The sequence below is a fragment of the Giraffa tippelskirchi genome, chromosome X, assembly GCF_054371585.1.
Source record: "Giraffa tippelskirchi isolate mGirTip1 chromosome X, T2T-mGirTip1v1.2.pri, whole genome shotgun sequence".
NCBI classification, from domain to species: Eukaryota; Metazoa; Chordata; class Mammalia; order Artiodactyla; family Giraffidae; genus Giraffa; species Giraffa tippelskirchi.
In genome coordinates, this window is record NC_137289.1 from 39,128,475 (window position 1) to 39,200,563 (window position 72,089).

At 45.5% G+C, this 72,089-nt stretch overlaps 1 protein-coding gene and 1 pseudogene across 27 annotated transcripts; one reads left to right on the forward strand and one right to left on the reverse strand.

Moving 5' to 3' along the window:
* Positions 1–1,839: 1,839 nt before the first annotated feature.
* Positions 1,840–45,987, reverse strand: LOC145536793 (histone-lysine N-methyltransferase PRDM7-like). Of its 26 annotated transcripts, none has more exons than XM_081566673.1 (7): positions 45,819–45,987; positions 43,096–43,409; positions 16,731–16,827; positions 15,489–15,652; positions 5,798–6,441; positions 4,480–4,672; positions 1,840–2,797 (listed from the first exon to the last, which is right to left on the reverse strand). In XM_081566673.1, the coding sequence occupies exons 5-7, from the start codon at positions 5,800–5,802 to the stop codon at positions 2,690–2,692; spliced, it is 306 nt and encodes a 101-aa protein (XP_081422799.1). In that variant the 5' UTR covers positions 5,803–6,441; positions 15,489–15,652; positions 16,731–16,827; positions 43,096–43,409; positions 45,819–45,987; the 3' UTR covers positions 1,840–2,689. The 26 variants fall into 26 exon arrangements, with proteins under 26 accessions (XP_081422799.1, XP_081422787.1, XP_081422797.1 ...); XM_081566661.1 differs by having other exon boundaries at positions 1,840–2,800; XM_081566671.1 differs by having other exon boundaries at positions 5,798–6,565.
* On the forward strand, positions 23,637–24,277 carry LOC145536796 (histone H2B pseudogene; annotated as a pseudogene). Its single transcript, XR_014076016.1, has one exon. The product of XR_014076016.1 is annotated as a histone H2B pseudogene (transcript).
* Positions 45,988–72,089: the final 26,102 nt, after the last annotated feature.

Sequence of the window (72,089 nt, forward strand, 5' to 3'; positions counted from 1 at the left end):
GGGTGTTGTGGGCTGGCCCAGGAGTCAGCTTTTTGAGGGGAAGAGAGGGGAGCAGAGGGGAGGGAGAAGCTTTGAATTGCTCAGGCTTCCAGGGGATTCCAGGCCCAGCTCCGGCGGGAGGTGCAGGTGAGAAGCCCCTGCAAGTTTCTCGGTCCCCACCGTATTTCAGTTGAAGCCCCTCTGCCTGCACCACCCCTAACTCTCCCTCCCGTGGCCCCTGCCTAAAGCCACAGAAGATGGGGAGTCTATACGGCTTCGCTTCCTGTAGGGAAACCAAGCCACAGACAAACGTGATCCTTTAAGAAAGCGTGAAAGAAATGAGAAAATAATAGTGGCTGGTTATTACTGACACGGTTCGTGTAGAGACGCTTCGGAAGCCTGGCACAGGGAGGGAACTGAGGGCTGTTGCCCCCAGTCCTGGAGTTTGCACCCTCCACCCCCCGTCCCGCAGCCCACTGTCCCCTTGGTGTCTTCTGGTGACCGGGCGAACTTCAGCCTCCTGAACACATCCTGGAAGGATCAGGCCAGGGCAGAGGTCCTTCACAGAGGGGAGGGTGTGGTCGACTCTTTAGAACGCCATTGCCTCCACTCTGTGTCAGAGCTCAGTTCTGGGTCTAAGCAAGTGTGGCTTCCTGATGCCGTCACCACCTTCACTCACCGGGGGGCCTTTGTGTCCACCTTGTCCCCTCGTGCAGCCTGGTCACCCCTGGGACCCGTGCTGTGCGTATCTGCTCTGCTCACAGCACACCCCAGGGTCCATCAGACTTTACTCATAAAAGGGACGTGTAAGGATGAACTGTTCCATAGTTAAGAATTTCAAGGTCGCGACAGCGTTGACCAGAGCACGTGGACACAGGTACGAGGCCCGTGCACAGAGAAGCCGCTGTGTGGGCTTCGAGGACCCTGCGTGTGGGGGTGGGATGGGGGCTGGACAGGGACTTCCTGCACACGCGGCTCCAGGCTCTGTTCTCGGCAGGGCGGACTACTGTCGGCACTGCCTGTCTGTGGAGGGGCTCTGGGGCTGCCCAGCTCAGCAGGAATGGCAGTGGTGGGAAGGGAGGTCGCCCTCCCTTAGCACCCCTGACCTCACACCCACTCATCAGGGCAGCCGAGTGCCTAAACGGCCCCTTCCTCGTCTAGCTCTGAAGAGCTGGAAGGTGTGGGGGCTGAAGGACATGCAGAAAACAAAATTCTGTAAAGCAATTATTCTTCAATTAAAAAATAATAAAAGGTTAAAGAAAACATCACAAGGAACAGCAAAGGTGGGGCTTGCATTCTCAGCCAGCCTCTGCCAGATTCTCCCTGTGCTTATGCATAAGACTAAAATGCTGCTGCCTCCACCGTGTATCACAGATGAGAATAGAGACACAGAGAGGTTGAGCATCTTGCCCCAGGTCGCACAGCTGCTGAGGGCAGGGCTGAAAACTGGACCCCTGTGGTCGAATCTGGAGTCCAGATGCTGTGATGACCCTGGGGGAGCAGCAAAGACCAGATGGCCCAGGCTGAGCAAGGCACACGCACATGCGCACACACACGTGCACGAGGCCTTCACCTCTGAGGCCACAGAAGCCAGAGGAAACCAGAGGGCAACCAGGAGAGGCCAAAGGAGAGTCGTGGTCTATAAGGAGGAGAGGCCACACTTCCCAGGAGGCCGGGAAATTCTCTTCCCTGGTGAGTCTGTCTCAAACCCTAGATTCCTCTCCCTGGACCCAGGAACTGACTGTTCCATGACCTAACTGAGTTGGCTCCAGAATTATGCCTTCCCAGGGGTTCAGCTACCACTGGACCCCACTGCTCTCAGTAATAAGCGGGGAATAAGTACGTAGTCTGGGCTTCAGATTTGTTTGGAGACAAAATTTATTAGGAGTACAAAAAACCCACAAAGGCAATTGGCATGAACATCTCCAGAACACTTAAGAAACCCTCTGCTGTTTATCTACCTCCTCTCCTGTCATGAAAGTGGAAGGTCTGTTTAATCAATTAATTCTGGGCTTATCACACTTTTTCTTTAAAATATTTATTTATGTATTAATTTATTCGGCTGCACTGTGTCTTAGTTGCAGCATGTGGGAGCTAGTTCCCTAATGAGGTATTGAACATGGGTCTCTGCATTGGAGTCTTGGCCACTAGACCACCTGGGAAGTCTCTTCTCATACTCTTGGGGACAGTAAAGGGTCATAGACCTCCTCTGAGGCCCCCTTAGAGCTGAGGCATGGGGCGGCTGCAGTAATCCTCCTGTGGCTAAGATGTGGTTTGTTGGTCATGACTCACTCACACTCCCTGCACACATAGGGCTTCTCCCCTGTGTGTGTCCTCTGGTTTGTGATGAGACTTGACCTATCCTTGGAGACTTGCCCACACTCTCCGCACTTGGCTTTTATAATCCCCGAGACCCCTGCCCCCATGAATAATTTGCCTGTGTCCTCTGGATTCAGTTTCTGGCTTGTGGTGGGCTCTTCCGTCATTCTCTCATGCATCCCAGAGCCCCCCATTTGTCCCTAGGACGAGTAGGAAGAGGCCCTTGAAATCCTCTTCAGCCTTTTGCTTTTCAGCAAAGGTTGGGGCCTTTCCTTGGCCTCGCGACCCTCAGGTTTGTCACTCGGGCTGTGCGGATCAGAATATCGCTGCTGCTGATTTTGATTGCCTGGGCAGTGATCCTCTGCTTGGAGGTGGTCTCTTGCAGATGGTCTCAGGAGGGTCTGAGAGGGGTGATTGCGTTGGACATGTTCGCTGAGGAATTTCTGACTAGAGAAGGCCAGAGAGCAGGAGGCACATGGGTGGATCTTGGGCTTCGGTTCTGCTGAAAGAGAAAGCTTTTGGTCAGGTAGCTGGTTTGCCGTCGTAAGGCCTGCCCACTAATCATCTTGGTGTTGACAGCGCACGATTTGTCTCCCATCAAGTGTGTCTCTACAGTCCACTTTTCCATTCCATCCTTATTCTCTACATCTACAGAAATCCGGGAAGCTTGTGTCAAGGGCCTTTTCTACGTATCACCCGGACTAGGGACCTTCCAGCAGCATCAGAGCAGCGTCTCTCCTGATAGAGGTGGATCTGCAGGGACCTTTCCCTGTGTGTCAGTATCTGAAAAGTCATGTCACAGTGGCCACAGGTATTTTACCCTACTGAGAGATAAGACTCTTGATGACTTAGGTAGAATCTTCCTGAGTGGCTCCCTGTGAGGGGAAAGGGTCTATTAAGTTAGGGGCGCCTGGCCTGGAGCTCTCTGCCTATGGGAGGTAGCACAGGGGGTAGTTAGAGCAGGTGTGAGTAAAGCTGACTTTGCGGCTCCTGGTTCAAAGAGCAGCCTTTGTGCCGATCTCTGCAGGAAGTGGGTTTCAGACTGGACGAGACCGAGTGGCCCAGGTCCCACTGACTACAGGTCTCTGGCTCCTGCTGCCCCAACTGCTTCACAAATTGCTCCTCTCTCAGTTTTCCATAAATCCGAAAATAAAGGCATGTCCTTTCTCAAGCCTCACCAGTATTCATACCTCATTTATTTCATTCAGTCTTAGTCCATTTAACATGCACTAGGAAGTCCTGTTTAAAAATACATCTCCAGCCAGACTCCTCACACCCTCACTCCCGTGCATCTTCAGCCAGCCCACTCTCCCCTCGTGTCCGGCAATGAACTGACCTCTGAGGGGACTCTCCGCTGCTGTCTCTTCCCCAAAATGAACCAAAGCATTGTCACAGAACAGAGAACATGCCGCTTGCAGCTGAAAACCTCACGGTTGTTCTGTGTCACCCAGAAAGACCCCTGGGGCCTGTACGTGGACACAGGCCCTGAGGCTTCCGTGTCCCGTCCAGCCTCCTTCCTGTCCCTCTGTGCTTCCTCCTGCGACCACCGGCATGGCCTCTCGTCCCGGCCCTGGGGCTGCGGCACTGGCTGTTCCCCTGCCTGGAATCCTTTCCCACGGGTGTTATCTCTGCAGAGACCCTGCCCCACCATCCTGCACCACACCCCGCCTTCTGCTCACACTGATCCAAGGCACTTTTCCTGCACTGTTTTCCTCAGAGCACCAGCCCCTGTCTGGTATGAAGCCGGTGCTGCCCCAGGGCAGTGGTTCTGTCTGTTTTGGTGGGTGGAGCCCTGTCTGGCACAGAGTATGAACTCACAGGACAACAAACTGAAACAGTGACTGAATGCAAATCACTGGACTCCTGTCGCTTAGAAATGGGAGGAAATGAGGAAGAAACAGGGAAAGGTGAGAGAGCTGGTAGGTGCTAGAAAACTTGCTTTTTGCTTCTGAGCCTTTCAGCAGAAGGTGATGTTACATATTTTTTGCATAAAATGTTGAAAATTAGAACTAACATTTTTCACATAAAAATCTTTCCTAACAGTCATATGAAATGAATCTAATTCTGAGGCATTTTAATTGCGACTTGACTGACTTTAGACTGGATTGTACTCTGCTTTGGAATCGGACCAGGGAGGCTCCCCGGGGTGGGCTGGGGCGCTGGAAGAGGGGTGGCGCTCACCTCTCCCGGCCGCGAGCTCGCTCTTCCCCCTGCTGTCCCGTTGATGCCGAGGTCCTGGCCATACTCGTCCCCGTACCAGACCAGCAGCTCACAGCCCAGCCCGACCACTTGGCAGGTTCGGTAGAAGATCTGCCGGTGATACTGGAAGGCCACCAGGTTCTGCTCCTCATCGTCCCGGGCACAGTTCACATACCTGGGGTCGAGGCAGGGAAAGGAAAAGAAACCTCAGGTGACGAGCGCCCCCCACTGTCGGACCATGCCCAGCTCCTTGCCTTCAGACTCTGAGGCCGCTGTGGCTCCCACCGCCCCTCATGGGGACCTTCTGTTCACACCTTCGACCAGGCCGTGCGAATTCCTATTTCCAGATCCTGTCTCTGGTCCTCTTCCTGGCTGGAATGCTTTTCTCTCCTTACCTAATTAGCCATTTTCCGGAGCCCAGTCCCAGCCGCGTCTCCACCTGGACTGTCCATGAGGCTGGTGACCTCCAGCTCCCCTAAGTTCTAAATTAAGTTCTCTTTCATTCCACAGGACTTGGTGCTCCTAGGCTAGCACACACCCCTCAGCACTCACCCCAGCCTGCCTTCTCTCCCGAGGCTTTTCTTCAATCTCCCCATGTGTATCCAGGGTCCTGTTCACTTGCCCACCCCCTCCCATGGAAACTTGGAGAGTGCTCTGACATAGCTTGAGACCCAGAACAGTAATAGTTTATTCACTTTCTGCCTGCCCTGATGAAAGGAGAGGCCCTTAGAGAATGGCCATGCTCACGGCCATCCTGCCCCGCATTCCTTCCCAGGCCTCAGGGCTCACTTCTCACTGGAACCGAGCCTGGGGAGGTTGTTGCCCACATGGACTCAAGGTCTCTCGTGTTAGGTTATCCTGGCACTGTGCAGTTACTCAAAAATGGAAAAATTAAAGTTACTATTTCTAAAACCAATTGGCTAATGTCTGTCTGCAGTATGTTCTCCAAAAGGACATGGGTTGTGTGACCTGCTTCAGTAATGAAGTTCACTGTCTAAACTGAAACATGAAGTGCTTGGTAAGTGTCAATTAAGTGAGTTACAGTGTCCCTGGTGAATCTAGACTCCTCAAGTTGTTTTCAAGTCCCCCAGTTTTGTTTAGCACATAGACTTGTATTTTGAGGGCACATGCTATATTTGTATTTCTTTCTTTCCAATATCTTTTGAAATGAAAGAGCATGATATGGAAGGAAAAGAGGAAAGAAGATGTGAAAGCTATTGAGGGAGACAGGTTGAGAAGGAAAGGGGTGTGGGCTTGAGGGAAGAGCGACGTCTACAAACTGCAGACTCACTGCACTCACCTCATCCAGTTGGCCAAAGACGTGTCCTTTCTATCCACATATTCATAGCAGTTTCTCCCTTTGGTGATCTGAGTGTCAGAAAAAGAGTTACAAGCTTTCTTCTCTCTTTTATTTATTTTTTTGTGTAGGAAGCAATAGAAGAACGATTTCTCTCTGCTGTCATTGGTGCTCTTCAGCCTGCATGGATTCAACTGCGTTCATCAAGAGGCTCTTTAGTTCTTCTTCACTTTCTGCCATAAGCGTGGTGTCATCTGCATATCTGAGGTTATTGATATTTCTCCCGGCAATCTTGATTCCAGCTTGTGCTTCTTCCAGCCCAGCGTTTCTCATGATGTACGCTGCATATAAGTTAAATAAGCAGGGTGACAATATACAGCCTTGACGTACTCCTTTTCTTATTTGGAACCAGTCTGTTGTTCCATGTCCAGTTCTAAGTGTTGCTTCCTGACCCGCATACAGGTTTCTCAAGAGACAGGTCAGATGGTCTGGTATTCCCATCTCTTTCAGAATTTTCCACAGTTTATTGTGACCCACACAGTCAAAGGCTTTGGCATAGTAAATAAAGCAGAAATAGCTGTTTTTCTGGAACTGTCTTGCTTTTTCGATGATCCTAGAGACTAGACCAAATTCCAGTCTGGTACCAGCTTACCAGATGACAGAAAAAAAATTGTTTATGGGTAAGCTTAGAAAAGTCTTTTCCATATATCTTGAAGTAGCAGTATTTTTGCAAAGGCATCAGTGTGAAACCATAGAAGGCATGTTTAAAACCTGATTAAATTGAAATTGACAAAGTAATCTGGCCATTGCTGTGACTTGAAACACTTGAATATGATAACTAGAATTATAACTGACAGCATTTTACCAAAACATATCAGATTTTCATGAATGTCACATAATTTCTAGGATATCTATATTAGTATCATCAACCATACAATATAACTTGAGAAGATTCATCACTTCTTCTGACAACACTTCCCATGTAGTTTAACATGCCAAATGAACTCGGGCTGTTTAATATCTCTCTTTGGGAGGTCTCAGGGGCCCTCTGAAGCATCCCAAAGGTAGCTAGACGTCAATTATTTAGGAAGGTTTGTTTATAAATATCAAAAGGGTTTATAACAGTCAAGTAGGATGACATAAGTCACTGTGAAACAATACTTATCCACTTAGCCAAAGTTAACAAAGGATTTCAAAGGTCAACCTAGAACAGATCACTCAAGAGGTAAAGAAACTTAAAATCCATTAGCAAAGGCAGTTCAACCTCTCAAGAAAACTTGTACTAGGCACAAAACACTTTTCTGGAGGTCCACTTCCCATAAAACCTCCTTATCCCTTTCCGTACCCATTCCTTTGCTTCTCCCATCCTGAAACTGCCACCCGAAGTCAGAACTATTTCTTTTTCCTTCATAAAATGTGATTTCATTACTCATACCTTCTTTAATAACAAGACATACATTTTCCTTAAGCAACAAAGAACTGACTTTTACATTGGCATTCTATAGATTGGTGAACATACGTATCAGTGATACTATCTAAAAAACATTTTTGCTTTCTTATAGTGAACATCTTAGGATGGCACCAGACACTATTCATGGATGGTCAAAAACCTCTTTAGTGTCTGTGTAAGAGGAAGGTCCTGTCAAGTAGTGAATGTCTCAGAACCTTATTTATTTGGAAATGACCTAGCTATTCAATACACTGTCATCACTTAGTTTAGCACAACGATAGAAATTCAGGTAACCAAAATCTGGAGAAACTATTGTAAATTCAGTTCAGTTCAGTTGCTCAGTCGTGTCTGACTCTTTGCGACCCCATGGACTGCAGGATGCCAGGCTTCCCTGTCCATCACCAACTCCCGGGGCTTGCTCAAACTCATGTCCATCGAGTCAGTGATGCCATCCAACCATCTTATCCTCTGTCGTCCCCTTCTCCTCTGCCTTCAATTGAGACTATTGTAGATAGATATTTTAAAGTATAATTATTTTTAACAGTTTATCTAAAAGCTCATATCGCATTTACATTCTTTAGGAGTTTTTCTGTTTGTTTGTTTTTAGAGGTACTTTCTTTGTTGACAAGCTTGTGACAGACATAACAATATAGCAATATTTAACTTATAATAAACCTAGGCACTATAAAAATTTTATGCTTACTGTTAATGACTCAGACATGTCTAGAGTAGTGAAAAAAAATAAATACCAGGTATTTAATATTGACTATTTCCCAGTTCACATGAATCTAAAATTCATTTAGGTCAATTTTTTCTTGTATTTAGAACTGTTTGATTTGTAAGGGCTTCCTTTTCTTTAGATTATTTAAATAAGAACTCACTTACAACTTCAGCAATATTATCAAAAAACAGAAGACTCACACTGAGACATACATAAATCCACAGACAGACAGAGGTCTTCAAAAGGTAAGTCTAGGGGTGAGGGGTTGAGTAGGGTGTAAGTTAGGGTGTGGGTTAGGTTTAGGGTGTGGGATAGGGTGTCGGGTTAGGGTGTCGGGTTAGGCAGTCGGGTTAGGGTGTTGGGCTAAGGTTAGGGTGTCGGGTGTCAGGTTAGAGTGTCGGGTTAGGGTGTCGGGTAAGGGTTAGGATGCTGTTATTTCTGCACTAAATATATATAATTCTCTATAGCTCACATTTGAAAATCTAGGCACAGATTGTCCTGCATGATATATGGAATACGCTCTAAGAAAATCTGGAAAAAGTTTTCCCAATGGAAATATTGACTTCTTTATGTTACATTTATGAATATCTGTGAGCACATTTTCCTACACAATATATGGAATTCTCCATGGTAAACCTTTGAATATATGGACATTCATTTTCCTACATTAAATATTCAATTCTCTCCACAACACATATGAAAATATTAGCCTGGCTTTGGTGGGCATAGATTTTCAAATGTGGAATACCAAATTCTGTATGTTTCATGCGTGGCAATCAGTGTGCAGATTTGCTTAAATAAAATATGGAATCACATACATTTTGCAGATGATAATTGGAACAAAGACTTTTGCTATATTGACATATGGGATTCTGTATATTTCATATATGAAAATCTTAATTAAGATTTTCTGACATAAGTATGTAATTTTCTATATTTCATGTTATAGAAATCAGGGAACCAATTTTCCCACATTAATTAGGACACCTCTACATTTCACAAATAGAAATTTGTGAACAGATTTTCATACTTGTCATATGAGATTTTTCACATTTAGTATAAGAAAATCTCGGCCCAGATATTTGCACAAAAAATACAGAAATCTTTATGCTTCATATATGAAAATATGAGTGACAATATTCCCGTATGAAATACGGAATTCTCTATATATCAGATTTGAACTAGGGCCATCCATTTTCTACATAAATATGAAATATCTATGTATCACATATGAACACCTCTGCTCAAACTTTCCTAGAGGAAGTATTGAACATTATGTGTATCACATAGGAAAACCTGGGTGCCAATTTCCCCTCATGCAATCAGGAATTCTGTATATTTAAGATATCTTTCAAATTCTGCATACCAATTTTACTACATAAAATATGGAACCCTGCATAATTCAGATATGGAAATCACTGTGACATTTTTACTCTCTTAAAAATAGATTTTCTGTATGTTACATATGATAATCTCAACGATGGTTTTACTACATGAAATGTTGAATTTTTTTGTATTTCACTTGATTAAAATCTGTATCCAGAGTTTTTTACATGAACTATGGAATTCTCTATACTTCCTATATGAAAATCTGGGTGGTGATTTTCTTACATTAAATATGGGATACTCTACATTTCACACATGAAAATCTAGGCATTGGTTTTCTTAAGACACGGAGATCCAATATAGTATTGGTATTCCCCTATTTCACAAGGGAAAATGTCAGCACCACTGTTTCTTCATGAAATATGAAATTCTTTGCATTTCTCATACATATATCAAGACAACCATTATCCACCATGAAATATGGAATTCCTTATATTTCCTATACCAAAATCTAGGTGCTAATGCTCCTTCATGGAAGTTGGACTTTGGTATGGTTCACATTTGAAGATCAGAATGGAGATTTTCTTATAAGAAATATGGAAATCTCTATATTTTGAATGAACCAGTGGTTCTCCACGTACTGCCACGTGTTCCCTGTTTGCATTTGGGTCCCTGTCCCTGACACGTGTCTGCTTGTGTTGCATGTGTGTGTGCATGGGTACTGGCCTCTGCAGACACAGAGATGAAGGTGACAGAACATGAGATGTGGAGCAACCAGAAGAGGAGGCACGAGGCGCTCACAGACTAGGGGAGACGGGTCCATGCATCTCTGTCATGCCCCTGTCCGGGACAGGAATGAGGGAAGGATGACAGATGACAACTGTGGACAGTGACTCTGCAAATCTGCAGTTACATCAAGAGGCATAAACAAGCTCACAATTCCTGCTGTGATGTGTGTTTGTATCCGTAAGCAGTGGTGGGGGGTTTGAGGAGTCACCCAGAGGAAATAAATCAAGTGATGTGGGGATTTAAAACCACCGTCTGTGGACCCCTCAGTCTGTGGTGCATTGGCTACCCTGTGGAAATGCTGGACGAGGCTAGGGCAGGACCCCCGATTTTGAAGAGGCCAGGGTGCTTCGGATAAAGGAAGAGACTGGAAGGAGGAGGATTGGAATGAGAGCCGGCTTCACTGAAGATTGTTCCACACTTGTGAGAAGGCGATCTGGGCAAGTCCTAGGCTAGTGCTGCCTAGGATCAGCCTGTCAGCCAGCACACTCCCTCTCCAAGTGTGTTCCATATTGGCACCATGCGAGACAAATGACATGCTAATGTAGGCTCTCAGAGTGAATCCCCAGGCATCCTAGGAGAGCCTGGGTGTGAGCGTGCAATCCGTCCGGGCACTTCCAGCTACCTGGCAGTGCAGAAGGGTGAGGAAAGCGCAGGTGGGCGGTGTGTGTGAGTGCCCCTCTGCCAGTGTCTGCCTGTGAGGGAGGGAACAGGGATGAAGCAAGGACGGCAGGCTGTTTGCATGCAGGGACCCTGGGACAGTGAGAGACAGGTTCCAGTGCAGAGCCTGCTGTATTTAGGCTCCAGGCATTACTGAATAGCAGTCATGAGGAAGACACCACATTGCTCGTTTAAAAATGTCCTGACGTGAATTCCTTCCTTTTTCCGAGTGTGCTGCTGCACCCTGGATCCCTTGCCGAAAGGATAGGCAGGCAGAAAGCACCAGTGGGAAGTCGGTGAGGATGGAAAGGAGCCAAGAAACAGAATGGGGTGGATTCCCAGGCACAGAAGAGGGGGCGGGGCTACAGTCCCTTGGATCTTTCTGTCCTTCTCAAGTGTAGCAGCATTCATGCCCCAAAATGACCAGGGGCATGAGCACACCTTGCTTTGTATGTAAGCTTTGGTTGACTGACGGGACTCCAGCATAAGCAGCTGCTACCTGCAGAGTTTTCCAGTTGGAAACATCACTCTTTATTCTCTTCGCAGAAAGCTTGGCTATCAGGACTATGCAAAGGATGGCGTCAGTTGATTCTTCGCTGCTCCCGACCCCACAGGGCTGGGGAGACAGGGTAGGCTGCGGTGTGTTCTCAACCTGGAGGCTGAACGAGAACAGCCCCATTTTGAAAGGGCCTGTATACACTAAATGGGCAGACTTCAATGCCTCTGGCACCGGTGAGTCATGGTCCTCAATGGAGAGCTGTCCTTAGCATTCTCACTGACTGGCATTTAAGCACATTTCATGGAGCTCCCTCATGCCAGCTAGAGCATGCCCCGTTTCTCCCCCTGTCCAAAGTGTGGCCAAGCCACCGTAGTCCTGTGCAGTGTTCATGTCCACCATGTGAGGGAGGGAGGGACGCCTGTCTCCTTCTGTGGTTCAGAAGAGATCGCCTGTGTTTGCCTCTAAGTTTGAGAAAGCATTCCCCAGCTTTGTGAACTGACAAAGTCAGATCTCCCGTGGGTGCAACTCACACAGGAGGAGAACTTTGGCTTTATGCCTAGGTTAAGTGTCTTTTATGAGTGCCGGTGTCCGGAGAGTGGCAGAGGGCAACAGCACCAGTCAGGGAGACAGAGACACACAGACACAAGCCCCTACTACACACGGAGAAAGATGGACAGAGAAACAGTGCGTGCCAGAAGCAGAGACAGAGACACAGAGAGCTCTGTACCCTGTGGCTCCTGAGCAAAAGAGCTCAATTGTATCAAACTGGGTTTGTACCCACTCTCCTATCATCCAGACCACATCGGGCTCTCTGCTTTATGGAGGAAACTCTCCAGCCACATTGCCCCCCTGCCTTTCATGGGACACCTTGGGAGAGCACCCAGATGTCTAAGGTCCTGTGGGACGCAGGAGTGTCTTTTTCGGATATGGAAGTGGGAATTCATGGTTTGAATTTCTACAGGCCAAGGAAATGGCAGCTCGCACCTGGGTTTTGCCAGATGGAAGACAGGCAATATGCCTGGAGGTGGGCACTCAGCGAATCAGAGGCATCACGTGGCTCGCTGGAGCCCCGGAAGCCGGGGCAAGGGGGTGAGGTGGGCCCGAGGCGACTCCCTTTGGGCTAGGGGCCTGTCCGTGGAGCGTGACGCCCACTACCCTCTCTGCCAATGGCTGAGATTGGGCCAAGCAGCCTGGGAGTGGTTCACAGCTCCAGCAGCCCAGGGGCCCTGTTAGCCTGGGAAATCCGGCCGGCCTGCGGAGGAAATGGATGAAAACGGAAGGGGGAACCAAGGCCAAGATGGGATGGTGGCTCACACAAGACCACGAGTCTATGTTCTGGAACACCTTGCCTACAAGCTGGTGCACCAGCGAAATGAACTGACCCATATGGGCAAGACTGCCTTAGAGACGTTGCTAGGCCCATACTATCTCGTTGCTCACCTCCCCGCACTCTGTTCTTCGGTCTCCCAGTGATGTGTAACCTGTTTACAAAATAATGCTCGCCAGGGGCCTAGTAGGTCAGCAGGGACACAACATTTTGGACTATCCCCCTTTGAGGATATGGAAGCAGGTTTCACTGAAATCACTCCAAATCAAGGATTTAGATACCTTGTAGATTTGATCTGCACCTTTTCAGGCTGGGTGGAAGCCTTTCCTACCCAAACTGAAAAAGCAAGACAAGTAACCAAGGCACTCCTGAAAGACATTGTCCCCAGATATTGAATGTGTCTGACCATAGGGTTGGACAATGGACCGGCATTTGTAGCCGATGCAGAACAACAGGTGGCAAAGGCTTTGAAAACCCAGTGGAAATTGCATACTGCCTGCCATCCCCAGAGCTCAGGGAAAGTGGAACACGTGAGTGGAACCCTCAAACAAACCCTAGCAAAACTATGCCAGGAGACCAGCTTATCTTGGGTAGGCATGTTGCCTGCGGCCCTCTTAAAGGTGAGGTGTTCACCCGGGGCACGGACAGGGTTTTTGCCATTTGAAATCCTGTATGCACGACCACCCTCGCTAGTCAACTTAAGGGGAGACACCAGAGAACTGGGGAACTTGGACTTATATAGGCAGCTAAAAGGGTTAGGACACACAATCTCTCAAATACATACGTGGATAATTGATAGAATACCCATTTCCTTAGGTATAACAGCACATCCTCACCAACCAGGGGACCGAGTATGGGTAAGGATTGCAAACAACAGCCTGTAAAACCCATGTGGAAAGGGCCCTATTTTGTAATCTTAACTACCCCCACTGATCTCAAGGTGGCATGAACAGATGCTTGGACCCATTACTCCAGAGTCAAACCTGCAAGTCCCACTGATAGCCAGGAAAAGTGGGAAATGACCCTTAGTCTGGAGAAACTCCTGTGCCTGACCTTGCAAAGAAGGAAACAAGCACCCCAAAGCCCTGCTGGGGGCCACACCGGGAGCTGGTTAAGAAACACACGGCTGAAGCTGGAGGAACCAATAGGACCTACACAAGGCAGATGTATTGGTTATTAATTGGTCTGGGACTCCCCCTATTCATCTTATTTGGAATAGGGCTTTCCTCTCTCCCACAGAGTGGACTTGTATCCAAAAACTCTCTCTCTGCTTTCCCTACTTCTTCATACTTCTTCTTTTTTAGGAGTCTCCTCCGACTGTGATCAACTTAAATATGAAAACAGTGTATTTTTGCCTTATAGTTCTGTTAAGTTGTAAAGTCGCCTCCTCATCTGAGAGCCAGGATAATTGTTCTGAATGTACGGAGTCTTTCTACCATGAGGGTAAATGGGCCCAAGGATTCACTGACTGCACATACAAACCAGCCGCATGTTATAGTTCAGCTTTCCCATGAACTAGAGAAAGGAAGCATCATTGCGAGGGACAATTAGAGCCCACAGTGTGAATGGCCTAACGTGCTATGGTACCCCAAGACAGATGGCTTGCTAGACTCGACAGACTCATTTTGGGATGATAGATTGTGGGGGGGAAGACCAGGCTAGGAAAGAACGAGCCCAGGAGGTGGTCAAATGGTTAAAGGCCCAAGTAACCAAGCCAGACCCATTGGCATCAGGTCCAAAGATGGGGTCCTCTGGACTTTATAACCAGCTTTGAGTTTCCCTCAAAGATAAGTTAGAAATGACCACTATTGGAAATAATCCTTTTATCCATCTAGCCGAGGAGGTAGCCCTGGAACTAAATGTCACTAGCTGCTGTGTTTGTGGAGGAGCTCTGATGCATAAAACATGGCCCTGGAAGTGTACTGCACTGGATGCCTCTCTGCTATTCCAATGGAATCGAACAACTAGCAGGCGGGCAGGGGGTTCTATTCAGAGTTGGACCCTGTCCAAGGAAACAGAAGGCAAAGAATGCCTAAGCCAGGAAGGGACACATTATACCTGGGTCAGAGAAACAAAATGTAGAAGAGCCCTGGTCTATAATGGTACCTGTAACAAACGTCTGTGGTGGTCAGGGGCCCCAACCTGGTATCGGGATCCCCAAAAGGGAGGGAATGGAAATCACACTTGCACTCCCTTCAACTCCACTTCTGGGATTCCAGAGCGAAACTGTACGGGAAGTCAACCTGATACTAATCCTTTTCTTGCAATCCCAGGCATTAGCCCATATTGGAAGCATTTTAACTCCACAAACCCAGACTTATGGCAGCCCCGAGAGGGACTTTTTGGATTTGCGGGAGAAGGCCTACTCATGATTCCCATCCAGATGCGGAGGAACCTGCACCATAGGAATAATTCAGTCAGGTTTCTTCCTCTTCCCGACTCACCAGGGGACACGCTGGTGTTCCCAATTTGCGACAACCTGAGACATAGAGAAAAATGATTCCTCGAGCTAGGGGGAAAACAAAGTTGGGGCAAAGCTGAGCGCCCCCAACAGATAATCCCGTATTATGGTCCGGCCACGTAGCCACAAGACGGCAGTTGGGGGTACAGGACCCACATTTACATGCTCAACGGAATAATCCGACTGCGGGCGGTACTTGAGAGTATAACTAATGAAATTGCAACTGCGTTGGAACTGTTGGCACAGCAACAATCCCAGATGAGGACTGCCATCTATCCAAATCGAATAGTGGAGGAAGGAGGAGCTTGTGGGAAATTCTACCAAACTGACTGTTGCATCCAAATAGGAGACAATCGAAGAGTTGTGACAGACATAGCTAAAAATATCAGGAAGACTGCCCATCTTCTAGTTCAGACAATGTTTCTGGTTAAAACAATGATTGGGATTGTCGTAGTCATACTCACCGATGACTGCTTATTCCCTGCTTCATACCGGTCCTAATCAAACACGTAACAGGGTTCATTCATAGAAAGAGTTGTCAAACGGAGAACAGCCACCTAGTTGTTGCTTTTAAGGGGTTACCAACCAGGTCTGGATGATGATGTTCTCTGACAGCCGCAGATGCACCCTAAATATCAAGAGCGGGGAATGAAATAGAAACCAGATCAAAGCCCCCAATTAAAGTAACAACCTTTTGCTTTCCCTTCCTTTATCTTGTGTTAACAGCTGCTGCTCATCAATCACCGCTTCCACATCTGATCTCTTGCTTGGTGGTCACCTCCTCTTCTCGGGAACTAGGGCTACCTGGGGAAGGGAGGGATCTGAGCTGTTCAAGCAGGAAATCTACGGTGTATTAAAAGATACCCAGAACAAAGCCGAGGCACTCAGTCTTTGGCGGCGACTCCACTGAGCCCACACCGGTGCTGAATAAACTCGGCTGTTCTGCATCTTTGAGTGCCGCTTGTCTCTTTCTGATGCCACGGATTCTATAACCACACTACTATGTCAATCAGCCAACTCATGGCCTACTTTCCCATGGCCTTTTTTTCAAACAGTCCTCAGAAGCTTGGCTTGTCTGTGCTTTTGCATTCTATCTGCCTTTTCGTTTTTTTGAGAGACTCTTGTATGGCAGGAGGAATTACTATGAACTGGGCCATCTTTAGTGGTAGGAAGTCATCTAGCACAACTGGTACAGTTGGAGAAGTGAGAGAAAAGTCCTAATACAAAAATGTAACTTCCAAGGTAGTGCTAACTTCCGGTTGTATAAGTAGAGAAGTATTCAAACAGAAAGAAAATGAAATCCCACATAAACGTGGTTATCTCGTGATGATCACGAAATTGAAATATGCTTAAGAGAACAGTCTATATATAGGTGAATCCTGGCTCCAGCTCTATTAAGTAGTCACACTGTTTGAAAAAGTGTGACCGAGCAAGTCTCCTTTAAGTCACTGTCCCCCTTTCCCCAAATAATATCTCCTGAATCTCTAACCTGTTGCACTGCAGTTGGTCTAGTCTAGTATGCTGAGGCATTAAGATTGTCAAAGCTCATTGAGGCCAGAGACTACATTGTTTATTACATTTTGAAATATGTCCCCAAGGCTTGCAGGCAGGTCTGGAGCAGCTCCCACCACCCCAAAAAGCCAGATCTTTGCTCTGAACTCTCCCCTTCATTCTCTGGTCCATTTTTCCTCCATCTTCTCACCAACCTGCAGCATTCTGTGTTCACCGCCCCGGAAGGATGCTGTGTTCTTGCAGTCTTCATCATCTCCACGAGTGCCTGCCCATGGTCTGTATTTGAACTCTCTGTTGATGGAATGAAAACATTTGAGTAATGAAAATTAGAGGGTGCAGACAGGCTTGCATGGGAACTTCTTTATTAAGTTCCACAAAGGGACCCTGCCCTGCCTTGTGGCTGAGTTGACTATTATTAGTGATTTGAATCCTGTCGACTGGATCGTCTGGAAGACGAATAGTTTCCCTCTGAAAGTGGCACAAAAGACTTTTACGTGACTTCACTCGCAGTGCACATCTTCTGCACAATATCCCGTACCTGGTACTCTTACATACAAATATTCTCAGTTTATCCGGTATTTGGCCTGATGTGCTGCACTACAGAGTCTGTCTTTTAGGCTTGGCTAAGAAGGAAGTTGAGAGATCTTGTCGGGAGACCTTGTTGGCAGATTTTGTGGCTCAGATCATGAACTCTTTATTGACAAATTCAGACTTAAATTGAAGAAAGTAGGGAAAACCACTAGACTATTCAGGTGTGACCTAAATCAAATCCCTTACGATTATATAGTGGAAGTGACAAATAGATTCAAGGGATTAGATCTGATAGACAGAGTGCCTGAAGAACTATGGACGGAGGTTCATGACGTTGTACAGGTGACAGGGATTAAGACCATCCCCAAGAAAAAGAAATGGGAGAAAAGCAAAATGGCTGTCTGAGGAGGCCTTACAAATGGCTGTGTAAAGAAGAGAAGTGAAAAGCAAAGGAGACAAAGAAAGACATACCCATTTGAATGCAGAGTTCCAAAGAATAGCAAGGAGAGTTAAGAAAGCCTTCCTTAGTGATCAGTGCAAAGAAAGAGAGGAAAACAATAGAATGGGAAAGACTAGAGATCTCTTCAAGAAAATTAGAGATACCAAGGGTACATTTCATGCAAAGATGGGCACAGTAAAGGACAAAAATGGTATAGACCTAACAGAAGCAGAAGATATAAAGAAGAGGTGGCAAGAATACACAGAAACACTACACAAAAAGGATCTTCATGGCTTAGATAATCACGATGGCATGATCACTCACCTAGAGCCAGACATCCTGGAATGTGAAGTCAAGTGGGCCTTAGGAAGCATCACTATGAACAACGCTAGGGGAGGTGATGGAATTCCAATTGAGCTATTTCAAATCCTTAAAGATGATGCTGTGAAAGTGCTGCTCTCAATATGCTAGCAAATTGGGAAAGCTCACCAGTGGCCACAGGACTGGAAAAGGTCAGTTTTCATTCCAATCCCAAGGCAAGGCAATGCCAAAGAATGCTCAAACTACCGCACAATTCCACTCATCTCACACGCTAGCAAAGTGATGCTCAAAATTCTCCAATCCGGGCTTCAACAGTTCGTGGGCCGTGAATTTCCAGATGTTCAAGTTGGATTTAGAAAAGGCAGAGGAACCAAAGATCAAATTGCCAACATCTGTTGGATCACTGAAAAAGCAAGTGAGTTCCAGAAAAACATTTATTTCTGCTTTATCGACTATGCCAAAGCCTTTGACTGTGTGGATCACAACAACCTGTGGAAAATTCTGAAAGAGATGGGAATACCAGAACACCTGACCTGCCTCCTGAGAAATCTGTATGCAGGCCAACAAGCAACAGTTAGAATTGGACACGAAACAACAGACTGGTTCCAAATCAGGAAAGGAGTATGTCAAGACTGTATATTCTCACTCCACTTATTTAACTTTTATGCAGAGTACATAATGAGAAACACGTGATGATGAAGCACAAGCTGGAATCAAGATTGTTGGGAGAAAGATCAATAACCTCAGATATGCAGATTACACCACCCTTATGGCAGAAAGCAAAGAGGAACTAAAGAGCCTCTTGATCAAAGTGACAGAGGAGAGTGAAAACGTTGGTTTAAAACTCAACATTCAGAAAAGTAAGATCATGGCATGCGGTCCCATGAATTCACGGCAAATAGATGGGGAAATAGTGGGAACAATGAGAGAGTTTTCTGGTGGGGGGGGGCTCCAAAATCACTGTAGATGGTGACTGCAGCCATGAAATTAAAAGATGCTTGTTCCTTGGAAGAAAAGCTATGACCAACCTGGACAGCATACTAAAAAGCAGAGACATTACTTTGCCAACAAAGGTCTGTCTAGTCAAAGCTATGGTTTTCCCAGTAGTCATGTATGGATCTGAGAGTTGAACTATCAAGAATGCTGCGCACTGAAGAATTGATGCTTTTGAACTGTAGTGTTGAAGAAGAGTCCTCAGAGTCCCTTCGATACTGAGGAGATCCAACCAGTCCATCCTAAAGGAAATCAGTCCTGAATATTCATTGAAAGGACTGATGTTGAAGCTGAAACTCCAATACTTTGGCCACCTGATGCAAAGAACTGACTCATTTGAAAAGACCCTGATGCTGGGAAAGATTGAAGGTGGGAGGAGAAGGGGATGACAGAGGATGAGATGGTTGGATGGCATCACCGACTCAATGGACATGAGTTTGTGTCAACTCTGGGAGTGGGTGATGGACAGGGAGGCCTGGCGTGCTGCAGTCCATGGGATCGCAGAGTCGGACATGACTCAGCGACTGAACTGAACTGAACTGATACCCTTCTAGAGCACTTTGTTTCCTGTTACCATAGCCGCCAACTCCCCTGAGTACCTGGTGCTGCCAGAACCCCTGCAACCCAAGCAAGTGCACCACCTCCACACCTGGCCCTCACAGGGGAAACCCAACTCCTCCAGGGCAGCCTCAGGTGCAAACCCCAGTGGACGACCCACATGCAGAGGTGGAAATGAAACCACAATAGAAACCCAGGGGCAGTGCGGCTAAGGAAGAAGACCCCAGACCTTCCCACCAGCTGTACAAGCTGAAGATTCAATCCGCAGATTCTGTGCCTATGGAATATATAAAAGGTCATCGAGAGCTCCCACAAAAGAAAACGCACTAGTTCTGATAGCTGTGGACGTTGGAGACAAGAACACAGAAGATTAGGACCAGATTAGAATCTGAGCTGCCCCCACAGCAGGTCCAGACAGCAGCACAGTGTTAGAGGGGTTTCTAGGGAGGTGAGGTGAACTGTGACTCCCAGCGAGGGAAAGGATTCTGACAGCAGTGACTCAAGAAAAACATTGATTATTTTTGTTTTGACTTGTTCTGTAGATTCTTTTGGATTTTTTTTTTCTTTTTTCTCCCCTTCCCCCCCTCCCATTGTAGTTGTTGTAAATGTTCTCTCATAAGATTTCTCTAACTTTCCACAAAACACCAAATAATGTTCTTGATAATTGGACTCACATTTCCTAAATATTTACTGCAGTGACCAAGGAGAGCCCTGGAGGTATAATAGCCCATCAGAATTCTTCTATTTTGGACCAAAAGATACAGACCTTCATTGCCCATTCTTGAAAAGGCACTGTCCACTTCATACCTGTACTACTCAGGGAGGCTCTCTCTAGTATCTTGCCCAAGGACCTCAATTCTTTTCCTTTATCTCATGAGGTTCTGCCAGTTTCAAGAAAGTGTTTTGTTTTTTTTGTCCTGTAGAGCCCTGTCCCTCTCCTGAAGGGCTCAGGAAAAGTTTGATTTCGTGGATTATCAGGATTTCATCTCAATGTTTGGCTGACAGTGGTGTACTTACAGATTCTTATATCCTACACAACAGGAAATAATTACAACTGTAGGTGTAAAGAATACTTTGCAGCAATTGAAAATGATACACTATCTTCTCGCTCACACAGAGAAAAAGAAATAAAATACGAAAACAAAATTACTGAACAATCACAGAACTGTGAAAATGACTGTGGTGGGGCCACCTTGTTTCTCATAAGTGGTCACCAGTGTTCTCTAAATAAGATGGAAGAGGCAGGAGATATGCCCACAATTAATTCAAAATACATATCTCCTAAGGGTTGATTTTCTGCCTCTAAAATTAATGTATCTGTGCCATAAACACTCATACTCATATGTGATCATAATTGGAGATAGAGTATTTACCAAGTGATCAAGTTAAAATGCATTCATTAGAGTAGGTTTTAATCCAAATGACTTATATCTATATAATAAGGGAAAATCAGACATAGATACATACATATAGGGAAGAAAACGTGGGGAGGCATAGGGAGACTTCAGCTATCTACAAGCCAAGAAAAGTGGCCAGGAACGGAGGCCCGTTATGCATTCACACCTTGCATAAAATCCAACTCAGATGAAACCTTGATTTGGGCTTAGAGCCTCCACAAGTATGAGACAATACATGAATGTTGTTTAAGTGACCCAATCACTAGCATTTTGTACAGGAGCTCTAGAATACTTGAAAGTGTTGAAAGTATTAGTCGCTCAGTTGTGTCCAACTCTTTGTGACTCCATGGACTGTAGCCTGCCTCGCCCTTCTGTCCATGGAATTTTCTAGTCAAGAACGCTGGAGTGGGATTCCATTTCCTACTCCACGGGATCTTCTGGACCCAGGGATTGAACCTGAGTCTCCTGCATTGCAAGTGGATTCTTTACTATTTGGCCATTTTCTAATACTCATATGATATTTAAATGATCTTAACTAGTTTTATAAAATGAACAATACAGTAGATAAATAATCATACTTGTTACACTACTGTCACTAGACCCGAACACACCAGGAAGACCATTATTGGTTTAGTCAGGATAACCTCGCTGTAGAGTGGCTCAGTGACCGTGGCTACCAGTTTGACTCCCTCCTTGGCTGACATGGAGTCAACATGAACTTTTTAGCTTCTCTGACTGAATGCCCTCAGCATCCCTATGATGTTAAGCTGAAAATCATCAAGATTTTCCACTTCAAAAACAACAGAATAAGGGCTAGAAAAGAATGACATTAGATCATCTGAACGAGTTAGGGTAGAAACTTCTGATTCTAGGCAGTGTGAAATGAGGTTTTTCTCCTGAAATTTTTTGTTGCACTTAACTTCTATGCTGTGTTGGGGTCCTCTTTTTAAGGGAATCCATAAACAATGGTAATGTTGAAAAGGTTTCTGAATGGGGTATGCCTATCCCATCAACACCACCATCCACGAGTTGAGACTTGCAATTGTTAATTCAGCTATGAAGCCATTTCCCTTATTTTGCCTTTACAGTGAACCACAACATTGCAAGGTGATTCCTCACTAGGTTCTCTTATTTCCTCAATCATCAACTGAAGTGAATAATTACTAGTGTTACTCCCCCTTCCAATCTTCAACATCAAACTGCTTTTCCCTTCTCCATCCTAGATTTTCTGTGTATCAGAGTCCTTTGAGGTCCCAATTATCTCTTCAAAACCCAATTGTTTTGTATTTTTAATGTTTTTTTTATAACTGATGTATTCATTTAATTTCTGAATTTACAAATGTGAAAGAAACACAGGTCATTAAGATATCTAATGGATTCTATTTCTTAAAATGACTTCATACACAATATATGTATTAGATTTAGGTCTTTAGTCCATTTTGAGTTTATTTTTGTATATGCTGTTAGGGAATGTTCTAATTTTACTTTATTGCATGTAGCTATCCAATTATCCCTGCAGCACCTATTGAAGAGACTGTCTTCTCTCCACTGTATATTCTTCTGTTTTTTTATTATAGATTAGTTGACCATAGCACATAGGTTTATTTCTGGGCTCTCTCTTCTGTTCCACGTGTCTGTTTTTGTGCCGATACTACACTGACTGGATTAATGTAGTTTTCTGATATAGTTCGAAGTCAGGGAACCTGATTCCTCCAGTTCTGCTCTTCTTCCTTAAGACTGTTTTGGCGATTCAGGGTCTTTCGTCTTTCCATACAAAATTTAAAATGGTCTGTTCTAGTTTTGTGGAAAATGCCCCGGTATTTTCACAGCAATTGCACTGAGTATGTGGATTGCCTTGGATAGCATGTTTATTTTAACAATATCAATTCTTCCCATCCATAAACAAGGTAAACCTTTCCCTCTGTTTGTATTATCTTCACTTTCTTTGATCAGGGTTTTACTTTTTCTACGTACAGGTCTTTCACCACCTTAGATACGTTTACTCCTAGCTGCTTTATTTATCATTTTATTCATTTTATCTCACCCTGGTGGCTTTTCAGCAATAAGAGTGATCATTTTTTGAGAAATAACCGCTATAAATCATTAATCAATTCCAGTATGTGTGGTACTTGGGGGACCTATATAATGTTTAAGAAAACAATTTAAAATTTGAAAAATGTTAAATATTTTCACTGTGTATGTGTAAGTATTCCTATTTCTGTTTGTGTTCTGTATTTGGAGAATGGGATTTTGTCAGTCTCTTCAAATTGATCATTGGTTTTGATAAGTTTCGGAGATAATAGCTGGTCAATTAATTCTTAGGATTTTCAGGAGCACTCTGCTGAGGAAGCCAGGACATTCTGCTCATGCCACTGCAGGTCAATCAGGAGAAGATTCTGTGTTGGAGTAAAATATCCACCAAGTGACCTGAGTCTCTCTGATGCCTGAAAGAGCTTGAGTTATGGAGGTCAGTCAGACTCTCTCAGGAAGCTCTAACTGATTATTTCATTTTTCAACTTCAGTGACTTTGGTGACATCTTTCAAACTTCTCATGCATCAATAGTAGACATAAGTCAGCTGAGGTGAATGGATGCCTGTTTCCTACATGGGGCAGAGTTCAAAGATTTTTCTGGTGGAGGTCAGGGAAAGTTTGAAGATACCACTGATTTTGGCTGACTGGGGGTTAAGCGTGGGGGAGGGGCGTGGCAGGAGTTGGGAGGTGGGACATCCAGTGAGAAGTGACATGGGCTGCCATAGTAACAGGCCTCCCTGCTTTGCATTTTATCCAATCAGATATGGACAGTGTCTGTGACGTCAGGGAACGCAGGGCCTATAAACTCGGCCAACGGCCTTCAACGCCCGCACTGGTCTTCCCTCTGAGCCATGGGGGGTGGTGTCTCCCACAAGGCTGAACCAGCCTCTGACAACTCTCAGGAAGATCTGAGCACCAGAGAAACTGGCACCTCCGAAATTGAGCCCTCGGAAACAGAGCCCTCCAGACCAGAGTCGTCTGATGCCGAGCCAAAGAAGGCAAAGCGGAAGACGGCTAAGAGCCGCCGTCGCCGTCGCCGTCGCCGCCGCTCCCGTCCGGACGACTTCTTGAGCTTCGCCATCTATTTCCGCAGGCTGCTGAGGCAAGTCCATCCGGGCCTGAGTCTCTCCCGTGAGGCCGTGAACGTCATGGATTCGTTCGTGAAGGATATGTTTGAGCGGATCGCCGAAGAGGCCTGGCGCCTGGCCCGCTCCAACAAGCACCGCACCATCACAAATCATGACATCCAGACAGCTGTTCGTCTTCTCTTGCCTGGAGAGATCGGCAAGCATGCCATGTCCGAGGCCACTAAAGCGATCATCAGATACAACAGCTGCAGATAAACTGCCTCAGGACCGCCTGAACATCGCAAACCAGACTTTTCTTCTCTCACTTGGAGAGAAAAGACCTGTAGCGATGAAGAGGCACATTTCCACCCCAACGAAAACATTAAAAACTTCATTAACTTTGCTTCAATGTGTGTCGGATGTGTCATTCGTTCGATGGAAAATCGTGTACTTTTTTCTTAGCGTATTGCAACTCGTCACTTTCCTAAATGGTTATATCTATTTGTGGTTTCTCAGCGATTTTAGGGATCTTTATGGTCAAAATGGTTTCCCGAAAAGTTTCATCGGCCTTTTTCATTTTCATTCTCCCACCTATACTTAGGTACCATCCAGAGATTTTTATGTGGTGTATAGCAACCGATAAAGAACAGTGTGGTCTTCCCGGGTGGCTCAGCAGTAAAGAATGCGCCTGCAATGCAGGAGTCGCAGGAGAGGCAGGTTCGATCCCTGGGTCATAAAGATCCCCGGGAGGAGGGCATGGCAACCCTCTCCAGTATGCTTTCCTAGAGAATCCCATGGACAGAGGAGCCTGGTGGGCTATAGTCCACAGGGTCTGCAAAGAGTCGGGCACCACTGTCGCGAGGTAGCACGCATGGACACAAAGAGCAGTGTGTGTGTGTGTGTGTGTGTGTGTGTGTGTGTGTGTGTGTGTTCAGTCACTCAGTCATATCTGACTCTTTCTGACCTCATGGCCAGGAGCCCGCCAGGCTCCTCTCTCCGTGCAATTTTCCAAGCAAGAATACTGAACTGGTTGCCATTTCCTACTCCAGGGGATCTTTCTGACCATGGGATAGAAACCATGTCTCTTTCGTCTCGTGCATTGGCAGGTGGATTCTTTACCACTGCACCAGCAGTAGCAGATATAAAAATCACACTTACCCATTCTATCTCTTCAATCCCAATTCACTTCCATGTGTAAAATAGGACTCAAACACAGTGTAAAATGAGAAAATTCTAAATTTCTGGAATCAAGCACCATATCTTATGAAATTACCTTATCTAGATTTCTCTTATCCTATTTTTTTGTTTGCAAACTAGAACATTTGGCTTTTAAAAAAAAAAAAAATCCGGACTGAATTGCAAACTTGCAGGGATGATGGGATAGTCCAGTGACAGTGAATGCAGCGACAGTCTCCACAGTAGCAGCCAATGAGGGACTGGTAGCCCATGAGCCAAAGCAATTGGCCAAACGTATGGTGGAGTGAGGAGGGCTGAACAAATAACAACCTTCCTGTGGCACTCAGCCTAGAGATGGAGCGGGAAGGTGGGGTGATAGTTTCCCTGATGTTTTTCCATTCAAGCACCTGCTTTTAACCATGGCGATGTAAGTACAGGTATCCATTTCTTGGGGCTTCCCAGGTGGCGCTAGTGGTAAAGAAACTGCCTTCTTATGTGGGAAACGTTAAGAGCCACGGATTCAATCCCTGGATTGGGAAGATGCCCTGGAAAAAGGCATGGCAACCCACTCCAGTATTCTTGCTGGAAAATCCCATGGACAGAGGAGCCTAGCGGGCTTCAATCCGTAGGGTCTCAAAGAGTCGGACACGACTGAAGCGGCTTAGCATACACGCCATCCATTTCTTGGGTCTTCCCAAGTGGCGCCGGTAGTAAAGAACCTGCCTGCAATGCAGGAGACACAGGAGACCCAGGTTCTATCCCTAAGTGGAGAAGGTTCCCTGGAGGAGGGCATGGAAACCCACTCCAGTACTCTTTCCTGGATAATTCCCAGGGACAGAGGAGCCTGGTGGGCCACAGTTCATAGGGTCACAAAGAGTCGGACACAACTGAAGAGATTTAGCACACATGCATGCATCCATTTCTTGTTGTGGGACATGTCTCTAGCACCTTGCATCAAAGTAAGAAGGAGGACGATGTTCAGCAATTAAGAGAAATAAGATGACTCCTTCTTCTACCTCAAGTATTTGACTGCTAATGCTTATGATAATATTTACTGAAATTAATGTCCATTGTGATTCCTTCTTGGTGCATTGACATTTTTATTTCTATAAGTATATTGCTGCATTTCAAAGTAGTTGGTGATTTCCCTATTCCTTTTATTTTTGTTTGAGATACTTTTTGTGATTTTAGTTAATTAATTTTTTATTGAAGGATTATTGCTTTACAGAATTTTGCTGTTTTCTGTCAAACATCAACATAAATCAGCCTAGGGGATACATATATCCCCTCCCTTTTGGAACTCTCTCCCATCTCCCTCCCCATCCCACCCCTCTGGGTTGATACAGAGCCCCTGGTTGAGTTTCCTGAGCCATACAGCAAATTCCCCTTGGCTATCTCTTTTACACATGGTAATGTAAGTTTCCATGTTACTCTTTCCATACATCTCACCCTCTCCTCCCCTTTCCCCATGTCCATAATTCTATTCTCCTATTTCTTTTTTAAAAGATTGATTTCAAGCTTACTACATCCTTGGAGAGAGAGAAAGCACACTGTGATTTCAGTCCTTTGTAATTTACAATGGTTTTCATTAGAACTTAATATTTCATTTTAAACTATTCACTTTGAACTTTAAGCAACAAGGATATGCTATACAGTACAGAGGAATATACCAACTATCTAATAATAAATGTAAACAGAGTATAATATATAAAACAACTGAATTGCTATGTTGTAAATCTGAACAAATATAATATTGCAACTCATGAATACATCCACAAAAAAAGAAATTAAAGTTAAAAACAATTTATCAGTACCACTGTTATTGGATGTAGAAATCTGTGAAGGATGTGATTCTCAGCAAAACAATGAGAGAAAAACTAGGAGGATCTACAAAATTCCAACCTCTTGATCCCAGCTGTAGTGTTTTCTCGAGGTCAGTCATGATAGAGTTCGGTAAGTTCTAAATTATTTTCCTAGCAATTTCATTTCCCAGTTTATTCTCATTCTCCCAAAGTGTACTATGGAGTTCTTCAGAAGCAGTTTATGTGTGATATGCAGTAGATAAAGTGAAGAAACTGATATACGCATCCACTACCTCTATCACACTTATCCCACATATCCCAGTTTATTTACATATTTTCCACATATCCTAGTTAATGAAACATTTAAATATATAAATGGGGACTGATATATAGTATAGAAATGGCAAAACAAACATTTCACACACATTTCAATTTTCTAATTCCCTGGTTTTTTGAAATTATTTTTAAAATTCATACAGAAGAACAAGATGGCAGAGGAATAGGTGGACGCGGAGTACATCTCTCTCCACAGATACATCAGGAATATACCTTCAGACACAGAGGTGCATGCAGAACACCAGCTGAGAGTGGACAGGAGTCCCTGACTAGTGGAAAATAATATATAGACCCACCCAAACCTTGGTAGGATGAAGGGACTAGGGAAAAACAGAAGTGTTAGTAGGACTGGACCTGCCTTCAGCAGGTGGGGGAACTGAAGCAAGGGTCCGATCCCCACGTCGGGGCAATTGTCGGAGTCAGAGGAGAAACATTTAAGGATGAGAGTGAAACAGCTGATCTGTGGCAGCCTAAGTGGGATGAGAATCAGACAGTCCTTGCAGCCATACATACCCAAGACGGGGATGCAGATCCCCTGGAAGGTGCAGCGGCTGGTAGCTGGAGTTTAGGGATTGTGGAGCAATCCTAAAGCGAGGGCTGCTCTTGACTGTGGAGAGACTGATCAAGGGGATATGAGGGAGGAGACTGTGGTGGCAAATGCCTGTGGAGGAAAGTCGGGCAGCCACGGAAGCTAGGCGATACTGCTGAGTCACGTTTGGCGGTGGAGCCATCACCATAGCCTCTCTCTTCCCACACTGCCAGCATTGGCAGCTGAACAATAGAGAGGCTGGCCCAGCAAGCACCTGACGCACTGAATTACAGAGGAGGACCCCATCCAGGGTGCCCCTTTAAGTGCCTGATGCGCCAGTCTACGGAGTAGGACCCAGCCAGGGGGGCCCCTCTGTGTGCCCGATGTGCCAAACAACAGAGAAGGTCCCCAGGCAACGAAGCCCTCTAAGTGCCTGAACGGGTGGAGTTACGGAGAAAGACTGGCCAAAGAGGCCTTCTGATCGCCAGCTACAAGAGGCTTGAGAAAAGACTGATAGGGCCATAAGTCTTGCGGTGGAGGCAGTCCGTGTCCCTGCACACTTGGCGCTGCCATGGTCCCTGCAAGCCAAGCAGCTGTGCCACCTTCACGGTCAACTCTTACTGGGGCAGAGCTGCCACAGGCAAAAACAGTCTTGTGCCTCTGCATGCGGGGTCGCTTCAGTAGTGTCCTACTCTTTGCAACCCTGGAGACTGTGGCCTGCCAGGCTTCTCTGTCAAGGAGCGGCGTTCTCCAGACAAGAATACTGGAGTGTGTTGGCTAATACTGGTTTCGCGGTTGCGTGGCATGGAGCGGCCCTGAGGAGATACCCCATGTCCAAGGTCAGAGAAGCCCCAGCAAGATGGTAGGCGCTGGAGCGACTTTGAAGAGATACCCCACGTCCAAGGGCAGAGAAGCCCTAGCAAGACGGTAGGAGGGGCAAATTCACATTTAGAATCAAACCTCATCCCCGCCAGAGATGCTCAGAGGGCTCAAACAAACCTTGTGCACGCCAGGACCCAGAGCCCCCACAGAGACTGAGACAGAACTGCGTTTGAGTGTCTCCTGTGTAGGTACGGGTCAGCAGTGGACTGCCGCAGGGGCAGGGGCCCTGGGTGCAGCAGACTTGGCTATGGCATAAGCCCTCTTGGAGGGGGTCGCCATTAGCCTGACCACAGAGCCGCCAGATCTTACACAGGACTGGGAAATAGACTCTTGAAGGGCACAAACAGAACCTTGTGCACACCAGGACCCAGGAGAAAGGAGCACTGACCCCACAAGAGACTGACCCAGACTTGCCTGGGAGTGTGCAGGAGTCTCCAGTGGAGATGTGGGTTGGTGGTGGCCTGCTGCAGGGTTGGGGGCACTGAGTGTAGCAGTACATGCATGGGGCCTTTTGAAGGAGGTCGCCATTATCTTCATTACCTCCACCATAGTTTGGCCCCAGGTAAATAAGAAAGAGCGAGCACAGCTCCACCCATCAACAGAAAGGTGGATTAAAGATTTACTGAGCATGCCTCTGCCCATCAGAACAAGACCCAGTTTCCCCCTCAGTCAGTCTCTCCCATCAGGAAGCTTCCATAAGCCTCTTATGCTTCTCCATCAGAGGGCAGACAGACTGAAACCACAATCACAGAAAACTAACCAACCTGATCACATGGACCACAGCCTTGTCCAACTCAGTGAAACTATGAGACATGCCGTGTAGGGCCACCCAAGAAGGACAGGTCATCGTGGAGAGTTCAGCCAAAATGTGGTCCACTGGAGAAGGGAATGGCAAACTACCTCAGTATTCTTGCCTTGAGAACCCCAGGAACAGTAGGAAAAGGCAAAAGCATAGGACACTGAAAGATGAACTCCCCAGCGGGTAGGTGCCCCCTGGAGATCAGTGGAGAAATAACTCCAGAAAGAATGAAGAGATGGAGCCAACGCAAAAACAACACCCAGTTGTGGATGTGACTGGTGATGGAAAGAAAGTCCGATGCTGTAAAGAGCTATATTGCACAGGAACCTGGAATGTTAGGTCCATGAATCAAGGTAAATTGGAAGTGGTCAAACAGGAGATGGCAAGTGTGAATGTCGACATTTTAGGAATCAGAGAACTAAAGCAGACTGGAATGGTTGAATTTAACTCAGATGACCATTATATCTACTACTGTGGGCAAGAATCCCTTAGAAGAAAGGGAGTAGCCATCATAGTCAACAAAAGAGTCTGAAATGCAGTACTTGGATGAAATCCCAAAAACGACAGAATGATCTCTGTTTGTTTCCAAGGCAACCATTCAATATCAGAGTAACCCAAGTCTATGCCCTGACCAGTAATGCTGAAGAAACTGAAGTTGAACGGTTCTATGAGACCTACAAGACCGTCTAGAACTAACACACCCAAAATATGTCCTTTTCATTACAGGGGACTGGAATGCAATAGTAGGAAGTCAAGAGATACCTGAAGTAACAGGAACATTTGGCCTTGAAGTACAGAATGAAGCAGCGCAAAGACTCATAGAGTTTTGCCAAGAGAACGCACTGGTCATAGCAAACACCCTGTTCGAACAACACAAGAGCAGACTCTACACATGGACTTCACCAGATGGTCAACACCGAAATCAGATTGGTTATATTCTTTGCAGCCAAAATGGAGAAGCTTTATACAGTCAGCAAAAACAAGACTGGGAGCTGACTGTGGCTCAGATCGTGAAGTCTTTATTGAAAAATTCCCACTTGAATTGAAGAAAGTAGGGAAAACCACTAGACTATTCAGGTATGACCTAAATCAAATCCCTTACGAGTATACAGTGGAAGTGACAAATAGCTTCGAGGGATTAGACCTGACAGACAGAGTGCCTGAAGAACTATGGACGGAGGTTCCCGAACTTGTACAGGAGACAGGGATCAAGACCATCTCCAAGAAAAAGAAATGCAAAAAAAGTAAAATGGCTGTCTGAAGAGGCTTTACAAAGGGCTGTGTAAAGAAGAGAAGTGAAAAGCAAAGGAGACAAAGAAAGATATACCCATTTGAATGCAGAGTTCCAAAGAATAGCAAGGAGAGTTAAGAAAGCCTTCTTTAGTGATCAGTGCAAAGAAAGAGAGGAAAACGATAGAATGGGAAAGACGAGAGATCTCTTCAAGAAAATTAGAGATACCAAGGGAACATTTCATGCGAAGATGGGCACAGTAAAGGACAAAAATGGTATAGACCTAACAGAAGCAGACGATAGTAAGAAGAGGTGGCAAAAATACACAGAAGCACTATACAAAAAGGATCTTCATGACCTAGATAATCACGATGCCATGATCACTCACCTAGAGCCAGACATCCTGGAATGTGAAGTCAAGTGGGCCTTAGGAAGCATCACTATGAACAAAGCTAGTGGAGGTGATGGAATTCCAGTTGAGCTATTTCAAATCCGAAAAGATGATGCTGTGAAACCAGTGGACTCAATACGCCTTCAAAATTGGAAAACTCGGCAGCGGCCACACAACTGGAAAAGGTCAGTTTTCATTCCAGTTGCTAAGAAAGGCAATGCCAAAGAATGGTCAAACTACTGAACAATGCACTCATCTCACACGCTAGTAAAGTAATGCTCAAAATTCTCCAAACCAGGCTTCAACAATATGTGAACCATGAACTTCCAGATGTTCAAGCTGGTTTTCGAAAAGGCAGAGGAACCAGGGATCAAATTGCCAACATCCGCCGGATCATCGAAAAAGCAAGAGAGTTCCAGAAGAGCATCTATTTCTGCTTTATTGAGTATGCCAAAGCCTTTGACTGTGTGCATCTCAAGAAACTGTGTAAAATTCTGAAAGAGAAGGGAACCCCAGCCCACCTGATCTGCCTCTTGAGAAATCGGTATGCAGATCAGGGAGCAACAGTTAGAACCGGACATGGAACAACAGACTGGCTCCAAATAGGAAAAGGAGTATATCAAGGCTGTATATTGTCACCCTGCTTATTTAACTTATATGCAGAGTACATCATGAGAAACGCTGGGCTGGATGAAGCACATGCTGGAATCAAGATTACCGGGAGAAATATCAATAACCTCAGATATAAAGATGACACCACCCTTATGGCACAAAGTGAAGAAGAACTAAAGAGCCTCTTAATGAAAGTGAAAGAGGAGAGTGAAAAAGTTTGCTTAAACATTCAGAGAACTCATGCCGTCTGGTACCATCACTTCATGGCAAATAGATGGGGAAAGAGTGGAAACAGTGGCAGACTTTATATTTTTGGGCTCCAAAATCACTGCAGATTGTGACTTCAGCCAGGAAATTAAAAGATGCTTACTCCTTGGAAGAAAAGCTATGACCAACCTAGACAGCATATTAAAAAGCAGAGACATTACTTTGCCAACAAAGGTCCATCTAGTCAAGGCTTTGGTTTCTCCAGGAGTCATGTATGGATGTGAGAGTTGGACTATAACGAAAGCTGAGCGTGGAAGAATTGATGCTTTTGAACTGTGGTGTTGGGGAAGACTCTTGAGAGACCCTTGGACAGCAAGAAGATCCAACCAGTCCATCCTAAAGGAGATCAGCCCTGGGTGTTCATTGGAAGGAGTGATGTTGAAGCTGGAACTCCAGTACTTTGGCCACCTGATGCGAAGATCTGACTCATTTGAAAAGACCCTGATGCTGGGAAAGATTGAAGGTGGGAGGAGAAGGGGACGGCAGAGGATGAGATGGTTGGATGGTATCACCAACTCAATGGACATGAGTTTGGGGAAACTCCGGGAGTTGGTGATGGACAGGGAGGCCTGGCGTGCTGCCGTCCAAGGGGTCGCAAAGAGTCGGACACGACTGACATTGACTGACTGAATAAACTGAACTGAACTGATGTACCCATGGGTTAGTTAGACAAACAACATCAGAACATTGCAGTTTAAGGAAGAGAGCATTTTCTTGCAGGGCCATGCAAGGAGATGGGTGGCTTATGCCTTTAACAATCCTGAACTTTCCAAACACTTTCAAGAATGCCCACTTATACAAAACTTGAGGGAGGAATGTGATTAGCTCTGACAACCTTCTTGCTGTCAGATATTCTATTCTTGAAGAAAAGTCATAGTGAGGTAACTGTGTTCCTGTAAACCTCTAGCAAAACAAATATTAGTCTCAATGCTGAAAGGTAAGATTCCAAGCTTGACTTTCACACTCCAAGGTCCTGTTTAGGAGGAGGGGCTTCCTGGGCAAGCTGATTATCCTGCCTGAGAGCATTCATCCAGCACCCAGTCTTGGTCCTCCCACCAGTGGCCAGTCACAGCTGAAGATGCAGCTCTCAGTCTCTGGGCCCTCCTCTTACCAAGGTCCCCATACCCTGCCCAGCCACCTTAAAGGAGGGAGCCAGGTGCCCAGCCCACAGTTGCCCTCAGTCTTCTCAGTCTACCCTAACTTTGGGGGGGAAGCTGGGTCTTGTAGACTCTGACCCAATCAGATTATTGCAAGCGTTGAGTCATGGAGGTGGGGATGGCAGAGGTAGGTTGCCTAGTGCTCTGAACCCTGGGCCAGGCCAGTGAGTGTCTCTAGCAAGGTCTCTGGACCTCTGCAAGACTCGGCCTTTGGCCTGTCCCCAGGCTCCACCCCTTGCTACCCAGACCAAGGCCAGAGGACCTGGAGGGCCATGGACGAAGGCTGAAATATACCTTTTACTACACTCTGCTGAGAGGCTGACTATTGGTGGACCTGGTCTTCTAACCTCTATGGTCTTTAGCTAAGGACGGCAGCTCCATGCCCATCTTGCCCCTATTACAGTATCTTCCTTGGTGAGATTATACAAACTTTGACTGAAAGTGGGTAACTTAGACCATCATGGTCTATTTCCACTAGCCCAAGATAATCACATTCTACTCTGTTTCTATAACTCAGGTAAATTAACTAACAATATCATGTGATGATATAGTTTTTATCTTCCTCTAACTGAAATATTATACTTAAAAAGCATAATGTCCCCTCAGACATATATATTGCAAATGGGGGAACCATTTATTCATTCACTGCTGGAGCTATAGTTGAATTGTTATATTTTGAAAACAATTTTTATTGGAATGGAGTTGCTTTACCATCTTATATTAGTTTCCGTTGTACATCTAAGTCAATCTATTATAGGCATACATAGATCCCTTCATTTTTGGATTGTCTTCCCATTTAGGTCACCACAGAGCACTGAGTAGAGTTCCTTCCACTTTTTTCGTTTTTGAATTCAAATTAAGTTATTTGTATTAACTGGAGGATAATTACTGTACAATATTGTGATGCTTTTTGCCATATATCAACATTAATGAGCCATAGGTATACATGTGTCCCACACATCCTTAAGCCCCACTCACCTCCCTCCCCACCCTATTCCTATGGGTTGTTCCAGAGCACTGGTTTTGAATGCCCTGCTTTATGCATATATAAACCTGAATGATGATTTTCCTGAATGATGAAATATGCAATTTTCTCTATATCACATATGAGTTATGGGTGTAGTTTTTTCTACATTAAATTTGATATCTGTATTTATGTTTGGAAATCTAGCTGTATATTTTTGGTCATGATAGATGGACTATTGTATGTTTCACATCTGGATATCTCTGCACTCTTTTCCCTACATAAATATGGAATGCTGTATTCTTCACATAGGAAAATTTGAGCACATGTTTTCCTGAATAAAGTATGGAATATTTTGCAGTTTTCTAATGAAAATCTCACTTAAGATTTTCGGACATGAAGTATATAATTCTCCATAGTCCAAATATGAAACACCGAGGCAAATTTTCATTACTGAACTAGGAAATTTGTACATCTCATAAATGATCATCTAGGTAAAGATTTTCCTACATGAAAGTTGGCATATTTCATATTTCACATAAAGAAATATGGACACAGATCTCCTTGTTTGGGGATACTCTGTATTTCACATATGAAAACATGGGTGCTGATGTTTCTACACTAAATATGTAACTCTCTATATTTCCCATTTGAAAATCTAGACACAGGTTTTCCTGCATGAAACATGCAATATGCTATATGAAAATCTGGAAAAAGGTTTTCCTGCTTAAATACTGAATGTTTTATTTTACACTTATTAAAATCTGTGTGCACATTCTGCACATGACATATGGAATTCTCTTGTGTTTCTCTTTGGAAAATATAGACATTCAGGAACCTACATTAAATATTAAATTCTCCTTAGAACTCATATTAAAATATTGGCACAGGTGTTGTGGGCCTAGGTTTTCAACTGTGAAATTATATAATTCTGTATGATTCACGTGTGGAAATCTGAGTGCAGATTTTCCTAAATGAAGTATGAAATCATGTATATCTTACAGATGATAAGTTAAGTGTAGATTTTCTGCTATATTGCTATATGGGATTCTGCATATTTCATATAAGAAAACCTTAATTATGATTTTTTGACATAGAATATGTAATTCTAATTTCACATATAGATATCTGGGAACAGATTTTCCTACTTGAACTATGACATCTCTATATTTCACATATAGAAATCAGTGTACAGATATTCACGCATCACATATGAAATTTTCCACGTTTCGTATGTGGGACTCTCAGGCCAGATATTTTAGAAAATATATGGAACTCTCTATATTTCCCAAGTAAAAACAAGATGAGGAAGTTTTGAGATGAAATATGGACGTTTGTTCATTTCTCATATGAAAACCAGGGTACAGATTTTCTTACATGACATATGAAACGTGTATATTTTAGATACGAAAATTTGAGTTCATATTTTTTACATGAATTATGGAATTTTCTATGTTTCAAATATGGAAAACTTACCTTAGATATGCTTCTATGAAATATAGAATCCCTATATTTCCTATATGACATGTGGACCCTGATTTTGCTCCATAATATGTGCAATTCGCTACATGTCATATATGAATATCTTGGTTTAGATTCTCCCACATGAAATATGGAATTCTCTGTATGTCCCTTGCAAAACATGAGGGCAGGTTAACTTGACGAACAATGGAATTCTTTATATTTCACATTTGAAAATCTAGGTGCAGATTTTCTACATGAAATATGAAATTCTGTACATTTCTTGTATTAAAGTATTAGTGCAGATTTTCCCACTTCAAATATGGAATTCTCTATATTTCATATAGGAAAGCCTGAAAGATGACTTTCCTACAGGAAATATGTAACTTTCTATATTTCATACACGAAAATATGGGTACAGAATTTTCTCCAGGAAGTATGAAATCTGTATTTCATGTCTGAAAATCTAGCTGTATATGTTTGGTCATGATATATGAAATATTGCTTGCTTCACATATGGATATATGTGCACGTATTTTCCTGCAAGCATAGGGAATTCTGTATTATTCACATAGGAAAATTTGAGTATCCATTTTCCTGCTGAATCATGGAATTCTACTTTCATAAATGAATTTCTCAATTAAATTTTCTGACAAGAGATGTACAATTCTCTATCATTCAAATATGAAATTCCAGTAGCAAATATTCATTCCAGAAATACGAAATGTGTACATTTCACAAATGAAAATCTAGATAGAGCTTGTCTTACATGAGGTGTGGTACTCTTTACATTCCATATAAAAGATCTGAGCACAGATTTCCTTGATTTAAATATAGACTAATCTATATTTCACATATGAAAATATTGGCGTTGTGTGTTCTACAATATATGTATTTCTCTACATTTCACAAATGAAATGTTCAATTCTTCGTATCGCATTTATAAATATTGGCTGCACATTTTCCTACATGGTATATGGAATTCTCTGTGTTTAGCATTTGAAAATATAGACTTTCATTTTCCTACACTAAATATTAAATTCCCTAAACTTCACATATTAAAATATTAGCATGGGTTTTGTAGGCATAGTTTCTCAAATGTGAATGTGGAATTTTGTGTTTTGCATGTGGACATCACATTAGAAGTTTTCCTAAATGAAATATGGACTTCTGTATATTTTACAGGTGATAATTGGAGGAAGGGTTTTTCTGCTATATTGATACATGGGATTCTGTATTTTTCATATATGAAAATCTTATGATTTTATTACATAAATATGTAACTGTCTATATTTCACATTATACAACACTGGGAAAAACTTTACCTACATGAAATATGAAATCTCTACTTTTCACATATATTAATCAGTGAACAGATTTTCACACATGACATAAGAAATTTTTCATCTTTCATATAAGGAAATCCCATCCCAGACATTCATACAAAAAAACCCTGAAGTCTATATTTCATATATGAAAATACAGTTGCCAATTTTCCCACATGAAATGTGGAGTTCTCTCTATAGAATCACATGTGAAACCTGGACACCCATTTACCACAAAATATGAAATCTTCTATATATCATATAGGAAAATCTCTGCTCAAATTTTCCTCTAGGCAGTACTTAACATTATGTATGTCACACATGAAAAACTGGGTGCTAATTTACCCATGTACAATCCGGAATTGTGTATATTCTGGATATCAAAATCTGTGCACCAATATTACTACCTAAACTATGGAATTCGGTATATTTCACATATGAAAATCAGGGTGAAATTTTACTCAGTTAAAAATGGAATTCTCTATATTTTACATATGAAAATGTCAGTGCTGAATTTACATCATGAAATATTGAACTTTTTGTATTTCACTTTAGGAAAATCTGGATGCTGAGTTTCTTACATGAAATATGGTATTTTCTATACCTCATATATGACAATCTGGGTGGTGACTTCCTTACATTAAATATGGAAATCTCTATATTTCACAGACGAAAATCATGGCGTTGGTTTTCTTAAGATATGGAGAACCTATATGGTATTGGAGTTCTCTCTGTTTCACAAATGAAAATATGTGCACCACTGCTTCTTCGCAAAATATGGAATTCTTTGTATTTCTTCTATCAAAATCTAGGCTTGAACACTCTTTCATGGAAGTTGGACTTCTGTATATTTCACATTTGAAGATCAGAATGGATTTTCCTATGAGAAATATGAAATCACTGCATTTCGTGTGAACCACTGGTTCTTCAGGTACTGACACATTTGTTCCCTGTTTGTGTCCCTGTGCCTTGCACATGCGTGTGTACAGGTGTGTGCTTGTGTCACCTGTGTTTGCGTGTATGTGCATGGGCCCAGCCCCCTGCTGACATGGGAGATGAAGGCGAAAGAACATGAGATGTCTAACAACGAGAAGAGGAGGCAGGAGACGTCCACAGTCTAGGGGAGACTGGTCCACGCATCTCTGCGGTGACCCTGTTCAGGACAAGAATGAGCAAAGGATGGCCAGTGACAACTCTGGGTAGTGAGTCCACAAATCTGCAATTACCTCAGGAGACAAAGACAGGCTCACAATTTCTGCTGTGCTGTTGTGTGTGTTTGTATCCGCAAGAGGGGTTGGAGGGTTTGCAGAGTCACCCAGTGTAAATCAAGTGGTGGGGGCTCTAAAATCATGACCTGTGGACCCCTCAGTCTGTGGGGGCATTGGCTCTGATTAAAACTCTTCAAGAAATGGGCATAGAAGGAACCTACCTCAACATAGTAAAGGCCACATATGATAAGCCCACAGCAAATATTATTCTCAATGGTGAAAAACTGAAAGCATTCCCCCTAAGATCAGGAACAAGACAAGGGTGTCCACTTTCACCACTATTATTCAGCATAGTTTTGGAAGTCCTAGCTACAACAATCAGAGATGAAAAAGAAATAAAAGGAATCCAGATCGGAAGAGAAGAAAGTATAACACTCACTGTTTGCAGATGACGTGATGCTGTACATAGAATACCATGATACTATCAGAAAATTACTAGAGCTAACCAGTGAATTTAGCAAAGTCGGAGGATACAAAATCAATACACAGAAATCATTTGCATTCCTACATACTAACAATGAAAAATCAGAAAGAGAAATTAAGGAATCAATTCCATTCACCACTGCAACAAAAAGAATAAAACATCTAGGAATAAACTTACCTAAGGAGACAAAAGAACTATATACAGAAAATTATAATTTGATGAAAGAAATCAAAGATGATATAAACAGATGGAGAGATAATCCAGGTTCCTGGGTAGAAAGAATCAATATTGTGAAAATGACTATACTACCAAATGCAATCTACAGATTCAATGTGATCCCTATCAAAGTACTAATGGCATTTTTCACAGAACTAGAAAAAAAAAAGCCACAGTTCGTACGGAAACACAAAAGACCCTGAATAGCCAAAGTCATCTTGAGAAAGAAGAATGGAGCGGGAGGAATCAACTTACCTGCTTTCAAATTATACTACAAAGTCACAGTCATCAAGACAGTACACAAAAACAGAAATAAAGGCCAAGGGAACAAGATAGAAAGCCCAGAGAAAAACCCACACACATGTGGGCACCTTATCTTTGACTTAGGAGGCAAGAATATACAATGGGAACAAGACAGCAGTTTCAGTAAGTGGTGCTGGAAGAACTGGACAACTCAGTGCAAAGAATGAAATTAGAACACTTCCTAACACCATCAGTTCAGTTCAGTTCAGTCGCTCAGTTGTGTGCGACTCTTTGCGACCCCATGAACCGCAGCATGCCAGGCCTCCCTGTCCATCACTAACTGCCGGAGTCCACCCAAACCCACGTCCATTGAGTCGGTGATGCCATCCAACCATCTCATCCTCTGTCATCCCCTTCTCCTGACCTCAAACTTTCCCAGCATCAGGGTCTTTTCCAATGAGTCAGCTCTTCCCATCAGGTGGCCGAAGTATTGGAGTTTCAGCTTCAACATCAGTCCTTCTAATGAAAACCCCGGACTGATCTCCTTTAGGATGGACTGGTTGGATCTCCTTGCAAACCGAGGGACTCTCAAGAGTCTTCTCCAACACCACAGTTCAAAAGCATCAATTCTTCTGCGCTCAGCTTTCTTTATAGTCCAATTCTCACATCCATACATGACCACTGGAAAAACCATAGCCTTGACGAGACGGCCCTTTGTTGGCAAAGTAATGTCTCTGCTTTTTAACATGCTGTCTAGGTTGGTCATAACTTTCCTAACACCGCACACAAAGATAAACTGAAAATGGACTAAAGACCTAAATGTAAGACCAGAACCTATATAACTCTAGGAAGAAAACATAGGCAGAATACTCTATGACACAAATCATAGTAAAATCCTCTATGACAAACCTCCTAGAATAAAGGAAATAAAAACAAAAATAAATAACTAGGTGCTAATTTAATTTAAAAGTTTTTGCATAGCAAAGGAAACTATACACACAGTGAAAAGACCACCCTCAGAATGGGAGAAAATAATAGCAACTGAAACAACTGACAAACTATTAATTTCCAAAACATACACACAGCTCATACAAGTCAATACCAGAGAAACAAACAACCCAGTCAAAAAGTGGGCAAAAGTCCTAAACAGATATTTCTCCAAAGAAGACATAGAGATGGCTAAGAAACACATGAAGAGATGCTCTCCATCACTCATGATTAGAGTGTTAGTCGCTCAGTCGTGTCCAACTCTTTGCAAGCTCACGGACTGTAGCCCACCAGGCTCCTCTGTCCATGGAATTTTCCAGGCAAGCATACTGGAGTGGGTTGCCATTTCTTCCTCCAGGGGATCTTCCTGACCCAGGGATTGAACCTGGGGCTCCTGCACTGCAGGAAGACTCTCTACCATCTGAGGCACCAGAGAAGCTCATTATTAGAGAAATGCAAATCAAAACTACAACGTGATATCACCTCACACCAGACAGAATGGGCATCATCAAAAAGTCCACAAGCAACAAGTGCTAGAGATGGTGGGAATGTAAATTGATACAGTCACTATGGAAGACAGTGTGGAAATGCCTTAAAAAACTAGGAATAAAACCACCATGTGACCCAGCAATCCCACTATTAGGCATATGACCTTCCAAAAACCAAAGCTGAAAAAGACACACGTACCCCAGTGTTCACTCCAGCACTATTTACGGTAGCCAAGACATGGAAGCAAGCTAGATGTCCATCGACAGAGGAATGGATAAAGAAGCTGAGGTGCGTATATACAATGGAATGCTACTCAGCCATAGAAAAAAAGGAATGCATCTGGGTCAGTTCTAAGGAGGTGGATGAACCCAGAGCCTATTATACAGAGGGAAGTAAGTTAGAACGAGAAAAACAAATACCGTATATTAACGCATACATGTGGAATCTAGAAGGATGGTACTGATAAACCTGATCCCAGAGCAGCAATAGAGACGCAGACATAGAGAACAGACTTGTGCACAAGGGTAGGGGAGGAGAGGGAGTGGGTGAGATAAATGGAGAGAGTAGCATGGATGAATATACATTAACATATGTAAATAGATAGCCAATGGGAATTTGCTGTATGACTCAGGGAACACAAACGGGGGCTCTGTAATAACCTAGAGGGGTGGGAATGAGCGGGAAGTGGGAGGGATTCAAGAGGGAGGGGACATATGTACACCGAAAACTATGGTTAATTCAGGTTGAGGTGTGACAGAAATCAAACCAATACTGTAAATAATAATCAATCAATGAAAAATAAATATTTGTTAAAAGCTAGAAATAGGTAATTTGGAAATTACCTAGAATGTCACAATTGAGAGGGAAAAAACCCCTTAATATGTGATCTATTGCCTTCCAGGTTCCGTTCTCTTCATTTTTAAAAAGTATGAGATAGGGGAGTTAATGTCTTCATGATACTGTATCTATTATTTGGACCAGGAACTGTTCTCTGTGATATGTGCATGCTGACCTGACATCCCATGGTCTTTCATGCACTTAGGAGACACTGTGTTCAATCCGTACACGGTAAAGTTTCCTGCGGATGGACATGTGGATCTGCCTTTTGATCCAGAGTACACTAGACACCGCAATGTGTTCCAGATTGGGGGTCAGATACAACACGTCTCTGTTCCTCTCCACCTGGCACCAATCTGACTCAGCTCTTGCCAGGGAGGTGACTTTGGGTAAATTCATTCACCCGTTAACCGCTACGTGTTTCTGCTTCCTCAGCTGCCGAAAGGGATGACAGCATTAAAAATGCTACCTCATAGTGTTGTGATGAGTACTCAAAGACTTCATTATACGTGCACACATGGAGAGCTAACCACGGTTCAGAAGGGTGAGCTTATCTTCCTGCCTCTCTTCACTTCCGTTTCTGCTTGTACTCACACCCCCGTCCCTGCCCCCACCCTTTTCCCCTCCCACCCCAACTCCGCTCTCTAGCACCCGTGTCCCATCCTCAGACTCTCCATCCAAAATCATGGCTGACGATCTCCTCAGATTTACCTAAATGTAAGACCAGAACCTATATAACTCTAGGAAGAAAACATAGGCAGAATACTGTATGACACAAATCATAGTAAAATCCTCTATGACAAACCTCCTAGAATAAAGGAAAATTAATTTCCTTTATTATGAAAATTATGAAAATATCCACACCATTACCCTTGGATTAAAAATCATGAATATTAGCAGAAGAAATAAGAAACACACTAAAACTGGCAATGTGAAAACTAAACAAGAAATAAAGCATTAATGATGAAAGTTTGACTATTAACATTTTCATATCTTCATTAGATTGAGATTTTCAGAATTTGATACAGGGGAATTAGACTTGATAAAAAGAAAGCCAAAATAAAAAAAAAAACCTATGTGAAGAAGTTTCTTGGCCTTTAAATGACCCTCTATAAGGTTTTTAAAACTTTATATACTCTAGTTCTATAACTGGCCAGTGACCACTTACTTCCTGTCATTATACATATCATAGGAAGGGGTCATTAGACTTGTAACTGCATAGAGAATATGCACTAAATTTTTCCATACGAGCACATGATGAAGCCTCAGTGTTGTATTTAGGCTTCACAATGTCCCCACAGGAAGAGCCGAATACTCATTATGCTAAAAAAAAAAAAAAAATCCTTCCCCCATGCCTCATACAATCCATTCTTGAGGCCCTGAAGGGCTGAAGTGATGCTGCAAGGTCCATGCGGTGAGTCAAAGGTGGTCTTGACACTGTGTCCCTGGAGCACTATCCAGGGAAATGTGGAACAGCAATAATATTAACTACAGTAATGACAACAGCTAGAATTGACCGGGAACGTACCATATGGCACATACTGTTCTGACACTTTCCCCTGTCTTAACATGGTCAGTGTTCTACACTGCCCCATGAAGTAGTTAAATTTACTCCAAGCTAGTGCTTCTATGTGGCTAATGGAAGAATGAGGCACAGAGACACTATGTTACTTGCTCAGAGTCGCCCAGCAGTCAGGGAACCACTGGTCTCGAGGCATTGTGGAAACCTCAGTGTGTTCTGTATTTATTCAGTCAAGGCTAAGATCCAACGGCTATGGCAAAATATGTAGAATAACAGCTACCACATAACACAAATTGATCTTACCTCAGAAATGCACACGAAATAGAAATCGGATTTCTTCAGAAATCTTTCAGATAGAGGCTTGGCAAGACTGCATCAGGATGTTTTGTAGAAAGGATAGTCTGAACAGCAGTCTGAATCCTCAGAACAGCAGACAGCAGGTCAGTGAGTCTCCTAGACTGGAGGTCTTGGGTTTGTGCATCAGAGAAGGCAGCAAACCCCTGTCACCTACACATGCTCCCAGTGGAGACAGAGCCTGGCAGGAGGCAAAATAAGACCATTCCTCTGCTCTAGTAGTGCCTAGACAAGTTGTCCATGTCAATCAGAACTGAGGAATTCTAAAAAAAGAAAAATGGAGATTTCATGATCCGCACTCGGTGCATCTCACTTAGTGCAGCTACAATAGTGCCCTAGAATCTGTCCGTTTTCACTATGCTTGGGAAACTCTCAGGGACTTTAGTAAACCTCATTAGTAGCGAGACTGTCAGCAAAATAAGGGAAATAGCGATCAGAACACATATCAGAAAAAAAAAAAGTAGAGATGATCAACAAAACCCAAAGCTGGCTCTTTCAAAAGATCAATACAAATTCATAAACGTCTACTCATGTAGACCAAAAAAAGCAAGATATCTAAAGACAACACTTATGAATATCGGAAGTAAAATAGATTTCAGATCTCACAGAAATTAAAAGGATTCTGTGAATGATTATAATAACTACATCTGGCAATTTCGGTGAAAGGAACTAACTAACAAAGTTGAGCCAAAAAGAAATAGATAATCTATTTAAAAATCGAGCTTGTAGTTGAAAAATTTACAGAAATCTCCAGGCCCAGGTGGTATCCCTGGCACAACAGACAAAGGGAGGGAAAAAATGGGTAGGGACAGAGAAAAGGTGACTATATTCTAACACAACCAGTTACTCAAGGTAAAATGGGCCAAATCCAAGCAATGTGATGAAGCCATTGGTTTTATTTTCTCATTGTCCTCCAGCTTCTCCTTCCTGCCTCCCTCCTTTGCCCCAGTTGCTTCCTCCTTCTTAAGTCCTGCCCTGCATCAAGAGTAGCAGTGTTATGAGGCGCGATTCCCATATTGTAACTGATATCCGCTGGCTGACTGACATTCAGCTGGATGCTATCATCCCTGCAGCTGGTATACTCAAGCTTTCTGTCTCATCATGGACCAGAAGGTTTCACTCCTAATTTCAGGTATAGCTAGGAGAGAAGGTGCAGGGCACACGTTGGAGCCTTGAGTCCTTCATCTGTGAAATGCGGATGACCACAAATTGTGGGAGAAACAGAGATTTCGGCACCAGACCCTTTGCAATGAGTGCTAAACCCAATGAAACATGACAAACTCAGAGCATCACGGGACTCCTTGACATTCAGAAGCACCTCAAGTAGATTTCCCTGCCAGGACTGTTGCGTTTATTGCTCCTTCAGCCTGGAATGCTCTTCCCTTAGGTAAGCCCATGGCCTGCTCCCTCACTTCCTCCACATCTCTGCTTAATTGCCATCTTTCAGGGAGATTTTCCCTCATTATCTTGAATAAAATAATAACATCATACCCCACACACCCCCTTTCCCCTGATCTAGTATTATCTTTCTTCATAGTGCCTGCCACCCACCCTTGATTTACTTACTGACTACCAGGTCTCTGAAACGAGAGACTTGGTCCGTTTTGTCCTGTTACAAACTCCTCGAATAGCGCTCTGGTATATGGCAGGTGCTCAGAAAACATTTGCTGAAGGACAGTCGGGAGCCAGGCCCTTTACACACATCGCTAACATGCACAGGTACCCTCCAAGACCGACACTGGCCCCACTGAATTAATTATCATACACGCTCAATGACACACAGTCAGCATGTCAGGTTCCAGGCTTCGGAATCATATCTGCCAGCTTCCAAATCCTCAGCTCCTGGACAGAGACCTCACAGCCAAGAACTCAAGAGGTTTTATTTCTAACACAACGACTCCAAACAGCTCAGGTAGATACCCAGACACACAAAAAAAGGTCACTGAGTATCTGCACAGAGAGCTCACAACTCGAGCCTCAGACCCTCAAATACGACAGAGACCAAACACACTGCGACAAAGAGCCTCCAAACAGACCAAGGTCGTCAAGACAGAAACAAATGAGAATCGCACAGATACTTCACATCACGGAGACTGACTTCCGAACCACTCCGGACACTTACTAAGTTAATACAGAAACCGCTAAGCAGAAAGACATAACTTTGAGTAACTCAAGAACATCATACAACCTGCAGATAAAGTTCCCAGACAAATGGAAAACCTGCACCCTGTGCGCAGACCCCAAGCAGCTGAGAGTTTCCACCTTAAGACAAACCCCTCCTCAAAGCAGCTCAGAGACAGCACAACTTGGGACCCAGAATCAAAAGCTCAGAGATCTCACATTCTGGGGCGCAGACGCCTACACAGAGATCTCACACCCAGGGACTCAAGTGCCCCAAAGCTCCAAAAATGCACATCCCGGCACACAGGCACACACATCCTAGAGGCTTTGGACTATGGCTCTCAAAATCCACTCCGATCAAATACCCCATCACCCACAATCCTGGCCAATGGCTCAGAGAGATCAAGCGTACCCAAAACAGCATCTGTGATGTCACACGTAGCCATACACAACCCCAAGCTCCCTGACCCAGGTTACTCTCCAGGGAGAGACACGAAACAAGCCCTGAGACCTCTCCCTGGTCATGAATTGCATGCATCTGTGCGACTTACCGCGCGTTGCCATCTGATCCAGACTGAGGGAGAGCTCAGTAAGACTGAAACACGGTCGCCCTGCACAGCCACTGACTGTGCCGAACCTCGCCAGTAACCAAGGCAGCCATTCAACCCCTTCGGGAAAAGCGGTAAAACTCGGAGAAAACATGGCACACTCTGAAAAGCCGGGCAAACGAACGCAGGCGCACTGGTATACACACGCCTCGCGCCCAGAGGTCCAGCTCCGCGACCTCAGTGCCTGTCTAAGACAGGCAGCCAATGGGAACTGAGCAGGAGAAAAAGGAGGGCGGGAGTAGCCGGACTTCCGCGTATACTCGCGCTCCGGAAGAACTAATTCCGGCCATCTCCCGGTCGCCTTACCCCCAAAGCGGCAGCCAATCTCTCGCTCTGGAGCCATCCCCACCTTGGATGTGACCATGTCAAAACGAAGGGGTGGAGTTGGAAAAGAGACAAAGAAAGTTGCGGCTTAATATCAGTGTCCACTCAAATTCAAATGCGGCGGGAAGGCGGAGTGGAGCGAATGCGGTTGGACCCAGTGGCGCCATGAGTGCCTCCGCTGGGAACTGTGGTCGATGCCCGACGCGGTGTCAGGGGACCCTCTGTGTTGTCACACGCACTCTCCCAATGGTACCTTCCAGAGTGGGTGGTCCTACCGCTACCCCTCAGCGGTACATCCCAGGACAAAACTGTTTCATCTCGAGCGCCTCTTGGTGGTGAGATTGGGGAACAACAGACGTAGATTCCCCAACCTTCCCAGGATGATAATGCAAAGGGTGGAAAGACAAAGTCAGGAGGAAAACCCCACAGATTGCCACACTCTTGGACTCGGAAAAAAGTCTTCATAAACTGAAGATTACTCCTCTGTGGTGGCCACTATTGTAACAGGAAGCATTCAAAGAATTTTCTCTGTGCTGAGCATTGGCATTGGTGCTTGTTTGTGCTTTCCTGCTTAACACAGAATAGGTCTCATGGGGAAAGGCGGCCACAGTCCCCCAACTGGCAGAAGAGATAAAGCTACTGAGAATGGAATCCGAAGGCCTGGCGTGGGGACGGCCTCTGTCGCTGACTGCGAGTGATATGTGAAAGGACAACAGGACTTTCCATTCTGTTAGAAAAGGGGTCATCTCCAAGGGGACCCAAGGACACCATGTAGGTGAGATAAAGACCACAGCTTTGTCATCATCTTGTCATCCCTGAATATGTTCCCTAGCAGAATCCTCAGCCTGTCTAGCTGTGCCTCTCTCAACGAGTTTAAATTTATTCATTCTGTCATTCAGTCATGTGTGAAGCACATGTATGTGTGAAGCACAACTATGAGTGTTAGGAAGGAGAAAATCAACCTTGCCCTCATGGAATGTACATTCTGTTGGGATCATACACCCCCAAACTCTAAGTAATTTTTCAGGCGTTTGTAACTGCCGTGATTAAAATTAAATCGGGATAGTGAAATAGAGAGAGGGGATCATGTCTAGAAAGAGTGGTCACGGAAGTTCTTTCTAAGATTGTGACTTTTGAGCAAAAGCCTAGAAGAGATGCCTCTCTGGGAGAAGAGTACCCCAGACAGAGATAATGGCCAGTGGAAAAAGTGGGGAGTGGAACTCAGTGTCGTGTGTGTGAAAACAGTGAGGAGGCTGATGTGACTGTCACAGCGTGATGGAGGCAGAGCCAGGAGATTGGATGAGAGAGGTAACGAGGGGCAGGTCCCATAGGGCGTACTGGCCATGGGGAGGACTTTGACTTGAGCCCCAGGAGGGTTCCTACAAGAGAAGCCCCCATGCTTCCTTCAGAGGCCCAGGTCAGACAATGATTGTTGAGGAACGCCTGGTTTACCCCCAAGAAAACCACAGGCCCTCTGAAGCTGAACGTGCCTTTCCTCGAATCCCCACTCTCAAGGGGAATGCCCCCTACTGCTCCCAGTGAACATCCATGTCAATGGATGATACCCTCAGGAGAGCCAGAACAAGGACCCTCGTGGTGTGAGTGAGGTCACATTCAGTCTTACAGAGGCAAAGAGGGACGATGTAACAGGCACGGAGTTGTCAGGGAGAAAGACAAAGCTAGAGCATTAGATAGGAGCAGAGAGACTCTTTCTGGAAGCAAAGTGTCCCCACTTAGTTAGCAGCCACCTATGGGTGCCCAGCCCTGCTACTGGATGATGTACCTGTCTCTACAGGAGAAAAGAGGCCCCTCCTCGGGGACTGCCTCTAGGGAGTGATTGAGTTACCCATGGCCAGGGCATCGGTCATGCTCCCTTGACACACATCAGGGGCCTCTGCCCATCAAGACAAGGACATGTTCCAGTCATGGGGAGGCTCATGCTGTACACAGGGTCCCTCACAACCTCTTCTGTCCAGACTACACTCCTGCTGACCTCAGTGCCAATGAATGCTTTAATGGGGGAAAGAGAGGCAGGGGTCTCTGCATTTGTGGTGGAGCCTCATGAAAATTGCTGAGTGTGAAGTTTCTCCCCACCTGCTTGGAGCCTCACCTCTGTAATTTTCAGCACCACCTCCCAGGGGATGAGAAGGTTGCATTCCATATATCCGGTAACCAGCTGAGTGTGTGATGGGGAGACACAGAGAAATATCCTGACAGTGCGTCAGTCACAGGGTCCTTGCGGCCCTGTGCAAATGCCCCCCTCCCTCACTACCTGGCCAGGGTTGTGCTGAGTCTTCCCTGCCTCCTCCAAGGAACCCAGGCTTACATCCAGTTTCTCCCCTCCTCCGGTGCTGAGACTTTCCATCTGCACTGGGCTTTGGATTGGGCTCCCATCTACAAACAGTGCCCTCCTTGTTGTGGGTTGGGCAGATTGAATGAGTGAGTGTGTGAACACAGATTTGGTCACAGGGCCCCTATCAAGGGTGGTCATCATGTCAGAAAGTTTTGTTCTTATCAGAGTTATTTCCATGGGCTCCTGTGAACTGCACATCACTTACTCTCCCTGAGGATGGGGCCCCAAGCTTTCATCTCTGTAGGCAGGCATGGTAGAAATCATAGCAAATGTGAAATCACAGGTCTACTTCTAGACCCGTGAGAGTGGGGTCTATCCAGCCTTCATCTCAAGAACACTCTCATTTGCAGATACATGAACAGCTCAGAGGCCCATCCCTCTGGACAAAGACCACCCCTCCTCCCCATAGTTCAGAGACTCCATACCTGGGACAGAGATCCACAAATAGTTCCGAGCCTGCTCATCCTGGACACCAATACCAAGCAGCTCAAATATGTCACACCTGAGGACACAGACCCTAACCAGCTCAGAAATTCCCACTGTGGCCTCAGATGAGTTAGGATCCCTAAGACAAACAGCGTTGCTCACAGCCAGTTCTATCGGGTGAGGTTGTAACCTCTGTGGTTGCTGAATGACACTGCATCCTGAAGGAATTCAGAGTGAAAAACAGGATGAGGCACACTATGCTTTGGACCAGCTGGCCTTTATTTCGTTGCACGGATACCTCAGGAAAAGGTTCAGTGACGCCAGATTCTTGCATCTTCCCAAACACAGAAAAGCATGAAAAGCGGTAACTTGTGATATCTGATCTCTGTGTTTCACAGTAATCTTTCACCAATATCCATACTTGACTGAATGTATTTCCTAGCCAAAATCATACTGACTTCTCTGCTACCTCCTCAGAGCAGGTTCCTCAGAGCTAACAGAGTAGCTGTGTCCTGGGTTCTAGTCCCCAGAAGACCCTGAATCCAACTTAGACTCCCAACACTTCCACCGTATGTTTTTCTCTAAGTAGACACTACTCAAGCTAACAGCTCCCCTTTAGCTCGGAGGCGTCACACCCCTCCGCACAGGGCCGACAGGCTGCACCCTGGGACACAGAGCCCCAATTCTTTCCCTCTGGACTTCCGTGTGGGCAGTGGCACTGAGACTCTGTTAAGTCAACACCAAGGGAGAGAGGCCGCAAGTCTTGCAACCCCTGCAGTCTGCATTCACCAGCATGTCATTCTGAGGAAGGCAGTTTCACTCCAGGGGTGTGGTGTGCCTTAGAGCTGAGGGGTTCTGAAACTGATTTCCCATGTCTGGGTCCCTGACTTAGGCCCTAACCCTCCCCCCATCACCGGTCACCTCTGGTCATGGTAACTTTGTATCCTGCCCCATGGGAGGTTCAGAGTGAATCCCAGATCCAGAGAAGAAGCCCCGGGGACTTGGTCGTCTCTCTCAGCACCCACTGTGGGCTACTGAATTCTGGAGATCGGAGAGGGTTTCCCCTCACTGTGCCTATGACAACTCCCTTACATCCCTCTAATCATCTGTCATCTTCCAGAGTCCCTCTCCTGGTGACAGCTGCCACAACTCCTCTCTCTCCGCAAATTCCCACCCCTCCCCTCATCTTCCAAGAGGCCTCCCCTCCCACCTCAGGGGCCTCTTTAGCCCCTCCCCCAGCCCGACTCCCAGGGCCTCATTGACACCCTCACTCCATTTGTGGCCTCTCAGCTGGCACCCCCCTTCCTCAGAGGATCCCGTGAGGACCCTGTCTACTCCCTGCATTCTTCAGGACACCTCTCTCCTGCCCACACACAGGGGTCTGTCACAAATTCCTGCTGAGGGAGGAACGGAAAATCTCTCCAAGATCCAGCGAATATCCAGACCCAGACCAGGAGTCCAGGGCACTTCCCTCAGGGCTGGTGGGAAAGGGTGAGGGTCTGTGAGAGAAAGAGCCAGACTCAAGGTCCCACAGGTGTGACAGGGTTTTCTTCAAGGGACCTAGTGAAGAAGAAGTGAGATGGCACCTTAGAAGTGCTTAGGACACTGCAACTCAGAAGGATGATTACCTGAAACTCAGAGCCCCGCCCAAGGATGCCTGCTGACTCCTAGAGTGACCTCGCTAAAGCAGCCACTGACTGGGGAAGCCTCTCCAGCCTGTTGACTGGGCAGCAAACACTCCTGGAAACTGGGTTCCACTGGCCCTTCGGTGCTCAGGCCCCAGGCCCCCACTGCAAGCTCTTGCTCATCAGCCTCAGTGCCTGTGTGAGCCCTGGTCTGATCTGGGGTCTCTGTCGCTGTACCCCGCGAGAGCCTGAACCTGCGTTTTCCACGTGGGCTGTGCAGAGTGGTCTAGTATTCCTTGCCTTCCAAGCCCCACAACCAAAAACTGCTGCCTGTGTATGCTAATGTGCAGGGGACGGGCGTGGGCAAAATGGGGGTTGGAGTGGCCTCCTGGACATCTGAGAAAGGGGATTCCCCTCTGTCCGCCCTGAGAATGATGTGAGGAGGTAGGAAGCAAGCTTGACTTCTCCTGCACTGTAGATTGGACAGCGCTGTGGCAGCATCTATCAAAGTGAACACTCCTTTCAAAATCCTTGTCCTGTCCCTGAAGGAAGGATATTTTCTGTCCAGTTTTGTCAGTCACCCCAGTGCCCAGCACATAGTAGGTGCTCATTGGGTGATTGGTGACCGACTGAGTCTTGATCCAGCAGCTCCACTTTAAAAATGTATAATCAACACACCCACATTCGTAGACCTGTGTGTAGAAGGAAGGTGGTAGCAAATAATTGTGCAAAACCTCTTTATGTCCATTAATTGTCAATGATCTTTGGATGGTAAACTAACGGTGAGGGGTTCATGGTAGAGCATGCAGCACGCACTGGCCGTGGAACACAATGAGGGGACCAGTGTGTACTGATCCTATGGAACTGCTTCAGGAGATGCTGTTAATAGTTGTGGGGAGGGGAAGCAAATGGGAGATGCTCATAGTGGGGCCTGCTCTGTGTGTGTATTTGTCTGTGTGTGTGCTCTGCTGTGCTTAGTCGCTCAGTCGTGTCTGCCTCTTTGCGACCCCATGGACTGTAACCCTCCAGGCTCCTCTGTCCATGGGGATTCTTCAGGCAAGAATACTGGAGTGGGTTGCCATGCCCCCCTCCAGGGGATCTTCCCAACACTGGGACCAAGCTCAGGTCTCCTGCATTGCAGGTGAATTCTTTAGCATCTGAGCCACCAGGGAAACCCAAGAATACCAGAGTCGGTAGCCTATTGCTTCTCAGGGTTCTTCCTGACCCAGGTCCGAACCGGGGTCTCCTACATTGCAGGCTGGTTCTTTACCAGCCGAGCTACCAGGGAAGCCCTGTGTGTGTGTGTGTGTGTGTGTGTGTGTGTGTGTGTGTGTGTGTGTGTGTGTGTGTGTGTGTGTTTGTGAAAGCCGTGTGTGTGTGTGTGTGTGTGTGGTTTAAATACAGAGAAACCTGTTTGAAAGGAACAAGGAGGCAGTGATAACTAACCCCAGTGGTAGGTCCTGGGAGCAGAGAACGTGGAGTGAGATGACCTGTGTAGTCCATGTACTGATATACTAATGGAATCTCACCAGCCCCGTACTCAGATAATATTTGAGTAACTATTAATATATAAAGCAAGGTCATATGATGAAAACAATACCTGTAGCACAGAGCATTTGTATGTGAGGGCCTCTGGAAGATGTCCAGGAACAGGGTTCTCAAACTTACATGGCCCAGGGCCAGGCAGTTAGTGTGCATAAGGGAACCCAGCTCATGTGAGGGTAGGGAAGAGCAGCACATGGCCACGGTAAATGTTCCCTGCTGATCCGCTTCTGGTGTAGGTACAATAGAGAAGATGGGGTTGGTGCAGACTCCAGACCCTCGTGACAGCCTCCGCCGCATCATAAATAGAGGTAATTTTCAGGACTGCATCAAAGTTGTTACGTCTTTGCACTCATGTCAACTCCTTGGGAGTTTCCCTCAACCATTTCATCGCAGAACACACAAACACAGACACGTCATAAGGAAAGATAACTGACCCTCTGAACCCAGAATTCAATAACTAACTAAGATGGACTTGAGGGGACTTCCCTGGTAATCCTATGGTTAAGAATTCACGTTGCAGTGCAGGGCATGCGAATTCGCTCCAACCACTGAGCCTGTGGCACAGCTAGCGAGTCCGTGCACCCCAAATTGAGTTGCGGATCTTTCCTTGCGGTGCACAGACACTCTATTTATGGTACAGGTTTACTATTGTGCTAATAAATTATGTCTTTTACAAAATAGATACAGAAATGTAAATTGTAAAGACATCAATTAAAGATAAACTTTTTTAAAAAACAATTATCCAATTAAAATAAATAAATACATTTTAGAAAACAACAAGACTGACTTAGGAATTGGTTCAGCCCATGAGGAATTAACAGGCTTGTATTTATCCTCCCACTTTAAGTAACTGAAATTTTGTGATGGTTCTCATACATAGTAGAACCTGCAAGATGCTGATGCCTGAGAGAAGGGGGAAAACGAGGTGAGAACTACAATTTTCCCTGGCTTACTTCCTGAAGAAGTTTCCAAGCGTTAGTGCAGGAAGAGGGAACCCACCCAGAGGCCAGCACTCTGCCAGATCTGACGAAACAGAGTACAGCATTCAGGGAGGCCAACACAGCTAGAAATCCTGGAACACAGGACAAGAGAAAGGGGAGCTGCACCTAGCAGGGAGGACTGCAGAGAGAGAGAGAGAACAGGAGCGAGCGCTACCGATATTTGTACAGGGTTCCCTGGGAGCCCCCTGCTCCATTCCGATCAGCTCATATGTGTGAAGAATGCACCTAAGGCCACGAAAAGAACCACCGAAAAGGAGTGGGTGGAGCGATCTCAGAGTTCACAGAGGGATGGAGATAGTTCTTCTTCTTACCTGCCAGAGGGAAGAAAACACTCATAATATGCAGGTATCTTGCACATTACTCAGCAAGATATTACCTCAGTAGCGGGGCAAATTAGCCCTAGATTAGTGACTGCTCTTGTCCAATCTAACAATGATTGAAAGCAAGCCTGAAAAGGATAAATCTCCTTCTAAGCATCTGAAATGCATCACAGGCTCGGTCTCAAAACTACTGAAAGGAATTATTATTATTGCTATTACTATTATCATAAAATCCAGAACTCAACAAGGTACAATTCTCCATGTCTAGAGTATAGTAAAAAACTGTATTGCATCGAAAATGTCTATAGACAGAAAACAACTGAAGGCCAGCTCAACTACTGAAAAGATTGACTCAAACATCAGCAGCGACTCTGATGTGACATCAGCAGTGGCAGAAAGAGAAACAAAAAGACACGTTTCATACACAGGAACAAATTTGAGAAAGCAGAATTCTCATCAGAATTTATACCACCCAGAATTGTCTAATCAGTGCAAATGCTGTTTGAAACGTGAAGATGAAGTGGAAATATTTAAACCAATGACTATCAAACTAAAAATCTAAGAATATTCATTGCTAACAGATCTGCCATACAAAGTCTTTTAATGAAGTTCTTAAGGAAGAAGGAAAAGGATAGAAAAACATGTGGGTCTGTACAAAGAATTGACTCATACTGGAAATAGTAATACGTTTTATAAATATACATTTTAAAAGTAGTTAATCTCATATGATAATCATTGAAAGCAAAAATATTAAGCGTACCGTGGTGTTTGTTACATATGCAAAAATAAAATGTAAGAAAAGAATAGCAGGAAGGAAAGGGAAACACACAGTTTTAAGGTTCTTCGATAGGAACTGGGTATAGTATTAATTGAGGGCTTATTGGAAGAAGTATAAAATGCATATTGTAAACTCTAGAGCCACCGCTAGAAAGATTATTTTGGCTGTGCACTCAGCTCGTGGGATCTTAGTTCCCTAACCAAGGACTGGACCTGGAGCCATGGCAGTGAAAGCACCAAGAGCTAATCCTTGGAGTGCCAGGGAATTCCCTAGAAAGATTTTTCATAAGATGTATAGCTAGAAAGCCAATAGAGGCAATAGAATGGACTAATTAAAGAAAACAACCATCTAAACGAAGAGAAGAAATGGACAACTGGTCACTGAAAGAACATATGTGATATAAAGAAAAGCATATCCAGATGGGAGATTTAAAACTGAACTGTGTACACACTAATTGTAACTTGCCTACACATGTCAACTAAAAGACCTACTTTGGGGGACTCCTCTGGTGGTCCAGTGGTTAAGGATCTGCTTTCCAATGCAGGTGACACAGGTGTGATCCCTGGTCTAGGAGCAAAGATCCCACATGTCTCGAGGCAACGAAGCCCTTGTGCTGCAACAAGAGAAGCCCATACACTGCAACTAGAGAGAAGCCTGCACGCAGCAGCGAAGGCCCATGAAGCCAGATAAATACTTAAAGACCTAGTTGGTCAGATCACATTATGTATGGTCAAAAATGATCTCACCCTAAAAAAGTTAATAATTTAAAATTAAATGGGTGGAAATACTTACACCTTCAAATTCCAAATCAAATCAAAGCTGGAGAGGCTGAATTAATCCCATTAAGCTATACTTCAGAATGAGGACTTTTACTGAAGATAAAGAAGGACAGTGCATAATGATAGAGAATTCAGTTCATTGAGAAGACGTAACAATCATGAATGTGTAGGCTATTTTAAAAATATAGGAGCCAAAAGCTGATAGAATGGAAAGGAGAAACAGACAAATCCACAGTTGCAGCTGGAAACTTTAACTTTTCACTCCCAGTCGTTAATACAATAAGAGAGCAAAAAAATGAGAAAATATATAGAAGACTTGAATAATACTATGAACCAGCTTGACCTAATTGATATTTATAGAATGTGCTCAGTCACTCGTTTGTGTCCAACTCATTAAGACCCCACGGACTGTAGCCTGTTGCATGGTTAGTCGTATTGGACTCTTTGTGACCCTATGGATCGTGGCTTGTCAGGCTTCTCTGTCCGTGGAATTTTCCAGGGAAAAATACTGGTGTGGGTTGCCGTTTCTTACTCCAGGGGATCTTCCGGACCCAGAGACTGAACCTGCGTCTCTTGCCTCTCCTGCGTTGGCATGCAGATTCTTTACCACTGCACCACCTGGAAAGACCAACAGAACAACAGCAACCAAATACATATTCTTCTAAAGTGAATATGGAAGTTCATGAGATATGCGATTTTAAAAACGTCATGAGTTCAAAAGGACTGAAATCATACAAAGTATATTCCCTGACCACAGGAGAATTAAAGTAGAAATTAGCTGTGGAAAGATAGCTAGAAAATCACAAACTATTTGTAAATTAAAACCACTTCAAATTAATGCCAAGATCAAAGGAGAAATAGGAAATACAACAGATCAAAATTTATGAGGTGACACCAAATCTTCAAAGAGGGAAATTTATAGCATTAAATCGTTGTATTAGAAAAGGAAAAAGGCCAATGATCGTTCAAAGACCAATAACCTTCTTACTGAAGAAGCTAGAAAAGTACAATAAAATTTAATCCACAACCAGCAAAAAAAAAAAAAAAAAAAGATTAACAAACATCTGAACAGAAATCAATTAAATAGAAACCCGAAAATCAGTAGTACCAGAAAACTCCATGAAACCAACTGTTGATACCTTGAATAGATTAACAAAATAATAAACTTTCAACCAGGTTGATTAAAAAAAGAGAGAGAAAAAGCAAGTAGTGACACTAATTACCAATTTCAGTAATGCCATAGGGGACATCAATACAGAGCTTTCAGATATTAAATGCACAATGAAGGAAGATTTTTAAAGTATTATTCAAAATCTGTTGCTTGTTTAGTCGTATTGGACTCTTTGTGACCCTATGGATTGTGGCTTGCCAGGCTCCTCTGTCCATGAGATTTTTCCAGGCAAGAATGCTAGCTGGAAAATTTCCAGGCTCTAGAGTTTACATGGGTGGCCATTTCCTCCTCCAGGAGATCTTCCTGGTGCAGGGATCAAACCCGCATATACTGCAACGGCAGGTGGATTCTTTACCACTGAGCCACCTGAGAAGCCCCGAAATTTGTTAAGAGTATATCTAATTGTGTTCTCGCTATACATACACACATTTGTGCGTACTATGTCGTTTCAGTCACAACCAGCTCTTTGAGACTCTGTGGACCATAGCCTGTCAGACTCCTTTGTCCAGGGATTCACCAGGCAGGAATACTGGAGTGGGTTGTCATGCCCTCCTCTAGGGGATCTTTGCAACCCAGGGATCGAACCCACATCTCTTGTCTCCTGCACTGGCAGGTGGGTTTTTTTTTACCACTAGCCCCACCTGTGAAGCCCCCTACACACACACGTAAAACCTAACAAAAAAATAAAATAAAATAAAAGGAAACAAGACTGCATCCAGGAAATTAAAAGATGCTTCGTGCAGGAAGAAAAGCGCTGACCAATCTAGACAGCATATGAAAAAAGCAGAGACATTACTTTGCTGACAAACTTTCCTCTAGTCAAAGCTGTGGTTTTTCCAGTGCTCATGTATGGATGTGAGAGTTGGACAGTAAAGAGAGCTGAGCACTGAAGAAATGATGCTTTTGAACTGGAATATTGGAGAAGACTCTTGACAGTCTCTTGAGTTCAAGGAGATGAAATCAGTCCATCATAAAAGAAATCAGTCCTGAATATTCATTTGAAGGACTGATGCTGGAGCTGAAGCTCCAATACGTTGGCCACCTGATGTGAAGAACTGACTCATTGGAAAAGACGTGAATGCTGGGAACGTTTGTTTGCAGGAGGCCAAGGTGATGACAGAGGATGAGTAGGTTGATGGCACCAACGAGTCGATGTACAGGAGTTTGAGCCAGCTCCGGGAGTTGTTGATAGACAGGGAAGCCAACAGAGAGTTTAGGCAACTTCCCTAAGATCAAAGACCTCAGACGTGGAAGCACAGAGAGGTCAGACAACTTGTTCAAGATCACACAGCTCTTAATGTTAAGACCAGAGAAGTCAGGCCGGGTGCTGAGATCACATGGGTCAGAAGTGGAAGCACAGGGAGGTCAGCCAACTTGCCTAAGATCACACAGCTCATATGAAGAAGCACAGAGAGGTCAGGCAACGTGCCTAAAATCACAGAGCTTCAATGCGGAACAACAGTGAAGTCGGGCAACTTACCTAGGGTCACATAGCTCATAAGGACATAAGCACATAAGCACAGAGAGGTCTGACAACTTGACAAAGAACACAGCTCAGAAGTGGAAACACAGAGAGATCAGACAACTTACCTAAGTTCACACAGTTCAGAAGTGGAAGGAGAGAGGTTAGCAATCTTGCCTAACATCACACAGCTCACATGCAGAAGCACAGAGAGTTTTGGCAACTTATCTAAGCTCACACAGCTGAAATATGAAAGAACAGCACATACAGGCATCTTGCCTAGGATCATAGAGCTCAGAAGTGAAAGCAGAGAACGGTCAGGCAACCTGCCTAAGATCACACGGCTGAGATACGGAAGCACGGATAGGTTAGGCTACTTGCCTCCGATGCGATGGGTGCAATCTCAAAAATGAGAAAAAGATCTCTGTTCGTTTCCAAAGGAAACCATTCAATATCACAATACTCCAAGTCTATGCCCCAACGATAATGCCGAAGAAGCTGACGTTGAATGGTTCTTTGGTGGGCTACAAGACCTTCTAGATCTAAAACCAAAAAAGATGTCCTGTTCATCATAGGGGACTGGAATGCAAAAGCACGAAGTCAAGAGATACCTGTCATAACAGGCAAGTTTGGCCTTGGAGTAAAAAATGAAAAGCAGGGCAAAGGCTAACAGAGTTTTGCCAAGAGAACGCACTGGTCATAGCAAACAACCTCTTCCAACAACACCAGAAACAACACTACACATGGACCTCACCAGATGGCCAATACCAAAATCAGATCGATTATGTTCCTTGCAGATGAAGATGGAGAAGCTGGATACAGTCAGCAAAAAGAAGACTGAGAGCTGACTCTGGCTCAGATCATCAACTCCTGATTGCCAAATTCAGACGTAAGCTGAAGAAAGTAGGGAAAACCATGAGATGGTTCAGGTATGCCCTACATCAAATCCCTTAGGATTTTATAGTGGAAGTGACAGATAAATTCAAGGCATTAAATCTGATAGAGAGAGTGTCTGAAGGACTATGGACGGAGGTTCGTCATAGTGCACAGGAAGCCGTGATCAAAACCATCCCCAAGAGAAAGAAATGCAAAAAGGCAAAATGGTTGTCTGAGGAGGCCTTACCAATAACTGGGCAAATAATAGAAATGAAAGGCAAAGGAGAAAAGGAAAGATATAGCCATCTGAATGCAGACTTCCAAAGAAGAGCAAAGAGTTTAAGCCTCCTCAGTGATGAAGGAAAAGAAATAGAGGAAAAGAGTAGAATGGGAAAGACTAGAGATCTCTTGAAGAAAATTAGAGATACCAAGGGAATATTCCATGCAAAGATAGGCACAATAAAGTACATAAATGGAATGGACCTAAGAGAAGCAGAAGATATTAAGAAGAGGTGGCGAGAATACACAGATCTATACAGAAAAGATCTTAATGACACAGATAAGTCCAATGGTGTGATCACATCTCATACTACACACCTCTTTTCCCTGTTCTTGTGGATCTTAGCGTTTCACCCTATTTGGGTTCTGACTCCCCATACTAGGCTACTTTGTCTTCATGGATATCCTCTTCATCCCTACCATCTCATCTGGCCCACTATAGTACCACGTCCCCTATCATGGATGCCTGTCTTGATAGACCTCACCAAATTGCTTTATGAATAGTTGCTTTATACTTTGGGGTATAATCCCAAAGGATGACTTACTTAATTTATTCCGTTGCTCATCCTGTTCTAGTTTTGGCCATTGGAAGCTCATTCCTGTCTACTTTGACATAACCCCATTACTGTGGGGCTTTTTTTTTTTTCACTTCCGTTTTGATACCATAAGATGCCCCAGACTCCTCTTCTATATTTCTTCTCTGAGCCCTATAATCAGCAATTTCTCCTAGAAGCCTGGTTCCTTTCCTTGGGGAAAGTATTGGGAACCAAAATGTGTGCTTATTTCTACATCGTTGTTTCTTTCAGGTATGGGGAGTATCATTCCTCTTAGACTCTTTCAGCTCACAGAACAAAGAAATGTATGTATGTATACTCATGTGCCATCTATTTAACAGTTTAATTCATGTACGCATGTGCAACCATATCAAGATTGTTAACCTGTATCACTACTAGAAAGAACACGATCAACTAGATTACAGTGCTTTTATCTTTTGCTTTCAGTCTTTCAAACTCTGTTCATTTCCAAAGTTACTTAAGTCAGGGAATCTGATTGAGGTTGTTTTAAATATTTGCAATATAATTGGATAGTTTAGACAGATTCTGTATTCCATTCTTGAGGTCAAAATTTGTTTAATATGCATACATTGATTCACTCTATGTGCTGTAAGATTCTGAGGGTTTTGGGAAATATGCAGTGTCATCTATTTACCATAACATCATACAGAATAGTTTCACTGCCCTAAAACATCCTCTCTGCCAGGAGAAGAAAATGGCATCCCACTCCAGTATTCTTGCCTGGGAAATCCCAGGGACAGAGGAGCCTGCTGGGCTACAGTCCATGGGGTCCCAAGGAGTCACTCACGACTTAGAACAGTGAAGGCCACACAAAACACCTCAGCGGCTCCTAGTTTGCGGTCTCTCCTTTACTATCTTTCTTTCCCACTTGGCCCTCTGTTCCACAGGGCCACGTGCCCATGGGTCTGCTCTGCTCACCCAGTGTCTGGATTTAACAAATGGAAAAATAAAAATGAAAGATAGACCCACCCTCCCAGTAGAGCACCAGGTTCAGAAAGAATACACTGGCAAGGAGATGGCATTCTGTCACCCCCCAACCCTTTTGCAACTACCCGCTGGAAATTTCACCATCTTCCTTTAAGCCCTACTACCAGTTGACCTCTGCAAGCCTCCTTATCCTCTGCCCTGAAGTCATCACAATGGCCTCATGGGTTCTGGATGGGGCAGGGCCTCTAAAACGTCACCAAGGGCCCAGCCCTGGCTGGACCTCAGTCTCCAGGTGCCAGGGCAGACCAGCGCACCAGGAGCCATTTCCTCTCGGCTCACCATGTGGTCTCTCAAATCGTTCCTGTGCTTTTCCATGGGTGTTACCTGTGTCTACGCCTTAAAGTTTACTTCTCTGAGAGAGAAAGCTGAAGAACCCCAGGGGAAGCTGCTCTGTGGAGGGCACTTTTTAATTCGGCAGAATCTACAAGAGCATGTCCGAGACTTGCTTGAGATCACGTTGCTTTGGCTTTTCTTCATTGTGCTGATGTACGTGACAGTGAAGTTGGCAGGAGAGAGTGGCGAGAGTAAAGTGCAGCCTCCTCCTGCAGCCCATTAGGACCGTTCATTTGGCTCTCTCAGAAGGAAAAAGGAAAAGTCTTCCTCTGAAGAAGACTACCTTTTCCATACCTTAACCCTGCTCGAGATGGACCTCGTGAAATTTGTGTCCAGTGTGTGGAATCTGAAATTCGCCACGTCAACTGGTGGTAACCACCCCCACCCCCCCACAATGTCGAGGTTCCTGCAGACCTATGAGCTCTGGGGCAACGAAGAATCCAACTGACTGGATTTGTGAGTCAAAGTAGGAGAGGCATTGTTAAACGTTGACATACATTATCCAAACTAATAAAACTATTCTGAAGCAAAACAAAAAAGTCTCTGATATTTTTCATTCACTCTATAGTTTTACCTTTTCCAGAATGTCATATAATAGGCAGCATGCAGTGTGTGATCTTTTCCAGGCTAGCTTATTTTACTTTATAACATTCATTCAGGTTTCATCCATTTCTTTTTGTGATTTGATAGCTCACTTTGTTTTATTCTTCAATAATATTTTCTTATGTTGATGTACTACAGTAGTTTATCAAGTCGTCTATTAAAGCACACTTTGGTTGCTTCCAATTTGTGTTTGTGTGTGTGTGTGTGTGTGAGAGAGAGAGACAGGGAGAGAGATAGCATGAATTAAGCTGTTATAAAATTCATGTGCATGTTTTTGTGTGGGCAGTGGCTATCAAATCGTTTGCTGAACTATCTAGGAGCACAATGGTTAGATCATGCGGTCTGACAATGTTTAGCTCTGTAAGAAATTGCTTCCAAATGGCATTCCCACTAACAACGAATGAGAGTTCCTGTTGTCCCTCATCTTTGCCGGCAAATGGTTTGTCAGATTTTTGTATCTGACCATTCCAATAAGTCTGTCGTTGTATCTCAGTGTTCTAGTTTCACCAGTCTACTCTAAAAAGTTATCTTATTTCCATATTTCCATTGTGTTTTATTACCATAAATTCTTCGGGTGTTTTTTCTTTAACCTGAGGTTTAATCTCACTCCTGACATCGCCTACATTTGGGGCCTCCCTGGTAGCTCAGACGGTAAAGCATCTGCCTGTAATGCGAGAGATCTGGGTTCGATCCCTGGGTTGGGAAGATCCCCTGGAGAAGGGAATGGCAGCCCACTCCAGTAGTCTTGCCTGGAAAATTCCATGGATGGAGGAGCCTGGTAGGTTACAGTCCATGGGATCACAAAGAGTCAGACACGACTGACCAACTTCACTGGTTTTCTGAGGTTTAAATAGATCTTCTGCTCAGCAAAACTTCTGCTTCTGTTTATGCCATCAGTGATTACTTTCCTTCATTAGTCCTCTAATAACTTTTTCATGAAGGACCCGTAAGTTGAAATCATGCATATTAGAAAAAAATATTTTTAATCGAACAACACTGAGCACATTTTCTTTTCCTGAGTATTGCTTTGTCCACTATTCTTCAGCGTTTCCACACAAAACTTGAAGTTCAGGATGAACTTCTCCCCTTTTTCTTTGGTTTGTTTTGATTCTCTTCTATCCTTTCGAGATGTTAACCAAATCGGTATGCGTACCAGTTGCAGTTGCAGTTTTACATTTATCATGAAGTTTCACTACAAGCATATGTGTATTTTATATGAGTCTTCACTGTATTATGTGTGTTCTTCATAGTGTTTGAAAAACTATTGCTCATTATTCCAGTTTTTAACAGTCTGTGCCTCTTCTCCATTGAGATTCAAACGAACCCATTGATATAATCTTTGAAAGAGAGAACAGCCATAAAATATGTTGGTATAGTTATTGAAGAAAATAGACTTCAAAAAGAACAGTAACTAAACTGTTTGCTATTGAATAGCCGAATTAATTTTCTCTCAGTGTATTTTGTATTTATGAAAGTCCAAATGTTCTTGCATGTAGTCTATACAGAGAAGATAAATTAGAAAGCACCTCAATAGAACATAGATTTACAGAAAATCTAATGTTCAGTTTTAACTAGCTCAACTTAGAGCTTTGTTATAGTTCAGTTATCCACAGCCTTGGTTTCGTGTCAGCAAATAGAATGTGCTAGTTCTCTTTGGGGGGAAGATATTTTAATCAACCTTTTCATATGCTTTTGATTTTCAAGAGAAGAGAAATCTAAAGACACATGTTTTCATATGTCTGGTACTGTGCCTGATGAATATTTTTCTATTTAATATGTTATCATGAGTCAAATGTACGTTTTGCTTACTTTCAATACTGATTTAAAGTTGGATTGGCATTACTGACTCAATGGGCATATCTTTCAACAGGCTCCAGGAGATGGAGAAGGACAGGAAAGCCTGGCGTGCATGGGTCGCAAAAAATTAGACACGACTGAGTGACTGAAATGATCCTATTAAAGCACAGTCATTACAAAGGTTACAAAGTAACATGTATTCCTCAAAGAAGACCTGATGACAACATTTGTCACCGTTCTTTTGTCCTAAATTCACCTGGTAATTTGTTGTAGCCATCAGTGTTTGGAAGAATGATCAATTGCACATAATTTAATGACTGAATGTGGTTTGGGAGTGAGGTATTCTCTCAGATAGTTACCCTCTTCAGAAATAGGACTTTAGGTGCTACTGTTAATGAATACCAACGTACCCAGTATAGTTAGGCCAAGCAATATCAGAACATTGGAGCTTAAAGCAGAGAGAGTTTTATTGCAGGGCCATGAAAGGATGGCATATGGCTTTAAAAATCCTGAACTCCCCAAGGGTTTTCAGCCAAATACACTTCTGGGAGAGGTGAGGGAGGGGTGTGATTAACCGTTGCAAACGTATCCCTGTCAGATCCTCTGCTAGTGAAATAAGGTCACGGTGAGGTAACAGTGTTCATGTAAGCCTCTATCGAAACAAATATGATTCCCTATGCTGAAAGAAAAGCTTCCAAGCGTGACTTTCACACTCCAAGGTCCTGTTTAGGAGTGGGGGGGGGGCCCTGGGCATGCTGGTTATCCTGACTGGGAGCATTCATCCAGCACCCAGTCTTGATCCTCCCACAGGAAGCCAGTCCCAGCTGAAGAGGCAGCTCTCAGTTCTCTGTGCCCTCCTCTTACCAAGGTCCCCATACTTTGCCCAGCCATCTTCAATGAGGGAGCCAGGTGTCCAGCATGCAGCTGACCCTCAGTCTCCTCAGCGGGCAGGGGCTGGGTTCGGTAGACTGACTCATGCAGAAGCCACAACCGTTCAGTCATGGAGGTGGGGATGGGAGCGCTTGGCTATTGCTCTGAACCTGGAGCCAGGCCAGTGAGTGGCTCTAGCAAGCGGCTCTGGGCCACTGCAAGACACAGCCTTTAGCCTGTCCCCAGGTGCCCTGGCTTGCTACCCGGCACGAGGCCAGAGGACCTGGAGGGCCCTGGGCAAAGCCTGCAATATATCTTTAACTAAACTCTTCTGAGAGGCTGACTCTGGTGGAGCTGGATTTCGAACTTCACTAATGGACATGAGCTAAGTGTGCAGCTCCATATTCCTCCTGCCCTCTTACAGCATCTTCTTTGGTGAGATTATTCAACGTATGACTAAAGTTGGTATCTTGGGCCATCATGGTCCATTTCCACTAGCCCTTGATAACCACATTCAACTCTCTGTTTCTATAACTCAGGTATTTTAACTAACAATATCATGTGATGATCAAGTTTTTGTCTTCCTCTAACTGAAATATTTTACTTAGCGGAATGCCCCTAAAGACATATACATTGCAAATGGGGGAACCATTTATTTATTCACTGCTGGAGGTCTAGTTGCATTGTAATATTTTTAAATCAATTTTTATTTGAGTATAGTTACTTTACTTTGGTGTATTAGTTTCTCCTGCACATCAGTGTGAATCAATTATATGCTAACATAGATCCCTCCGTGTTGGATTGTCTTCCCATTTGTGTCTCCAGAGCACTGACTAGAGTTCCTTGTGCTTTTCTTTCTGATTTTGTTAGTAAGTTAAGTTGATTTCTTTATTTTAACTGGAGGATGATTACTATACAAACATTGTGACGGTTTTTGCCATACATCAACCTTAGTGAGCCATAGGTACACATGTGTCCAACACATCCTTAAGCCCACCCCACATCCCTCCCCACATTATTCCTCTGGGTTCTTCCAGATCACTGGCTTTGGATGCCCCGCTTCATACATATGTACACCTGAAGGATGATTTTCCTGCATGAAATATGTACTTTTCTATGTTTCACAGATGAAAATATGGGTGCAGAGTTTTCTACATGAAATACGAAATCTGCATTTCCCTTTTGAAAATCTAGTTGTATATTTTTGGTCGTGATACATGGCTTATGGAATGTTACGCATCTGGATGTCTGTGCACACTTTTTCCTACATGAATATGGAATTGTGTATATCTTACATAGGAAAACTTGAGCATACATTTTCCTGCTTGAAATACGGAATTTTATATATTTTCTATATGAAAATCTCTATTAACATCTTCTGACATGAAGTATGTTGTCCATAGCTCAAATATGAAAGCACGATGCAAATTTTCACTCATGAAATAGAAACTTTGTACATTTCAAAAATGAAAATCGAGGTACAGATTATCTTACCTGAAATTTGGTATATTTTATACTTCACGCAAAGACATTTGGATGCAGGTTTCCTTGGTCTACATATGCAATACTCTATTATTTCACATACGAATATACGAGTGCTGTTAGATTTTCAGTTCAGTTCAGTCATTCAGTCGTGTCCCACTCTTTGGACATCAGGGATCAGTGAAAGGCGGCGTCCAGTCCTAGAGAGGAAACACGCTACGGAGCCATAAGAGGCGGCGACCTGGCCTGGAGAGGAAAGACTGGAGTCGTGAGAGGTGCTGTCACATCCTAGATAGGAAAGACGTCTGGGATCAGTGAGAGGTGGCGTCACGTCCTAGAGAGGACGACGTCCAGTCCTAGAGAGGACAGACGTCTGGGATCAGTGAGAGGTGGCGTCCGGTCCTAGAGAGGACGACCTCAGGGATCAGTGAGAGGCGGCATCAGGGCCTAGAAAGGAAAGATATCACGGAGCTGTGAGATGCGGCGTCACGTTTTAGAGAGGAACGACGTCAGGGATCACTGAGAGGCGGCATCACTTCCTAGAGAGGAAAGACGTCAGGAATCAGTGAGAGGCGGCATCCGGTCCTAGGGAGGAAACACGCTACGGAGCCATAAGAGGCGGTGTCCCGTCCTGGAGAGGAAAGACTGGAGCAGTGAGAGGCGGTGTCACATCCTAGAGAGGACGACGTCAGGGATCAGTGAGAGGCGGCGTCCCGTCCTAGAGAGGACGACCTCAGGGATCAGTGAGAGGGGGCGTCATGTCCTAGAGAGGAATACGTCAGGGATCAGTGAGAGGCGGCGTCCCGTCCTAGAGAGGACGACCTCAGGGATCAGTGAGAGGGGGCGTCATGTCCTAGAGAGGAATACGTCAGGGATCAGTGAGATGCGGCGTTCGGTCCTAGAGAGGAAAGACATCTGGGATCAGTGATAGGCGGCGTCCGGTCCTAGAGAGGACGACCTCCTGGATCAGTGAGAGGCGGCGTCATGTCCTAGAGAGGAAAGATAGCACGGAGATGTGAGAGGCGGTGTCACGTTCTAGAGAGGAACGATGTCAGGGATCAGTGAGAGGTGGCCTCAGGTCCTAGAGAGGAATACCTCAGGGATCAGTGAGAGGCGGCGTCAGGTCCTAGAGAGGAAGACGTGAGGGACCACTGAGAGGCGGCATCATGTCCTAGAGAGGAAAGATTTCATGGAGCTCTGAGAGGCGGAGTCCGGTCCTAGAGAGGACGACCTCTGGGATCAGTGAGAGGCGGCGTCAGGTCCTAGAGAGGAAAGATAACACGGAGATGTGAGAGGCGGTGTCACGTTCTAGAAAGGAACGATGTCAGGGATCAGTGAGAGGCGGCCTCAAGTCCTAGAGAGGAAGACCTCAAGGACCAGTGAGAGGCGGCGACAGGTCCTAGACAGGAGAGACGTCACGGAAAGACGTCACAGAGCCGTCAGAGGCGGTGTCCAATACTGGAGAGGAAAGACGTCAGGGATCAGTGAGAAGCGGCACGACTTCCTAGAGAGGAAAGACGTCAGGAATCAGTGAGAGGCGGTGTCCGGTCCTAGGGAGGAAATACGCTACGGAGCCATAAGAGGCGGCGACCCGGCCTGGAGAGGAAAGACTGGAGTCGTGAGAGGTGCTGTCACATCCTAGATAGGAAAGACGTCTGGGATCAATGAGAGGTGGCGTCACGTCCTAGAGAGGACGATGTCAGGGATCAGTGAGAGGCGGCGTCCAGTCCTAGAGAGGAAAGACGTCTGGGATCAGTGAGAGGCAGCGTCCCGTCCTAGAGAGGACGACCTCAGGGATCAGTGAGAAGCGGCGTCATGTCCTAGAGAGGAATACGTCAGGGATGAGTAAGAGGCGGCCTCAGGTCCTAGAGAGCAATACGACAGCGATCAGTGAGAGGCGGCCCCACGTCCTAGAGAGGAAGACGTCAGGGACCAGTGAGAGGTGGCGTCAGGTCCTAGAGACGACGACCTCAGGTATCAGTGAGAGGCGGCGTCAGGTCCTAGAGAGGAAAGATATCACGGAGCTGTGAGAGGCGGCGTCCGGTCCTAGAGAGGAAAGATATCACGGATATGTCAGAGGCGGTGTCACGTTTTAGAGAGGATCGACGTCAGGGATCATTGAAAGGTGGGCACGGGTACTAGAGAGGAAAAGCATCACGGAGCCGTGAGAGCCAGTGTCACATCCTAGAGAGGACGACGTCAGGGATCAGTGAGAGGAGGCGTCCGTTCCTAGAGAGGACGACCTCAGGGATCAGTGAGAGGCGGCGTCCAGTCCTAGAGAGGAGAGACGTCTGGGATCAGTGAGAGGCGGCGTCCGGTCCTAGAGAGGATGACGTCACGGATCAGTGAGAGGTGGCGTCCAGTCCTAGAGAGGAAAGACGTCTGGGATAAGTGAGAGGCGGCGTCCAGTCCTAGAGAGGAAAGACGTCTGGGATCAGTGAGAGGGGGCGTCCGCTCCTAGAGAGGAAAGACGTGTGGGATCAGTGAGAGGCGGCGTCCAGTCCTAGAGAGGATGACGTCACGGATCAGTGAGAGGCGGCGTCCAGTCCTAGAGAGGAAAGACGTCTGGGATCAGTGAGAGGCGGCGTCCAGTCCTAGAGAGGAAAGACGTCTGGGATCAGTGAGAGGCGGCGTCCAGTCCTAGAGAGGAAAGACGTCTGGGATCAGTGAGAGGCGGCGTCCAATCCTAGAGAGGACGACGTCAGGGATCAGTGAGAGGCAACGTCACTTCCTAGAGAGGAAGACCGGAGGGATAAGTGAGAGGCTGCGTCACCGCCTAGAGAGGAAGACGTTAGGGATGACTGACAGGCTGCAACAGGTCCTAGAGACAAAAGATATCACGGAAAGTCGTCAAGGAGCCATGAGAGGCAGTGTCCGGTCCTAGAGGGGACGACCTCAGATCAGTAAGAGGCAGCGACAGGTCCTAGAGAGGAAAGACGTCACGGATCAGTGAGAGGCGGCGACAGGTCCTAGAGAGGAAAGACGTCTGGGATCAGTGAGAGGCGGCGTCCGCTCCTAGAGAGGATGACGTCACGGATCAGTGAGAGGCGGCGTCCAGTCCTAGAGAGGAAAGACGTCTGGGATCAGTGAGAGGCGGCGTCTGGTCCTAGAGAGGAAAGACGTCTGGGATCAGTGAGAAGCGGCATCATGTCCTAGAGAGGAATACGTCAGGGATGAGTAAGAGGCGGCGTCAGGTCCTAGAGAGGAAGACGTGAGGGACCAGTGAGAGGCGGCATCATGTCCTAGAGAGGAAAGATATCATGGAGCTCTGAGAGGCGGAGTCCGGTCCTAGAGAGGACGACCTCTGGGATCAGTGAGAGGCGGCGTCAGGTCCTACAGAGGACAACGTCAGGGATCAGTGAGAGGCGGCGTCCAGTCCTAGAGAGGAAAGACGTCTGGGATCAGTGAGAGGCGGCGTCCAGTCCTAGAGAGGAATGAGGTCTCTGATCAGTTAGAGGCGGCGTCCTGTCCTAGAGAGGACAACGTCAGGGATCAGTGAGAGGCGGCGTCCAGTCCTAGAGAGGAAAGACGTCTGGGATCAGTGAGAGGTGGCGTCCGTTCCTAGAGAGGAAAGACGCCACGAAGCCGTCAGAGGTGGTGTCAAGGTCCTAGAAAGGGTTAGGGTTAGGGGTTAGGGGTTGGGTTAGGGTTTGCTGTTAGGGTTAGGGTTCAGTACCCACCTTGAGGCCAGGGTGCAGGCTCACGGCGTCCTCTCCCCTCAGCGGGGCAAGAGGCTAGTGTGCCAGTCTCAGCCACCTGCCCTGAAGACCAAGGAGCAGTCCAAGCACGAGCTGATGGACAAGGACAAGGAGGAGCAGCTGTTTCTCTTCACATAGCTCGCGGGGCTCCTTCTGGCTGAACAGAATCATAGACGGAGGCATGGGGAGCAGAGGCGGAGCCTGCACGCCAGCACTGGACCCCCGCCCTCGCCCCTCGTCCCCCATGCTTTGCCTTCAGACTCACCTTAAATAAAAGCTGTGTTGCTCAGGTACCTCCAGGCCTGTCTCGGGAGGCAGGCACGGTAACAAAATGTCAGTCTCCCCTCATTTGTCACTTAAACCAGCAAATGATAAGGGGTAGAGGAAGAGATGGTTGGATGGCCTCACCGACTGAATGGACGTGAGTTTTTAGCAAACTCCGAGAGATAGTGAAGGGACAGGGAAGGCTGGTGTGCTGCAGTCCATGGGGTCGCAGAGAGTCAGACATGACTCAGTGACTGAACAACAATGATAAGGGATGAGCCCATTTGGATGTCCTGTCAGTCAGCTGCTGAGACAGACGTCCTGCGGTGACTGGGGTGGGATCAATTGCAGTTCTGCACAAGGTGAGGTGGGAGGTCAACTGCATGTTAACCTGAGGTGACAGGTAAAAACTCCAGTGTAAACCGAAGTGATGTGTGTGATCCACCCTGGGATCTTCTTCAGCTCCACCCAACACTGATGCGTTGTAGGATGACTCCTAGCTGCCAAGGAGCTCAAGTGTGGGAACAAGCACTGTTACACTTGAGGTGAGATGTAGGCTCAGACTCAGGCTCTCTGAGACGTAATTGTGAAGTTCATCCATTTTTCTACCTGAGGGATGTAGAGGATCATCTCTAGGTGGAACTGAGTGGAGGTGTGGGGTCAGCTCAACACAGAGGGTGAGGTGTGGCCTCAGCCCCGAAATCCAGGGAGGTGAGGTGTGGGTCACTGCCAGCTCCACCAAGGGTTTAGGTGTGGGTCAGCCCCCAACTCCTCCATGGGGTGAGGTGAGGGGTCAGCCCCCAACTACACATGGGGTGTTGTTTGAGGTCAGCCCCAGCTGCACCATGGGGTTTGGAGTGGCTTCACCCCCAGCTCCACTTGGGGTGAGAAGTGGGTTCAGCCCCAGCTCCACAGTGGGGCGAGATGTGGGATCAGCCCCAGGTCCACCTTGAGGTGAGATGTGGGGTCAGATCCAACTCCACCTGGGGTGAGTTGTGGGTCAGTGCTTGCTCCACAGTAGGGTGAGGTATGTCGTCAGCCCTAACACGTGTGGGATGAGGGGTGGGGTCAGGCCCATTTCCATTGTGGTGTGAGCTGTGGGATCAGCCCCAACTCCACGTGGGGTGAGGTATGGGTTCAGCCCCAGCTCCACCATGGGGTGAGGTGTGGCGTCAGCCCAACTGTTCTGTGGGGTGAAGTCTGGGGTCAGCCCCTAACTCCACCATGGGGTGAGATTGAGGTCAGCTCCAGCTCCACGTGGGGTGAGGTGTCGGTTCACACAACCCCACGAGGGGTGAGGTGTGGGGTCAGCACCAACTTTATGTGTGGTGAGGTGTGGGGTCAGTCTCAACTCCACATGGGGTGAGTTGTGTGGTGAGCACCAGCTCCACCATGGGGTGAGTTGTGCCGTCAGCCCCTGCTCCACCATCTGGTGAGATGTGTGGTCAGCCAAAACGCCACCGTAGGGTGTGGTATGGAGTAAGATCCATCTCCACTGTGGGGTGAGGTGTGTGGTCAGCCCCAGGTCCACAGAGGGGTGAGGTCTGGGGTCTACCCCAAACTCCTCCATTGTGTGAGTTGTGGGGTGTGCCCCCAACTCCTCCGAGTGGTGAGGTGTGGTGTCAGCCCTAATTCCACCGTGGGATGAGGTGTTGGGTCAGCCCCAGGTCCACCATGGGGTGAGGTGTGTGGTCATCCACGACTCCACTGTAGGGTGTGGTGTGGGGTAAGGCCCATCTCTACCGTGGGGTGAGGTGTGAGGTCAGCCCTATCTCCACTGTGGAGTGAGTTGTGTGGTCAGCCCCAGCTCCACCGTGGGCTGAGGTCTGGGGTCTACTCACAAGTCCTCCGTGGGTTGAGGTGTGGGGTCAGTCCCCAACTCTTCCATGGGATGAGGTGTGTTGTCAGCCCCAAATCCACCGTGGGGTGATGTTTGGGTCAGCCCCACTGGGGGTGAGGTGTGGGGTCAGCACCAGCTCCACCATTGGGTGAGGTGTGGGGTCAGCTCCCAACCCCGCCACGTGGTGAGGTGTGGGGTCAGACCAACTCCTCTGTGGGGTGGGGTGTGTGCTCAGCCCCCAGCTCCACGTGGGGAGAGGAGTGGGATTAGCCAAAACTCCATGTGGGTTGAGCTGCGGAGTCAGCCCCATCTCCACCTGGGTTGAAATGTGGTATCAGACCCAGGTCCACCGTGGGCTGAGGTGTGGGATCAACCGCCAACTCCACGTGGGTTGTTGTGTGGGGTTAGTGCAACTCTACATGGGATGAGGTGTGGGATCACCGCAAGGTCCACCTTGAGGTGAGGTGTGGGGTCAGATCCAACTCCACTTGGGGTGAGTTGTGGGTTCAGCCAAAGCTCCACAGTTGGTTGAGGTATGTCGTCAGCCCTAACACACGTGGGATAAAGTGTGGGGTCAGGCCCATTTCCACCGTGGTGTGAGCTATGGGATCAGCCCCAACCCACAGCCAGCAATTCCATTTGGGGTGAGGTGTGGGGTCAGCCCCCAACCCAAAGTGGGGTGAGGTGTAAATCAGGCGGAAATCCACTTGGGGTCAGGTGAGGGGTCCACCCAACTCCACGTGCAGTGAGGTGTGGTGTCAGCCCCGAATGCACCATGGGATGAGATGTTGGGTCAGCCCCACTGGGGGTGAGGTGTGAGGTCAGC

What these genes read in the sequence shown, in the direction of transcription:
- LOC145536793 (XM_081566657.1), bottom strand. An exon ending in CGAGCTCGCGGCCGGGAGAG is followed by an intron (nt 2,814 to 4,479) that starts GTGAGCGCCACC and finishes CCTGACCAAAAG; the next exon opens with CTTTCTCTTTCAGCAGAACC.